Source organism: Pieris brassicae, chromosome 9 (genome assembly GCF_905147105.1).
Source record: "Pieris brassicae chromosome 9, ilPieBrab1.1, whole genome shotgun sequence".
Classification (NCBI taxonomy): Eukaryota; Metazoa; Arthropoda; class Insecta; order Lepidoptera; family Pieridae; genus Pieris; species Pieris brassicae.
In genome coordinates, this window is record NC_059673.1 from 12,950,258 (window position 1) to 13,005,020 (window position 54,763).

The following is a 54,763-nucleotide window of genomic DNA, read 5'->3' on the forward strand; positions in this document are numbered from 1 at the left end:
TATCCATGTTCAGATGGTTAACGTCTACTGCATGATCTTTAAATATTTTTACAACTTACTCGTAATTCCATTTTTGAAATAGTAGAATTGTAAATAACAGATAATAAAATTCTCATGTCACAATGTTCGTTCCCATACTCCTCCGAAACGGCTCAACCGATTCGTATTAATTTTTTTATGCATATTCAATAAGTCTGAGAATCGGCTACTATATATATTCCAAACCCCTAAGTGATAAGAGGTGTCCACCACAAATTTGATATTTTTATTTTTTAGACAAACTTTTTGTTTACGATCTTTACGATCAGGACCTATTTTCATTATAGCAGATAGTTATTTTTATTGAACTAAAAAAAATCCTATAAATAATATGGCAAAGTAACAGATAAAATCTACAAGAACTATCGAAATACATACCGATTACAACAAGTAATTCATAATCTCCAAGTAACAAGTGTATTCATAATCTCCAATAAACTACTTTATCTCAATCATACGGCTATCATATATCTATACAACTTATCACAATACACGTTCTGTATGCTAAGCTGGTGAGACAAATCAAACCCAAAGTTCTCCACAATCGTATTTATAAATTCCACTTAACAGAACACCTGCTTCTAATAAAATCTTATTCGAAACGAGATAATTTGAATACAACATTATGATGACGTTATACATAATATAGTACTACTATATATATATAGTTAAAAGTTTAACTTTCGAATCTATTTATATGTTTAATTTTTAGATTTAGATAAAATTATTTGAAAAGATTACTATTCTGGCAACTAAACAACTTTTATTTTAGAAAATTTTTAATGTTGGTACTATAATAATGTAGGAACTACAATTTGTTATTTAGTTAAACTGATATACAATTTTAAATATAATCCTATACATGCAAATTAAAGTAATTCAAGTGGAAGGTGAAGGCTCCAGAAGATAAAACACTTCTTATATGGAAATTGTATTCGTTTTTACAACAAGCTCCCAAAATTAGAGAATTATCAGTAAATAAATTCAAGGCCTCGTGAAACGAAAATTAATCAATAAAGCTTTTAATAAATTTGACGAATAATTATATGATCCCTTTTTTATAGACAAACGGGCAGGAGGCTCACCTAATGTTAAGTGACACTGCCACCCATGGACACTCTCAATGCGAGAGGGCTCGCGAGTGCGTTGCCGGCCTTTTAAGAAGGGCAGCTGTTTCCACATAGCGGTGGTGCGCGGCTTAAATTGCTTTGAAAAACGCTCAGTCGTAGAAAAATCCTAATCCTTGGGATTGATTTGCTCCAGTTAAATCAATTTGTATGACTTTAAAAGAGTGGCGGAAAGTTTCTTGCCAGTTCTTCTTGCCCGCTCTACGCCCTTGATTTGCGAACTGGTAGTAAATGTAAATTTACAATTAATTGAACTTGTTTTTGCCTAAGTGAGTTTACCTATTTGAATAAAGACATTTTCAGTTTGAATTTATGACATTATGATCATTAATATAACATGTCCATATATGGCTGATTGTGCGGTTTTTATAATTAATCAATCTAAATCTAAATTGTATGTTTTATTATTATTATACCTAGATAATAAATACAACAACTACGGTGATAAAGTAACAAAAACATAATAATAATATATAATGTCTATAAACAATAATTTCGCAGATGGTCCGAATCATTTAACACCTCAATCATTTAGATCAGTAATTGATAACTTTAGTACACTTTTGAACGTCTCGTAAAATTATTCTTTATATTCTTTACATTTACTGTCAGTTCTCAAATAAAGGGCGTAGGACGAGCGAGCTCTCCGTTAGACTTATCATATTTTAAAGCATATACTTATTGTATATGCTTTAATATACATAAATACGAATATCTATATTTACGAAAATAAATTGCTTTTCGTTTGTCTCGCGAAATCTCGGGAATGGCTGGATAGATTTATGTAATTATGATCTTAAATGTTTTGGGAAGTTCAGAGAAGGTTTAAAGTTATTAATAATGAAATAAATATAAACTGTTTCTAGTTGGGAAATAATTGACAAACTTTTAATCAATATAAAAGCCACTTAGTTCTCTTATATAAATATATTTTTATATATGAGATATCGATAAATAGATACCTTTAAAATATTTGTGATTGATAACTGTAATATAAACTGACCTCTTTGGTCGGTTTAAAAAAAGTTGTAATAAGTTTTGACACAAATATACACATATTTAATAATAATTATTATGTGACGAGTATGTACACTCTATCAGTAATATATGTGGGTCTTGGCCTCAGATATAATTGCTCCATTATTTTTCTAGGCATCAATATTTTCGACACACTTCAACTTTTTGATCTAAACCTGGGTAATTCCAAATGCTTTCACCGAGTAATAAATTATAAACCTTAAACAAAGAATATTTTAAGTCTACAATAAATCTACGAGTAAATGAAAAAAATATGAGCGCTTAGTGAAAATAAAGCTGAAATTTTCATTTTAAATCCGAAAACTGTGAAAATTTTCTCTACTTATTCAACCTCGAAGTGAATTTATGCAGAGCTTCTATCATTCCGTCTTAAAAAGTATTATGAGCTACTCTGTAAACGTATTGTTGGTGAAAAACATTTTCCCTTGAATAATTTACGTTATGTACACATTTCCGTGGAGCTTATGATTTTAACTAGTTTTAATGAACTGACTGATTTTAACAATTAAATGAATATGATAAAGCTTAAAATATTTAGGTTTCTGGAAGGATTAAATTAAAACAATATAATAATAGTGTGATTTATATAATTTTTAGAAAAAAATACATTTACCTACGTTGAAAAATATGTGTCACTTCAAAAATATTTTATGTGAATGACTTCTGTTCTATAAATACAACCAACATTTTATATTATTTTATAAAATTAACTAAGTAAGTGTGATCGTAGTACAATACTTTAACATCTATGGTATTCACATATCAAAATATGTCAACGAAACAAATGCCTATAAAGTAAAGGAATAAATCTCTAAACAGACAAACTGTTCTTTATGCAATATGTTATAGTAGGATTTATAATACTACCACAACCAGCTTCCCAAGATGGAATGCTATCTTTCTCCGCCTTAATGAATAGAAGCAATGCGGGACAAGATAAGCAACATCTTAAATACATTAAAGTATTGCGGGGAAGGATTGGAAAATGGTGGCGAGGATAAGAGATAAGTGGATGAATTTAGAGGAAGCCTTCACTCCGTCGGAGGTCGTGTCAATAATAATGACATGGACTGAATGTAATCCTGATTATGTTGTACTAAAATAAAGGCTTTCTATTTACACGAGCAGAATACCGACAAATAAATTAATAATCGTCAATTTTAATTAATAACTAGTTAAGATATTTAGGTGAATTGCAAAAGCACTAATTCATATGTCACGATGGTACCAGCTACCTGAAAGAACGTTAAAAATAAGCCCTTACGAAGTTTGCGTACCTTTTTTAACTTAAAATAAGGTGATTTGGTATGCGACAAACGGGCAGGAGGCTCGGGGCTCGATGCGGGGGATGTTATACCTTATTTGCTGTGATACCCAAGAATACTTTTAATGTCAGAGGCTGCGCGAGTGCGTTGCCGGCCTTTTAAGAATTGGTAATATGTATTTTTGCACATGTTGACTACCTTATTTAATTTAATAAAACTTTTTTTCTCTTCTCACAGTGGTTGCATGGAAGAGATCTCTCGAAAGCGATAAGGCCGCCAGTTGTCCTCTTTTTAATTTAATTATGTTCTTTTGATATTATGTGCAACGAAGTGGTAATAATAATAATAATCTGACGATCTCAAAATCAAGTTTTTAGACGTACTGATAGCACAAGTTCCCTGGTAACTCGGAAAAAGTCCATCCCGGTGAGTGCCACCGACTCTCCATGTACTTGCTCGATGAATCTCTGCACCTGTTACATTATTTATTTAATTACGTTATTTAAATGTCTATTATGAAAAATGTTATTCTGTACAAACAAGTGTAACATTTATAAGTGTATTTCACACGAGTATCTCACAAGAAATAAAATTAATATACAGTTAATTTGTGTTTGATATTTAAACTAGAAGTTGATGACGACTGAGCCTGTGATTGACAAGCCTTGTGCAATTAAACTCTTATGCACAAAATTAAATAGTAAGACTGAGAGAAATGTGACAGGACTATTAAGAACATAGGTTTATAAATCGTGCCAGGTACATGCAACTGTGTTTATCAGAGATAAATCTATTTTGCTTATGAAAACAGCAAAAACAAATATAATACAATAGAAATAAAGACCTCGCTACAATAGACTGGAGATGGTACAGCATAAAGAACCGGTGCTGCCACCTGGGTTGCTGAGTGGACCTTTGAAGCAATCAGCGCCACGACAAGGGATCGTCCCATGATAAACATAATTGAAGTCAATATGTAGACTATGTACTCGTAACCATTGAAGAGACTAAAAAGGCAATTAATTTATAATTTTGATACGTACGGTTAAAACTAGGAGAAGAATATAACGTTTCATATACACATACACTTCACAGAACTTTCATAAATAGGTCGATAATTCACACTTTAGTAATCGCATGGAATTAGGGCTATTAGTTATAGGTATGGTTGTAAGATAACCGTTGAGACTTATAAAAAGCAAAATATTCCCTTAATCCAGTTAATGCACAGATTAATCTGAGTTATGGACGGGCAATTCGTGTCTTCCTAGTCTGTACATTGGTCGCTGTGTTACTCTGTGCGGATAGCGCGACGTATAATTTGAGATTACCTTTATAGTTGGATCGTAAGAATTTTGATAAGATGAAAAAAAATATATATAACTTCTCATAAATGTCGAATGTTTTTGATAGATAGCTGTGAAGAAACGTTTCACAGCGCACAAGACAAAAAAATCATACCCGGAACCAAAATCCGGACAGTTCTTGTTTGGCACATTGTTGAAGTTAAGGCCGTATCTGAAAAAATATTACAGTCAAATTTAAGTGTTTTTTTTTTTATAATAACATGACCAAGGATACAAATCCTTCAGTTTAAATTCTATCTATGACAATGTTGATAGATTATTTTGTTTACCGGAGTTATGTAACAATAGTTAAGGTACACATACATAGGCTTATTGCCAGTTCTTTTCTTCCGTTCTACGCCCTGAACGAGAACTGGCAGTAAATGTAAAATTAGAAGCATTTAATGAATATTTATTTTATATTGACGCTCATAAGTGTACATTGTGTTACCTATATGAATAAATGATTTTTAATCATATAGGTAAAAAATATATTTTCGTATATTTAAAAAATTAGAAGCATAAGTATTAAGTAATCTTCAAACGCTTTGAGCCAAATTGAGCCCTTTAGTTTTAATCACACTCATAAATTGTAATTTAACATTCTCGTCCAATGACATAAGTGTTACTTTAATTTTTAACCACATGTTAGTTTTTGTTAGTCTCTAATGTTTAGTTAGTTATACGTACATATTTTTAAAGATTAAAGTCAGTTATTGCCCACTTTCAAAGAAAGTGTTTCAATTAACATATATCAGAACATATCCATACAACAACCGCCACTGATCTTAACCCTAACTGAAAGTTACCCTGGATTTTTTAATATTCATATTTGACAATGGACAATGACAGTAGGCCTGTCTCCCTAATTAAATTTAAACACTTACGATAATATATAAAACAATTGCAAGCAGACGAAGAACAAATTGCTGGCAAACGAAACGAATATAATTGTATTGATATAATGATCAAATATTCGCACTAAACGTGTCGCGCTGCTGTAGTCCTCTCGGAGTTTCTTCCAGAATGACGATGGCAGGAACTAAAATACACATAAAATTATTTAATTAAGTATTTATTATGAATAATAAGTTGATTTTAACTAAGTTTAAACAAGGTATTTTTCATAGTTAACAAGTTTGGTTAACATAGCTTTTACACATTGACAGAAAACATGTTTTAAACCGGATTAAAGCTATTTGTATTATTATAAACTTATAATTATTTACATATTTTTAAGTTTATTTTTTCCGACGTTTCGATACATATATAAATAAATATAGATAACATAACTGTCTCTACACCTATGATACTTTTGACATTCAACACATTTTGTCTTCAGGCACCGTGACCACACACGCTGTTAAATACGCGAAACGTTGGAAAAATTTAAAATTATGTAAATAATTATATTAAAGTACAAATAGCTTTAATCCGGCTAAAACATTGTTTTCTTTCAAGGTATTTTTCGTTTAACACAAGAAAATTATCAATGAAAAGGAACCGCCACGAATTCTAACGAGTAAAAAGGATTGTCGAATTTATTTACTTCATAAGTACAAACCTGGCCCTCAGAAGAAAGCAGTCTTTTGTTAATTTGTTCCAATACAGAACTTAGGTAGAGGCTGATACATATTATAAAAAGATGTGAGTAATTCCAATTCAGCGTACATACAATATTCAAGAACTGAAACATGAATATATTAATAATGATAATTACGATTTGATTGACCCCCATCGTGAGTCACCCATAAAGCGTAAAACAATAATTGGAAGCCTATACATACACCCGTACAAGAGTTCGACTCCTGGTAAAGCAATTAATTCGTGATAAGAGCCCTGTTCAATGGGGCAATTGTCATTTTAAATTTGTTGTTGCTTGTGTGATATACAGTTTTTTAACACGTAGGGTTGTGGAGGCGGTAATTACAGATTTATATTGGGGTCTGGTAGAAAATACCGGTGACCTCGGAGCTGGTGTTTTACACGACAAATAAGTATCGCAATACAGCAAGGAAATGCTGCCAGGATTAAAGTTACAATGCCACAGGGACCAAACTTTGTAAATTTCTAATTGAAATTTTTAACTGTTATTATTATTACTATGTATGTCTTTCAAAAAGCAATACATATAACTCACCGTTAATAATACTGATAGGACCCCATTATAAGGTAAATTGAGATAGGATATCCAATCGAAATGTTGTTCAATATAAGTCTGGTAAACATCAGTTTTTGTTACGCAGTCGGTTAAATGCGCAAATTGTGAAATTATCGATAGAACATGTTCAACTGAAAAATAGTTGTCACCTTCAATGAGGAATGGGACCCATTTTTGTGCGCTATCAGGCTTTGAGGGTAGCCTTAAGCACATTCCTTAAATTTGTACAATTGTTAAACAAAAACTATAGAGTAGAATCTATTAAAATATTTTATTCAATCACGGTTAAACACAAATGGATAGTATGGTGAAAGCTAATCTTGAGAAAACAAATTGTCTTTCAATCCAAAAAAATCTACAAGCGCCAGGCACAGGCTGATCACTTGTTTAAAATTAAAAAAAAATTAAAGAACCGGGTGCAATCTGCTGCAAATATATAGGGTTTTAACGGATTATTATTATTCTGTATGAACGTAAAGTATGTTAAATATAAATCACACAATATTTTCACAGAACCAAACGTTAATTAGTCAAATGAAAAAGTTCACACATTTACACACACAGTATACAATTGTGACAGACTTACATAAGGCAAAAGTGAACATAAGAATCGTGGCTAAGGTGCATTTGAATTGAATACGTGGATCTATATATTCATCTAGACGTGATGACGTCACTTCCTGACATATAACTTGCCACTTCCGTGCTAAGCGTAGAAACAGGAAACTCGTAACGAACGTTGTTCCATAGAATATCACGTTAGCTGTAACAAAGATGAAAAATAATTCTAAAGATTGTATTTATTTTTAACCGATTTTATGGTCAGGTAATCTAGACTAAGACTTATATTTGGCCACTAAGACTTAATCACTTAATCACCAGTATTGTAAATTGAATAGCAAGAAGTTTTAATTCCATTTTTGAATTTTCTAACCTTCAGAGAGCATTAAAAATTTAACCTTCTTGGTTACATTTATTTTACTCACTAATGTTTTCATTTCTTTTAAATTTACTGTAAACAGCGTCAATATGTTATTTAGATCTTATAGTCCACTTTAGCCAGCTAAAAATAGGATGTACAAATATTTACATAGTCTTAATGCTTTTGGTTTATTGTATTGCCTTCCTTCTAGTATAATATTTAATATCAGATGATATTGCACATAAAATTACTTACCCAAGGTTGAGACTGAGATATTTTTTTTGAAAATATCCATAATACACAATAATGTTATTAGCATTTGAAAAAAACACAAAATTATACTGTAAATGTGTTTCATGGATTTACTCTCAAATCTGAAAAAGTATAAAATAAATTCACTATTCCCAGATCAAAACGTCCTCTACTTGGACTTTGCACACTTGAATCCGAAATAAAAACAATGTAATGTATAGTTAGTTGGTTGGTATAACACCAGATTAATTAAGTTAATTTATGTACTAAATTTTGTTTTAATAAATATAATAACGAGTTGTATCACACTTGGGTATGTTTATATGTAATCCCAATAGAATGCATGAGGGATTTCGGAGCCACACTGACTGGGCCTTGTACTACTGATTTAAATGGTAATTGTTCCAGGCACTGAATTAGAATAACAAAGATTCTGGCGGTAGATAAAAAAACGGTGGTGCTAATTTTTTTCTGATTACTAAGACGTCTGTGCCTGATACCCGCCGACAATGTGTTAGGTTAAAGGCATGCCTTTAAAGGCTTTCTCCCGATGTTTTCATTAGCCATACGAGCGACAGTTACACCCGCACATAGACAGAAAGTCCATTGATTCACAGCCGGGCCTCGAACTTACGACCTCTAGGATGAGAGTCGCTGAAACTACTATGCCATTTCAGATTTAGGATGTCAGACTCTCTCTGTCTGCTTCTTGGAGTAGGGGATGCCCAAATGCATTTCCTCCTCGTCTATCAAAATAAAAGTAAAAGTGGTTGTGTTAGTGAGTAAAGCTTCAACCACTTCCTTAACTGTCAGAGAGACTCATGTAAAGTATATATGTAATCGCGTTTAACAAAATATTGTAGAACCTTATTTTTGATACATCTTTTCCTAATGCACCAGAGACTGGATTGAGACCTATAGTATTTCCAGCAATGATAAGCGTAGAGAAAGCTCTTTTAAAAGCATCTTGTTGAGTCTGAAAGTCATGTTCACACTGTGACCTTAAACGGCTTATACCTGGAATGGTAACAAAAATAATAACACTTATGGCAATTCTGTCGTATGAATTCGTACCACCATATTTTTACCGAAAAATCTATTGAGCTTGTAATAACAATAATAATTTTAGTAAAATGAATTCATAATTTTAAAATATCTCATCTATGAATAACCAAACAGAACTTTTAAATATAATGAATAATGTACTTACAATTTATTAAGCGAGCCGGATTAATTAATTGTAATAATTTATTTTGCTTTCCATCTTTAAAATTCCTGAAATTATAATAGTATGTAGTACTAAGCCCATCGTAAATATATATGTTTGTAATAAATACCATTTTCCCTTGTCACTTTCCACGGTTGCGTTTATATGTATATTTACTTTTTTCAGGTCTAACTGATTGCCTGAAAAAAAATCAATTTAACAAAAGCATTATTTAAAAATAAAATTCACTATCAAAGACAGAATTACTTCGCTCCTTCACATTAATTTGCAAAGGCTGGTTCATTATCAAAATAATGGAAATAATAAAACAATTTAGCTCTAAAAATATTGGTAAGCTTAAATAATGTTCAAAGAAAAATTAAAAGGTCTTTTAATGACACGAAATTTCAACTTTTAACACAGAAGGAGTTTTATAAACAATGTTGGTGATAATAGTCAAGGCAGAAGTGTTAAAGACAGAGCTGGACAAAAACAAAAAAATAATTTTGTTTATATTCAGATTTTATTATGTAAATTTTGGTTGTAAAAGCGATAAGCATCGTGATTGCCGATAACGTCAATAAATGTAAAAATTATAGGTTGAAGCCTCAAATCGTAGCACAAACTTAACCAATGAATTATTAATATTGATAATGACTTCAAAATTACTTAGTAAAAGTGTTGTTTGACGAAACAATTTACTCGATAAATCCTGAATATTCAATAGATCTTGCGCTTTCAAGTCAAACATTTTCTTTAATGAACAATAATTAAATAATATTTTACGAAGAGGTAAAGATTTTGGATTTGTGAGTTTGTTGGGGATCCCCCTACTAAACCAATTTTTTTTTACTGTTAAACAGTCAAATTATTTCTGTGTGTTATACTAACATTATGAATTTTTTCATGATAATTTGATGAGCTAGCTCAAAGTCCGTCGAACGAAAACTTTTCTTACGATTGCTGCCGTAATATCGTAGGTAGTAAGTAGACATTTACTAAATAAGTCACCGACTTACTTCCTTTTATTTTATATGAGAACAAGTCCTTCACAGCGTCTATGTGTCTATCTATTCGCGATAATCTAAAAAAACAAGGAAAGTAAATAAAAAATTCAAGTTTTACGGATCACGGTTGCCCACTCGGTTGGGCACAATTGTTATACAATGGTGATTGCAAGTAATGCCCAAACTACATAACTTAAAGGACGTTACAAATCACGTCAAAAAACCATAATTATAACAGACGCTTGTTTGCATCCTGTCTCACTTAGAGGTAACGCAATTTACACATGTATATATATATATGTAATATTGAGCAGTGTTGTCCTAGTGGTTTTAGGGTGTGACTCTCATTTTTGAGGTCGTAGTTTCGATCCCCGGCTGTGCACCGATGGAGTTTTTTGCGTATTTAACATTCGCTCGAACTGTGAAGGATAAGATCGTTTGAAACCGTTTCGCCTAAATCCTTAAAGTCGACTGCGTGTGTCAGGCACAAGAAGCTGATCAGCTGATCTATTAGATTGACAAATGATAATGAAACAGATACCAATCCCAGACCTCGAAAGGTATAGCACCACTGATTTAGGAACTAAATATTACTTAATAGAACTATAGGAATATAAAATTGTCTTTCACAATGATCACATACAAAGTTTAAAAATAAAAATAAACGCATTTAATTTCCCAAGTGATTAAAGTCACATTATTCATTCCTTCATATGATACATTGTATTTTAAACTTTATAGTTTTACATTGTTACTATCGTAAAAGGAATACTTTCATTTATTTTACGACTTAAGTGGGATATCTAAGGCGCATCTATGTTTTATAAGCAAATTATTTATAAGTGTTGGCCTAGAGGTTGGAGCGTGCACATCTTAACACTGTGTATAAGTGCACCTTTTTATGTACGCAATTAAAACTATTAAGAGCATGAAAGAGACATAAATCAGAGGCAAAGGCTTAGAGGTGATGGCCCCCTTTTTAACGTCTTGATAAGCTGATTTATTTTGATATTTATAAGTTTCTATGAAAAATTTGAAGCATACCTTATAACCAATATTAGAGCCAATTAATGTGTTACGTTACGTTACAAAAACATAGACAGTAAAATATTTAGTCCAATCACAGGTAGGCGAATCTCCATCCATCCAATCCATCATGGAATAATTCGCCACGGACTTAGCATAAGTCTTGCGGTTTCTAAGAAAACGATCACCTCGGCTGCAACTATTAGCCAGCCAATCAGATCTTCGCACGTCTTTCTCAATTAAATACTCGTGGCCTGGAAGAGATCGCTCGAAAGCGATAAGGCCGCCAGTTGCCCTCCTTTTGATTTAATTATGTTCAATTTTTTTGTAGTGTAACGAAGTGTTAATAAATAAATACTCTGATTGGCTTAAGCGTTGTTTAACCCTTTATTCCGCGATTATTGTATTATTGATATTCGTAAAAGATTAGACCTATTTTTTTCTATAAAGCCCTTATTATTATAACAACAACCTAAACGATAAGTTAATCTCGTATCAGAATTAAAAGTTGTCTTCTAAAATGTAATTGTAAATGAATGTCTAAGATTTTTCCGACAAAATGTGTTAGTTACACCGAAATATTTCTTTACATTTGAAAATTATATTAAACAAAAGTTTATTAGCTTACTAATTGAAGTAACAAAAATAATATATGCATTTATTTAGTCATTAACAGGAACCCCGGTTTCTTAATAGTTGTATAATTCATAGGTTATTCCCATCAATGTTCTTATTTGTGTTAACAAAACTTAAAAAAATGGTATTCAGTGAAAACGGTCCTCGACCAGGAGAAAGCTTTGAATTAGTAAAAAAGTGAATTTAATATATAATATTTAAAATTTAATATTTATTTTAATACGTATAAATTGTATTTACAATTTTATTAACCTACAAAGCAGTAATAAAAATAATTTAAAAGAAAATTACAACTATATTAAAAAGTTTGGTCCCTGTGGCAGTGTACAGTGTAGCAGTAGTATGATTTATCACATAAAATATAAAGAGAGTGAGGAAGTAGAAGCTCTATAATTAGTTCCGTATAAACTTGTTATTACAAATACTGAAAATGTTTAGAAAATTAAAAACGGCTAATTGTAGAAAGTTGCCAATACTTTTACTGTTTTTCGAAGTAATCTTCGGCACGGTCCTCTCTACACATCGTCGCATTCGATGGATCCTGGTATGGCATTTTCATATGCTTTCACTGCATCTTCAGGGCTAGTAAAGCCAATACCTCGAATTTTATCCTTAGTTCTGGGGAATAAATGAAAGTCACAGGGCGCCAGGTCAGGACTGTATGGCGGATGACTCATTATGTCAACACCTTCCATAGTCAAATATTCCGTTTTGCGGAGTGCACTGAAGCATCGTCGTGGTCATGGAGGATCCTGCTTCGAGGGCACTGCTGTCGATATTTTTCCAAGACAACAGGCAAACAGCGATTGACATACCAGTCCGCAGTAAAAGTCCTTCCATCTTCTAGCATAACTATCGCGAAATGACTTCTCCGACCAAAGAATGAGACAATCATCTTTTTTCCCTGACTTCTTCCTTTCTTTATCTTATTCTGGAAAGGTAACACCCACTAAGCTGATCGTTTTTTGGTTTCAGGTTTGTAGCAATATATCCAACTTTCACCACCTGTGACGATGTCAAATACAGCCTTTAAGTCACTGCCGTTGAACTTATCAAACATTTGGCGACACCAGTCCATGCGAAGATGTTTCTGGTCGTCGGTTAAACTATGGGGAATCCATCAGGTACAAAGCTTCCTGATGCCTAAATGTTCGTGTAATAGTTTTTTTTAATTTGACTCATACCAATGCCTATTGCCCGTATCTGCTGATAGGTCACTTTCTTATCTCCCTCTATCGTGCATAGCACAGCACTGATGGTATCTTCAGTAGTCGATGTTCAAGGACGTTCCTCACGTGGATCGTCTTTGCTATGTCCACGTTTAAACTCGTTAAGCCAATTGTAAATAGTGGCACAATATGAACTGCTAATCGCAGCCTATCATAGCTTTGTTGTTGAGTAAGCCCACAACGAAAGTCATAACAAATCATTGACTGAAAGTTTTAGTTTTAGATTTACCACCAATTCACAAAAATAAATGACAAACGAATGCAATATACTACATTAGGTTACCAAAGAGTTCAAAAATTTAAATTAAAAACAAGTTTTTTTTGGCAGTGTTCCTAACTGGCCTGTTCTAAAAAAAATCAGTGTTACCGACGTATAACTATTGATAATCGCGCTTATAATAAATGTACCGCAGTAGCTTAAATAATAATATTAATAATAAAATAGACCACGTTAAAGACAAACATAAAGTACCTTCTGCATATCGATGGAAATTAAAATTTACATTTTTGTTAACACTATATGATTGAATAAAGTTAGAAGTATTTTAAATTACTTTTGCGAGATGCCGAGCCAGTAAAGGTCGTTGGAGATACGAACTCGAATTTTCAAAAACGAGGATTCTCCTCATTAAAGGCTCGCTATGTACGTTCGAACATGGGTGTCCATAGACTGCGGTAGCTGATTTTTATGGGTATTCTGTAGACTAGTTTGTATGTATAATAAAATCAAAAAGAAGCAATAATATTTTATTTCCACCATAATTATAATTGTAAATTTGTTATAAGATAGCTGCAAATACATTAAATACATGTACCTAATATACTATTTCAAACGCTCATATTACAATAATGACAGAACTGCAAAAAAATTAAGCGCTGTTTTTTTAAATTCTTATTTATTTAGGTGTACTTAATCTGGATCCTAAAAAAGCATAGAACGTCACATTTTTGATAATGATAAAATGTTGGTTAAAACAAAAGATAAAATAGTAAAAAACCAATTAAAATGTATAAGTGACTTCCAAAACTTTTAATTGGTAAAGTTTTTAAAGTTCATAAGGAAGGACTAAAAACGTTTATTTAGCCTAGTGTTCCCACTGGGCTAAACCACAACCAACAACCAAATATACCACAAGAATTCGCCCTTGTGGTACATTTTCGCTTGAAGAAAGGCTCTCTGTAGGAAAGTCTTTCTGAAGCGTCCAACAATAGTCTGCCATTATTAAGACTCCATCTTCCCTGAAAGAATGTGAAAGCGTTCACATTACTCTTCACTCACATTTTCTAAATTTTCCCGAAAGTCGTCGACGAATGAAAAAAAATGTACTTTTGTATGAAAAAGCTTCAAGAATCAAACAACACCAAACATTCTTTTCACGATTTGTAGTTAGGGTCCTTGTTATTGCCAAAAAAATACGTATGTTAAAATGAATTGTGGATCAGCTGTCTAATAGCTGGTCCAACGATAACACCTTCCTTCAACTTTGCCCCCGAGAGGCCTGAAAACTTTGATATTAAGTATTTGAAGCCATTTCCACCTCTTGGACTTAACTAATGGATAAATGCTAGTTTTTGGGTCCAGTGATTTGCTCAGACAAAGAGTTCTTTATTTAGAAAGCACTGACATTTATGGCCTATTATGCATTAAAAACAGTAATAAAATCAATTTTTCCCAGTTGCAAATTACCTTATAGTATATAAAGTATTTTATTTATATTTTTAGAAATCCTAGAATATACTTAGAAATCAATGGAAAACATCCAGACAGCATTTTTGTTGCAGACCCGCGTAATCAATTAATAGATATAATGCAAAAACGTAGTTTCATTTTTATGCATTTCGTATTCTTCGTCAGATGGCATCGCTCGAGTGCGGCTGTTCTGAAGTAAGACAACTTCATACGTCACTACTGTAGCGATTGCCTAGAAAAAAGAAACGGATGTTTAATAGTCATATTGCCGATAAAATATTTTCTTGCAATATGCCTAGCCTCAAGTAAAAATGGTATGGGCCTCGGGTTTTTGGATGTTTTTTCTAATAGTAATAAAAATTTTTTACGCCGTTGACAGGGTCTACGGCATGCCGATAAGGCACCAAAAGTGCAATATTAAATGCGCACATACCCCTATATATCGGCTGACTCTTCTTTTACCATGTTGATTAGGAGAATCTCCCTGTAAGTAATCTACCATGGCTAACGGCTTCCGTTTATATAAAAAAAAAAAAACAATTCGCACGTATAAAGTCCATTGGTGCCGGGAATAGTTGTATTACATTTTTTTATCATTAAGTTAAATAATAAGACAACTTAACAGGGATTTAGTATAGTTAGTTCGGTATGTATTTGGAATCCATATAAAGATAGACCTATTATTTTAAATTTTACTCCAGTTAATAATACTTACAGAAAAAAGCATTTGTTTAGTGACGGAAAAGCAAATTCCACTCAAAGCTGGATTACAGTACTGAATTTGACGAAAAAATCGTTGCACCTGAAAGAGAGAAGGATCATAATCGTTTGCCCAACAACTAAAAAGAAAGAATTGTGAACTACAAAATATAGCTATCGAAAACTCCCTACGCACTTGTTACATGCATGGAGGATTAAATCTGCTGTTTATTACTGGCCGAAAAAAAGTCTGGGCTTGGCAGAAATAACTAGTAGTAGATTCTAACTACCGATTAAGTTTTTTAGACGAAGAGCAAATAAACATTTAAATTATCTAAAAAACAATATATAATAACATTTTAAAATGTACGGACATCAAGTGTGTAGTCTTGCGTTTGGATATTGCGCAGAACTGTCAGAGGTTTCAGGGCCTCCGTGTTGACGTGAACAGCCATCATCGAAATCATAATAGAACGCAGCAAGAGAAATAGTAACGAATATATGTAGTATACATTGTATTCTATTCCATCCATTGATCTGAAAATATCACAAATCAGGTCAAAAAAATTATTTAATCAAATTGCCTATACACTTATGGACGTCAATTTTAAAATCGGAAGATTTTAATTTGTATTAACTACCAATTTCCAAGGGTATATAAATGAGAGGTGGCAAAACATCGCAACTCTTTTTTAATCGCCAAATTTAACATTATGCCATAGTTTACGTAATATATTAAAACAAAATATCATAATCTAGAAACAAATTCTTGGCATCAGCAGAAAAAAAAATACGCTCTTATATTATAGTGAGAACACGACGACATAGCACGATGGATGGCCGGCGATTTTCCCCTTTGCACGTATTGCAGGCCGAAGGACAGTGCGCATGGAAGCCACGACAGTAATAAAACTTAGCACGAGATGTTATTTAGGGACTTTGGCCAGATTGCAATTGCATTATGATTGTGCAATACGGTCTACTTTTTATTTAAGTTTAATTTTTACTGAACTAATGTCTCATCTAAAACTGAAAGTTTAATGCCAATTCTTCTTATTAGTTTTTGTTTTTGATGTAAGCTGGCAGATATATCTATATATATCCTATTTTATTTGGAATTGAAAATTGTGTTGCTCTGAAAATATTTTTTTTTAGTACTTACACACTATACTAATTACATTATCTTAAACTTAAATAATACAATCTTACCTGTAAATAAAGAAACGACATTAAAAGTCTATTATAAAAGTTATCAATCCTTTTCTAAGCTTTTTACTTTAATATATGTACGCTTCTGCAGCTAGATTTGTAAAACTCCGCGAGTTGTGCATGAACTTGTACGATTTATTTGCTTAAATGATTTGTTACTATGCATTACTATAAATTACTTACAATATTACATCTTCTTCAGGGCAATCCTTATGAGAGTCATAAGCACGACTGAAATGAAAAAATAGTTATAATTAGGTAGATAACATCACAATCAAATGGGAAAATGATAATACGTATGTATAATACGGTATAGCATATCTTTTTTACGAAATCCGCAATTGTTTGTTACACACACACACACACATATAGTACAAAAACATCAATTCGAAAAAATATATAGTTACAGTCAAGCCTGTCTGAAAATATTTATAGTTAAAAGGGTAAAAATAGAAAACCTATATACATACTAAAAAGAGTAATACATCTGCAAACACACATAATATATGTTAGTGAAGAATGATATCAAAATGAGTGACGACAAGTTTTTATTGGCTTCTTTAAGTAATTTCATTATTTGTGAGTAATGCTGCCGAATCATACTCCATTCCACCGAATTCTGTAAAAATACAACAAGTACAAAATGGACTAGGCCTCATATTCTACGTCTCATTCTCTTTTCATTATAAACTGGATGTGCTTCGGAACCCGATAAACGGTTTTGGATGTTAAAGTGAGAATTGAGTTGAGCCTTAACGCTTATAAACGTTTCGTATGCGAAAAGCATTATAGTTTAAGAATAAGTCTTTACTATGTATACCCAAAGACAGATCCATTTCCTCACGATTTCCTTCACCGTACGAACCGGTGGTAATTGAGCACATATACTAATGGCGCTACTTTTAAGTCTGGCTGGTCTGCTTTTCAGATTTGTGGATCTGTTCCGTGATCATTTCTAATAGGCAAGTATATGATCAACCCTCCATGCCTAAGACACGTTGACTTTTATGGTCTAATGCGTGTCGGTACACGCACGATGTTTTCCTTCAACGTATGAGAGAATGTTAAATATCCACATAGACACAAAGTCCATTGGTACACAACCAGGGATCGAATCAATGTGCGACGTACAACAAAGTTGGTGTAGCCAGGATCTGAACACAAGCATGTGCTACTATTGAAAAAATTGGCCTTTTTTTAATAACAAATATTAATATTGTAGGCGCATATAAAATCAAAAATACTTCATTAACATAGACAATACTTACTTGAGCAGCTTGTACAGATATAATTTTGTTTATGTCTCTGAATAAATTAGATAAGTACATCCCAACACACATGATAAACACATCCAAGTAAGTCCACATAAAAGTGGATTGGAGATTTATTAGCTATAAAAAATTTATAATAAAAAAGTGTTGCATTTAAGACGCAACAATTTATACTTTTAGTGGTTTCAATAATTAAAAAATGTGAACACAATAAATTGAGTAATAAATATCATTTCTAAAATCCCCTTAAATATTTTAAGTAAGCAATAATTGTTTAATTTATCGCAATTACATATCTCCTACCTTGTATATTGCTCCTTTCCACATACTAAATGTAGTTAACCGAAAAATTTGTGTAACATACACTTGTACGTATCTGATAACTACGTTGTAATTGATTCTTTGTTCTTTCATACAATTCATTATGAAACTTAGCTTATAATTGACGGATAAAATGTGTTCAACTGTAAGTTAATAAACCGGATTTAGTTAGCGACGAGTAGCGATTCCGTAGAGCATTAAAAATTCCCGAGAAAGTTTCCGATTTCAGCACACGACGAAACTGTGTTTGGTTCCAGAACAAAGCGTAAACAAAACAAATTCGGAACATTACATTAGTAATGAAAACATGTAGTTTAAAATCTACTGGCGAATTGTGAAAATATATAACAAATAATAAACGAAATGGCCTCCAACACACTTTAAAATGAAACAGATTTCAGAAATCGAAAACTTTCTAAGAACTTTATAACGCCCAACTGTTTAGTGTAGCGTTTAGTACACGGCAAGGCGAACTGAGCTATAGTAAAGTGTGGCTTTTTTAAATATCCACTCAATCAGCCATATATAAATGTCATACAATGTCATAAAATAAGAACATTAACATAGTGTCAAAGTTAAGTTATTTACAATTGGTGTCAAATCTATGGTCCAAATAATAGTCCAAAAATCAAGGTGCCTTTATAGCGTAGGCGACATAAGCGATAAACATCTTCCTTGCTTTCTAATCCTTTTAATGCAATTCATGTTGGGTCCATATAAAATTGGCGTTTTGTATGGGCGGAACAAATAGACTTTTTTAGAATTTATTTAATTAATTAATCAAAGTATGTACCATTTCTATCTATGCATTTTTGCCATATTAAATCGCTGTAAAAATTGTATTTGGATTTTTTACCAAACCCTCTATTAGACCCTCTATTTGAAGTCAGAGGGTCAAAGTAGCCAAACGCTGATTTCATATTGAAATTTTTTTAAGTTGATCGTTTCCGTAAGAAGTTGATTTACATAGCAGCTTTGGAATTTTAAACAAATATATTATAACAATTTCAATTTGAAATATATTCAACTTACTCAATGCCAAAAGCATGATGGCGTATGAGTAAATAACGAATTTCGACGGGTTCGGTCGCTCTGTGCGCATCGGTGCAAACGGTTGTTCGAGTTTTGCAACGTCTCTCATCAATCTTGGCCATTTTCTTGCCAATACCGAAAACGATACAACACTAAGAAAACCTGTAGAGTAGAATATGATTTTTGCTGAAAAAAAAATTTAAATTAAGAACAGGACTGCCGTAGCTTTGTATGCACCACGTCTCAGGCATGTACCGATCTTCTCGTCTTTAAAATAAAGGCAATGCCAAACTAATGCCAATGCGTGAATCTATTAACCACCTCTGTGACGTGGTTTACGACCGTGGGCTATAACTTTCGGAAATCGGATCCGTCAATCAATAATTGCAATAGGCTGTTTCTAACGAAAGTATCGATAAAAAATATACTCACTGAAATTTTCCAATTCAAGTTGTATAGAGAAGTGATAGAAACTCAGACAGGAGATGAGAAAATGAGCAACTATTAGGAGAATGTTGAAAATGTAGCAAAAAGATCGTGTCTTGCATCTGGAAAGATATAAAAATTCATTTAGAATAATGGAAGTTGCATTATTTAACTAATCACAATAATATTAATAGAACTCGCCTCCTGTTGTATAAATGTCAGTTTAATGTTTTTCATAAATAGATAATTGATTGATATAAGCAATACAAAAATATATCGTACTTATTGCTAATTCAAATGTTGTGATGCTTACCTTAATTCGTTTATCGAAGGCTTGTTAAGCCCCAAAACTGGAAAAAACCCAACCCAGCGAGACAAGCGCATCACATGCCTGATGCAAATATGGAATTCGCATTCCAAATTTGAATTATCGCTTACATTCATTGTTTAAAATTGGAACACGGAAATGTGAGAACAGCCGACCCCATGAATATTCACTAGTAGTAGAACATCAAATACATAATTTTGTCTGTTAAGCACGAACTTTATCGTCAAAGTATTGTCGTTAAAATCTGACAGCAATAATTGATTGGTTAAGTTTTTTGAATAAACGTTTTAATTATACGTTGTACGAATAAATATTTGTTATTTGAGTTGATAAAAATTAAATTACTATGAATAAAATTCATTAAATGGCAATTCATCTAATACATAAATTGTTATAAATAGGTATAGATCTTCATGTTTTTTATACGTGATTATTTTTATAGAAAAGTGTTCAAATGGGCAGGAGGGCATGGACATTCTCAGTGTGAAGGATTCACTCGGAAATGTGTTGCCGGCCATATTTCGTGTTCCTAGATAAATATTTGTCTTAATAAGTTTTCTATTGCATTAGTATTAAATAACTCTTAAAATAAATAAAATATAAACTACACCTAGTTAATGTTTGACCATATTATTTAGTATTCATTTGACATTAAATATTACAATACAAAAACAATTTACCGTAGGTAAACGTTAAATCCTGTGCTAGCTTCAATAAATTACTTCGTGAATTATTGTCCTCATTATCGATAAAATCAACATGAATATTTATTTATGATTTCTTTTGCTTGTGTTATCTGTTTTTAAATTGATTAAAGAAAATACAGACATAAGTGCCACGTTAAATCTGACTTGTTTTAAGGCAAATATTCAGTAAACAGTATTGTGGGTAAACCAATATATTACTATTAACCGGTGGTGGTGATAGTCGGTTCTAGATGCTTCCTTGATCACCATGACATACAAACATGAGCTGCCGAACAAAGAGAGAAAGAAAACGTTATGTATATAACAATATAAATAATAATTTTGGACATTGTTTGCTCACCATAGATACATAGACACATTTGCATTATTTACATCAAACAAAATTAAATTTTGAAAAATTTGAAATTATTTTATCTTTAAAGGTCATATTATTTTCAAGATATTTAAAAAAAGGGTCAAGTAGTCTAATTTAATAAACGTGTTTTTAAATAATTTTCGTCTAGTGTTACACACAAGTGTTCTTCTATGCCTATCTACTCGCCTCACTACTACGGAGATTGAACGTTAATTTACCATAATAGTAAAACTGAACTCCATCTTAGTTAAGTGGATAACTTTTAACGAACTTAGGTCTAAATGACGTTTCATTAGGCTAAAGGCTTCATAAATTATATCTATTTGTTACACTGCTGTAAAACAAGTAATCGTTTCTTACGTAGACTTCAGAATACCAATTATAATTTAATTATAATACTTTTAACTAAATATCATTCTGCGTAGTTTATTTAATTAAAGTTATGTATGTTCGTTACAAAACTAGCGGAACGAGACAAAGAGAAATCAAAAAAGATGGAGGAGGCTTTTGCCCTAAAAGCCATACAAAAACTAGACCACTAAGAAAGAACACAACACAACTAAAACTAATATTGCAATATTGTAATTATGTATTATAATTAAATTATAACTGGTATTCTGAAGTCTACGGTAGAAACTATTACTTGTTTAACAGCAGTGTAACAAATAGATATAATTTATGAAGCGTTTAGCCTAGTGTCTTAAACATGGGTTTGATACCCGTAAGAGCGCATTTAACACTCATGAAACTGGCGTGCTTTAAACTTAAAACCCAAAATTAAAATTTAAACCCAAAAAGTCGACGGTGTCAGGTAGAGAAGGTTGTTCACTTTCTTATTATAAATGATTACGGAATAGAAAGAGAATTCTGAAGCCTAACCTAACCTAAAAGGTTGTATCAGCATAATACCATGAAATTTACTATGCAGTTTCATGTAGGTGATGAAATGTGGTTAAATAATACTTTCATGTGTGTCCCATTCTTATCTGCATACAATTTGCATTTCAGCAAATTGATTAATTTTCAAATGAATAATTCAAAAATGAAAATATCTCTGATCATTCGAACTGCTCATTGGATTTGAAAAACAAAGAAATCGTAGGCAACGTTCAATAAGTTAATGTATATAATTCTGTTCAAATATCTTATCAGGTCGGAATTTCTTTATGTTTACAAATAATTCTAAATGTTTCATAGTTTATGTCATGTGCGTTCTTTTAATATGAGGTAATAATCTTGAGCCAAATAGTTTTTCGGTTTGTAATGAATGCCTGAGTGTATGGTAGCCTTGGCTGTGTTTAGTAGGTCAGCGCTCCATTGTCAGATCCTCTAGCAGTTGGAGCCTTCAAATTATTAATGAATCTGTATTAATATTTTTAGCAGTGTTGGCCTAGTGGCTTCAGCATGCAACTCCTAACCATGAACCATGCAACTGAAGTTCGATCCCCGGTAAGCCCGACTGACTTTCTGTCTTTGTGCGAATTCAACATTCGCTTGAACGGTGTGCCTACTTGCCTATTAGATTAACAAATGATCATGTAACGGAAACAGAAATCTGAGGCCCAGACCTGAAAAGGTTGTAGCGCCATTTATTTATTTTACTTTATCAATATTTTTTATTATAAGTAGTGTTTTCAGTGACATTCCTGATGTCGTTAGTTTAATTACCGGAGCAAACAAAGGACTTTCCAAGTGCCGATATGATGCATGCTCATACGGTGAAGGAAAACATCGTGAGGAAACCGGCATGCATTAGATCCAACAAAGCCTACGGAGTGTATTAGACACATATGCACTTACTTGCCTATTAAAAATACTTATGATCACGAAACAGACCCGACAGACCTAAAAGATTCTAGTGCCACTAGCCTGTTTTATCCTTTTAAAAACAATTTTCATCTTTGTACTGCAACACACGAAAGTCACATTATTAATAACCATTGGATTAGCTTTTACATTTTTGTTTATATTATTATTATGTATATTAAGATTTTACTTTATTTTAGTTATTGTTAGTGTTACAGGTTTGGTTTTAGGTTCTTTTTTGTTAATGTTTTATGCACTTTTTGTACTTTACCCTCTGTACGTGTTTCTTTTCAATTGTTCCATAGCAGGGTTACCGGGAAGAAATCGCTTGTTAGCGATAAGGCTGCTTGTTTCCTAATAACTTATGTAATGTATGTAAACTGCATGTATGTTTTTCTTTAAGATAACGAAGTGTAAATAAATAAATTGTTCCTGGACAGTATTTTGTCTCTTACTGACTAGATATTTAGTATAGATTCGTTTTGAAACTAAGGTTTGTAAAACTGTCTCTATGTAATTTATTGAAATCAGCGGATAAATTATCATTATTAAATAATATTCAATCGTTGACAAAATGTACTAAATTCACAAAGGCAATTATGCTAGAATTACTAGAAGTACGCTTCGGGAAATTGCTCTAATTTACCACATTCGCTACGTAGTGAAGTCAGTCAGAAACTTTTTGTCTAAAACGTAATCTATTCTGTGTAATTAAAGAGATAACGTTTATTATCTAAATGCATTTTCATACTTCAACTTACAATAATCTGACAAAAATTGCGCTCGTGCCATCATAATATCCAGAGGGCCGGTGGCGTAAAGGTTGATAGCGTGGCGGGATACCGACAAGGCTCCACTGTCCGTATCCGGCCTAGGGCGTTTACTGGTGGCACTGTGAAGTTTTAGTCGATATGCATAGACTGCATATCTATACTCTCTGGCACTGTACCCAGGAAGAATGTATGAAGAAAATCGTGTGCATGGAAAACAAAATTAATTTATTTATATAGGTTATTTCATCTAGGTATGACATTTAACAAAATAGCAAACATTATCCTTCTATACAATATTCACATAATGCTCAACTTTATACATTGCAATTAATCAAAGTAATCATAGAAATAAAAACTAGACAAATACTCCTTTGTCAAATTGTTCATAAAAACTTCACAGAGATGCAGGGTCATGAACTGTCTTATTGTGCCGTTTCAGAAACTTCCAAATGTACTCGGTAATAAATAGTAGTATGACGATTGTTTAATAACATTTATGGTAGTTTTTATAAAGTATTGAACATTGGCGACTTTTCAATTTCTATCTTTATCGTATTGTAGCAAAATTAATTCATATTTTACGATAGCTCCTGCTACCTAAAATGAAGAAATATGTTTGAAAATAGATTTTACAAGTACTATATATAGAATAATTTAGATTCCTGAATAATTATTGTTCTTGAGAAGACCAGAGAGTTTCTTAAAGAGCACCAACAACATATCGGTACCTAAGAAAAAAATAACATAATAACATTAACTTTATAACATTTTAAAGGTACTTGTATTATTTATCCTACATAGTAATCATAATCAAGATGTATAAACAAAAAACTATTATAAATTTAACTAGTTTCGTCCCTATAGCAGTGTAAAATGTTTGCAGCTCAGCTGTATTGTGATTCTTATTCTTTAAGCGAAGAAAGCACCAGCTCTACGTCAGCGATACTATCTATCAGACGCCGTATTAAATCATGTGCATTAGAACTATTCGGCCCAAGAGTACCAACTCTAAAGGGAAGAAAATAATTAATTATTCTTCGCCTGCTCTGCAGTTGCTTATGTGATTATCCATGGGAGGTGAGATCGGTCCTGTCCAAAGGCATCCCAAAAATAATAAATACATAAATAAATGGTAGAGAATTCATATCTGTAAAATGAGAGAAAACTTTTCTTAAAAGTATTATTGTAAAAAATGTAATATTTGTTAAATAAATTAGTTATGTTTTATCTGTCCGTACCTTCTTTCCATAGACAAGTAATAGAAGTTACGTATAAGCAAGAAGGTGATCAGCCTTCTACGCCTAACACACGGCGTCAATTTATTACTTGCCGGTTTCCTAGCTATGTCTTTTTACCTTAACGAGAAACTGCTAAACACACAAATAGGCAGAAAGTCCAAGGTGCACGCTGAAGCAACTAGGCCAACAATACCTTAAAGTAAAACGTATTCATAATTGAAATTATATAGATATTACCTCTAACAGTTTCTGTCTAGACAGATAAAATAAATCCAATCCACTTAATGAGATGATCTGGTGCTGTAATTGATATTTTAATCTTTTTATCTGAAAAATAAGACATTTGTAGTTCCACTACTACTCTCCGATAGCCCCTGGCTACCGATATAATGCCACCTGGGCCAGGTGAAGGGTGCTACGGTGTCAGATTCTGCGTCACATATGTTACATAATCAGTGTTTTATAGAACCAAGATCAAACGTAAAGCAATGAAAACACGAATTCTGTTCACGAGTTTTCAACGTAATAATAATCTGGAATTACGTTAACTTGGCTTTGTGTAAGAGGTATAAGATTTTTTTATGATTAAGTAGGAATGGAATACTCATAAAAGTTAATTACTTCAATATTGTAGGCCGCGCTGTCGCATTTGTACAATTCTGGTAGCGCCTTTTGAGAATGCAAGTGAACATCGCCGGCTGCCAAAAGAACTCCACTTGCACGAAACAATAACCAGGCAAGTGAGTAAAAGTAATAGATACGATTTATAACTGTGCCCTTTGCTTGACTGACGCTAAAAAATATAAAACCTGTATAGTTGCACACGGTGGCTACAACCGCTGCGCAACATCTATATGCGCAATTGTCATTTGTTTACGATATTAGCGTTAAAAAATTACTACTATTCGTATAATACATATATAACTTTTGTAATATGATAGGATTTTGATTTTATTTCCGGTTCTCCTTGAGTAAAGCTCTCCTGGATTTGTTTATAAGTTTTATACATATGATGTTGGTAACCAAATACTTTTTTGACAAAATTTTTGGCTACCCAAAGGAGAAAGTATACTATATAATTTACAATATATAACTAACTATCTTCAATACTAATCGTAATACAATTAAGAGTTATATAATTTTGACACTGTACATATACCGGCAAACATCTTGAACACTAAGCAAGGGAGTGGGGGTAAGTTAACGCATCGTACATGTACGTGGACGCAGCGCTGGACACAAACGTCAACTGATTTACCAATCACGCGATCGACACGGCACTCTCCCGCCACCGTACACCACCGCCCGCCACCCCCCTCTCCAAGTGATACCTAAAAATCGCTTCTGCGCAAGCAAGATCATATGTTCAAGATGTTTGCCGGTATCTGTAACTAACAAACCTTATGCCTAGAAAAAGTTGCAGACAGATAAAATACAAATTATTTAGGTTACTGAGTAATATCAATCCTCCAAGACACTTATCTACCCTCTTCACGAGCTGTGATTGATGGACGTAGGCTATGCGCAGGCGCCGCCAAAGATATACTCTTTTAACCAAATTTTGTTGTAACTGCAAAAATGTATGCATTTATTATTAATACTCTAATGTATGTAACCCTTTCTTAATCTCAAAAAAGACACTTTCTGATATCGACGCTGGAGATAACTAAATCACGAAGTAGTTATATGGTCACAGCCATATAAAAGCGACTTAGAAATAAGGAGAGGAAAGCGATAATGTACGAAATGCCGTTGTCTTGAGCTGAAATCAAGTTATCCACTATATCAAGCGATGCAGTAGTAGTACTGCGGTCATTTGTAAAGCATGACTGAAACACAGTATATTACAGGCTTCACAATGCTTACTTATGATAACTTGGTTGTTAACTACTCGTTCCAGGATCTTGCATGCTATACAGTAACATTGTGAACTTAATTATTATTCCAATTGCACATCGCATTAAATAACTTTTTTTTAAGGGCAACGTTACAAATATTTGAAGGTCTATTAAACAATTGTTCTTCTTCGGCTTCGGCAAGATAAGTTGTAGGGTATGTTTGGTTTGTTTAAGTTATTATTTGTTTAATTGCTATAAACAAAGCCATTTTATTATCATAATTTTGGTTTCCTTTTAGACCTAATTAGTTTGTTTCTAAATAAAAAAATAGTTTATAATCCGATTCTGCAATAATGCTATATACCTACGGGAAAGTATATTATGATAATATTTTAATAAAAGCTTATACTTACGTTGTGTGCTTTCATTTCATTCTCATACATAACAAGTCGTCGAAGGAAAACATTAAGTCTGTTATACCTCGACGCGAGACCCATACTAATTAATATGATTATCAGGTCTTGGAAGTTCCATAGAACTGTTGCTAACTTGCTCAAAATAAATATCGGTATTGCCAGCCACAGGGTATATTCACCTATCAAAAGTGTAATAGTCAGTGACTCACAGATTACACAAGTCACATTTTTTTCGTCAATATTTCGTTAATTATTTTCTAAGAACCATATAACAGGGCCCGATACTTTTAAAATATATATAAAAATATGAAGTGAGAAATTTGTTGACTCAAATATCAACATTAAGAAATAATTCACAAAGAAAACGATGTTTTAAATTAAATTTGTTATTAATTACGTTTGTATGAAATATACAACACTGGTCTTTCAAAATTACTATTCGATTTTATACTCTTGTTTCTAAGTTTCTTTAATAATAAAACATAATCATTGAGCGAGATTTATTTTATATTTTATAAAAGATTATAATACTGATTAAATTTTTGAAACGTTTCCTAGACTAGACGAATCTATGGTCCAATTTCTCAGGATTTAATTTGTTTCGAATGAGTTTCAAAGGACATTCCGGACATTAGGATCATTCCGAATCGTTCAATGACCGCTCATAAATACCGGTGATTGAAACGTGTGGTTTTAATTGTATCCATTATACGATTGAAGACTAAAGTTGTTACATCATGTCAAATCCCTCTAGAGGTCAATGAAAGCAGAACTTTAGTTGGTTACTAACTAGTAGGAACTAGTTAGTTGGTATGCAACTACAGATTAAATATTATTAGGAAACGTTTCATAATAAATTATAAAGAATTAACAATTATTAAGCAAAAGTAAATTTTCAACATTATTAACCAATATTATCAACAAACCAGTCTTATACCCTAAAATCTGGCGTTGATTTTTATTATTGATTGATTGTTTTGGATAATGAGATTTATTCTATAGGAATATAAAAATTAATCCCTATTTCCCTTGGTCACGCCATCACGCTGGACCGTTTTCGCTAATACTTTTTTTTGTGTTTGTTATTGTCAGGAGAAGAAAGAAAATGTCATTTCTTTCTTCTTAGCACAGAAATTTATTATTAAGTAATTATTAAGAGAAAGTATTATTATATTGATAAAATACATATAAAATAATTACAGTCGCTAATTGTTTGTGGCATTAATTTTGCAAACAGTTATATCTCGCCTGTGGGAATGTGGGAATGAGAACATAATTATTTATATATGCGCCAGAAAAGCTAACAAAGAATTTTGTACATCATAAAGCATTTTTAGTTAATTGTACCAATTCATCGATATTCATAGTTAAGACAGGATAAAGTTTGTCTAGACCGCTAGTTCATAATAATTATTAACGAATATTGTTCAAAAGAAGCAATAAGGATCACGAATTTATCTTTTGTTGGCATAATATTATTACTAGTGTGTCTCCCGACTTGAATTTTAGGCATTTAAGATATACGCGAATCATTCTTAAAGGATATTTTTGCATCTACCATATTTCTTAGTCTAGCGTTCTATTTCGAAGTAGTTATTCTAAAAATTCTGGGCCTCACAATATACGCTGTGCGCATAAACATTAAATCTACGTATATGAATTAAACCTTACGTTTTGTTATTAGAAAGCCGTGTGAACTGAGAATGTACCGTTCGAAGTACTCTTGAGGTGGACAATCGAGGCCTGTCGATGACATCATACTTAGCATGTGCTCCACTGCAATCAAGCTTTCAAGAATTAGGACAACTAGGAAACTGGCAACAATTAGGAAATTATTTATTCCCTAATGGTCATCGCACTGAACTAAGAAACAATAACATTGAAGAAATACTAATAAGAATTATCAGGAAACCAGTATATTGCCCTGAAAACTAAATTACTTAAACTACTCGATAGCTACATTTTTTTGTTGTAAATATTGCAAATTTTAAAAAGTTAATATATTATTCAACTTACCAAATGCACAAGATACTGTATATCCAGCGACAAATAAAAGCCGTTTTCTGATTTTGGTGTCCGGAGGAAAATGCAAGCTACATTTGGTTTCCAGTTCCAACCACAACTTTGATAGAGAGCGCCACTTTCTTGCCAGTTTCCACGTTATGAGCATAGATAATAGACCATTGCCATAAAATATAGAGCCTGACAAGCGAGCTATTACACTACCTAGTAATAATATTATACACATTATAATCTTTCGTAATCATTTACTATGTGGACAAGAAAAAGAGACACTTGTATAAAACCATCATTGTAGGCACATGTAGTCTTTAAATCTTCATTAATGAAATATATAGGGTACACCTAACCAATGTCGCCTTAACTTATGGACGCCTATACCTCTAACAGAGATTTCGAATAGCGATGCGAACAGAGATTCCGATTTTAATAATAAGTTTTTATTCCGCAAGATTTGATTGCATCAGCGCTAGGGATATTGAGAAAACTACTTAAAACTTGCATACAAAAACGTTGGCATATGTATCACTGGAACTTATCGACTAAGATGCAATTCTTGAATTGAGGATGTAGAACTGACAGTATATTGATATCAAATCGAATCACAAGATCGTGAAATTCTGTTTCGTTGAAAGTACTCCTTTTTTTATTTTACAGGAGTCAAACGGGCAGGAGGCTCTCCTGGACACTTCCACTGCCAGAAGGCTTGCAAGCGCGCTGCCGGCCTATTAAGAATTGGTACGCTCTTTTCTTGTAGGACATTAATATATCGCATTCATAAATTATCTACGAAGTAGTCGAACAGATGAAGAAATGTATCTATAATTCTAATAGTAATTGAATGTGTGTGTCTCGTAAGGGAGTTGAAAGTTTATTAAAAGCCGTCTGGCAGAGTGAGTGACCATGGACGGTGGTATCGCTTAACATCAGATGATTCTCCTGCCTGTTTACCTCCTGATGATAGCTGCAATTATCTTCAAGAGAATAGCGCAAAATTCGCTATTCTAAATGTTTCGCTGTAACACGTGTTTTACAATGTTAGTTACAGCTTCATTCCTATAACGCTTAATTATAATGAAACAAGTTTCAAGGAAAACGTGTTCCCATATTGTACCGTTTTATTTCGCCACGTGCGATGTACAGTATTTTCCTACAAGAAATATTAATTAAAAACCCTTTAATACAGGTTTCATTAAGATAAGGTCAGCGCAAAAATGTTCGTGTAATTAAAGAGTTTGTTTAAATTAAAATAAGATATGGTTTTAAAGACAATGAAAAGAATCGCTCAGTGAAAAGTTTGTTGAATATTTATTCAAAAAATTGAATTGTGGGTTGAAACTATTATTCTATGAAAGTTCAGCGACATGGCTTTCCTTAGTAACGTCTTTTGTAAGCAAAAGTTTGGTTTAGGTTTTATTAGATGCATAAAGTAAGTCGCTAACCTAATCATACATTTTACAAGTAAAGATTTGAAGACGATACTTCCATGAAACCTTTTATTACTTTTTTTAACAACACCATTTTTTAAAGTATTTTTATTTAGCTTTATCATCGAGCGTCGAGGCAGAATACGAAATTTCACCTTTATCACCTCGACGCGTGTCGTTTCACAACTGATCGTTTGAAGACAGTTTTTGCCGCGCACCACCACTATGCGTTACCAGCTGACCATTCAAGTATTTCCAAACCAATTCAACTTAGGGTCCTTCAAGAAAAGACCGTACCAATTCTTCAAATGCTGGTAATGCACTTCTGAATCCTATTGCACTTGCTATTTTAGCTGTATATCTTTTTCTAGTATTTGTTTGTTATATTACATAATATGGATTACTATACAAACCATTTGGATTTTGATTCCAGCCATTAAGAGTTCGAACAAGTTTCCAAATAGAAGAGATCTCAAGAATTATTAACATTACTAACATTGTTATAGACATTATTAATGCCACTTTACCACCATAAGTCGGTATACCAAAGGTCTTAGCGAATGCAAACATACACGTCGCCGTTGGCAAAAAATCCTGAAATTAAAATGACGAATCTGATCTAATTAATTATAGATACAGTTCAAGTGCAATACAGGACCTCATTGTTTAAATTGAAATATAGAAGATTTAATTATATCTACATATGATAGGTAGGTGTTTTATTTTGATAATAGGTTTTTACATTAATCTCTTATAAAGTGAATTGTAATGTTTGTTTCACCGACATTTTAAGACAAGAATGTGCTTGAACTGAGATACCAACAAATGAACTTTTAAAGATTCGTTGTAGATATAACCCAGTGCCTCCGAATTCGATTTGCGTGAAAAAAATTTTTTTTACAATATAAATCTATGTATTTGTAATCTTATAAAAAACGATCTTTATCTATAAATTAACATAAACCTGTCGCTTGACTGGGATAAAAATCGAACACCACAAGGTTGTTTTAAAAATAAGTGAAATTTTACTTAACAAACATTACGCATTATCCGAGGTCAAGGATTACGAGGTGTAAAGTATGATTAACTTACGTCTTCCCGTTTCGAGGTGTTTATGTAAATTTTTCTTTGGGCTTTCATATTTCTGGTGTCACGTTTCCTGTACAAAGCTCAATTGGTATAAAATACAATTGATAGTGTTCGTGACTGAAATTGAAGGAAAATTTTTATGACAAAATAAATTTTCACAAAACCAAACTTCGATAAACTGTTTACAAAGTGTGATTAGTCATATATTAATGTCATAAAAGTCTAGTAGTATTGTTAAATGGCATGTCAAGGATACATTAGACAATTCAAAGGCCTTTTGTAACTTTACAAATATAAGTATATATAGAAGATTCTGTAAAAAAAGGAGTAAGTAAGTACACAAGCCACACACTAGGATTCCCTGTGGACAGAAGCAGGCCTCTGGCAGGGAGTCTCTTTCTAATTCCATATTTTTACTACTGCACAAGAAGTGTAGTTTTGGTTTGAACATAAGATAGGTTTAGGATGCTTAAGATTGTTGGTGAATGTATAAAATTTTGAATTGAGGGTGAAAATGTTTCTTTTGAGAAAGTGGTTTAAGATAAAAGAGAAAGACCGTTGCGCGAAAGAGCGTTTTCGGATAGCTTATCTTTATTACAATTCTACTGTATTTGTAATAAAACTTAGGTTAAAAGTGAAATTTGATTTATTTATTTAAACCATATAGGGTTACCAGTAACCATAACCAGTTAACCATACAGTATATGGGACAGTTCTAAGGTATGAGGAACGTCAATCATTCATAAATCTCAAGACTAGAGAGCTTTGTAGAGCTTTTTCTTTAAGTTCAACATATTGAACAGAGCCCAAGACAAGATTATAACTTGAGATACGATTAGATCATTAAACTAAGTCTACATCGACTTATGGGCCTTAATTATCTTTTTATCTAGATTTAATGAATTAACAGTTAATCATGGATGAAGTATGGTTTCCGTGTGTAAAAATGTTTTCATTCACCTTACGAGTTTTTTATAGAAGGGTTATCGGACACTCAATGCCAGAGGGTTCGCGAGTGCGTTGCCGGCCTTTTAAGTATTGGTACGCTCTTTTCTTCAAGGTTCCTAATTTAAATTGGTACGGAAATAAGAATAAGTGTTAGTTGTGTATATAAATATATTTTGATTGGTGTATAGAAGGGGTTCAAACAGACGATCTCAGGATTCATCGTCGTAGGTATATAGAGTAGAGATCTTTTATAAAAAAAATTGTAAGTTTGCATTGTGCTTTAGTAAAATTATACAATAAGACTTAGCCAAAGAGATGCCAGTAAGTAGTAACTAAGATTAAAGCGCCTCCAAGTCAGCTTAAATTCATATAGAAACTTTGTGGTCTGAAGCTAACATACGGGGTCGAGTGTATATAACCAGTTTTAAAGTTTACACTACTGTACCAGGTCCCAACATTACTTTGGTAAAAAAGATCTTTTAAACCAACGAATTTTTAAACCATTCTAAATCTAATATTGTTGTTATTAAATATCGGGCGTGAAATATTGTAGCAGACTTAACTACTCACATTATTCTTAAACAACAAACATATAATTTAATGGACGACGCTGAGTAAAGCTTTTACAAGTTCTGTACCATAAAAATTTAGTGTTTGGTGGACGTTGATACACCATTTTAACGATAAACAGTAAGCTCTGCTACCTTGATATATCCTTGACTCACAATTAATAACGAAAACAGCTTTTGGATAAAGAATAAATATAGTAACAATGAGAAAGGTTACACTGACGGTAATTAATCTATGCCTTTAAGTGTTAATTAAGATAATACTTCAATTTAAATTTCCTTTATTATATTTATATTTTTCCTTTACTAATACGAGGGAAAAATTTACAAAAAGATATATATTTTTGTACCTATATAGGTTCTTAAAAAAAGTGCTTCATGTAACTTTTGTTGCAAATCTGTCCTCTTGTACAGCTTGCCCTTGTGGCACAAAGGACTCCTCCAGCTCTTTCCAGTGCTTCCTATCCCTGGCAAGTCTTTGCCACACTTTTCTAAAGTCGTTTGACCACCATGCGCATGGTCTACCTCCCCTCCGATTGGTGTTGTAGCGAGGTGTCCATTGATTGACTTTTTTGGACCATTTTGCTTTTTCGCCTCTGAGCCCTGTTAATCTCCATTTAAGCATTTTGGTTCTGGTCATTATGTTTTCCCAGTTGGTGACCCTGCGGCTGTTTTCCTCATCATTCCGTATTTAACCTAGTATATTCCTTCTCTGACAAGTCAAAAGCAAGCTTTTGACTTGTGACTTGCTTAGTGGTCCAAGTTTCGCAGCCGTACGTTATAATAGGTAAGATGTAGGTGTTGAAGATGCTCCTCTTGATCCTTAGTGGGTACTCTGGTTATTCTGCAGGATGTGTTTTAATGACCAGTATCTTTTCTAGGCATTTGAGATTCTTCTCTCTTTTCATATATTCTATATTTTCGTTGTCTAGGATAATAGTATGTGGTGTTTAGTCTGTCATGGTTTTTACAAGGTGTGCATGTGGTATTTTGTGGAGGATCCAGACCGAAATCGAGCTTGCTCGATTCAGGTTGGTGTTCGTGAAGTTATTTGGTGATACGGTTGAGAATGATTTTTTCAAAGACTTTATATACGTTGGACATAAGACTGATAGGACGATAGTTGCTGAGATTTTCTTTGTCTCCTTTCTTGTGGATTAGGATTATTGTGCTTTGTGTCCTTTGTGTACCAGTGTGTCTAAATTAGCATTATTTCAAAATATTATGAATCACCCTCAACAAATTGTATAAAATAAAAATATCTATTACAAACGAGTTTTGAAATAATTGTATTTTTCAGTCCATAAGGTGAAATATGATATATATAGCCTTTTCTCCGTAATTTTGAAAATATTAAGTAAGACTAATAAAAATTATATGAAATGAAAATCATCTACTAATTAAATATCTTTTTATATATCTTATGGCATAGTATCCTTCAGTGTCATGTTAAAATTGATAATATTGGAGGTTTGTTGTTCATCTCCCCGGTTATCATATTGTACTAACACCAATACGTAAGTTATAACGGAACTTGCAACCTGAAAAATAATATGGTCATTATTTGTATGTATGTATGTATTTGTATTATCATTTACTTGGTTATTCTGTGTTAACATTGACAGCGTCTGTGGTATATAATATATCAAATAAATATTATTGAATATATCAAATACAAGCTACGATAATCCAGACTGGCATATGTCAAAAAATATTATTGTGTTATCTCATCACACGAACAATGAGGCGCGGGTTATGAATGTTTTCTGTAAAATAAATTATGGTATACAAAACAAGGCAGTTAAATCATACCAAATTTCTATTAATGTAGGTGAACGCTGCCTGTGAACTTCCGAAATTAGAATAACCGTTAGCTATTAAACCGATATGATAAACTGTTTGTCAAAGACATTATTCAAAATTAAAAGGTTTGTACGGTATTTTAATGTTAATTTAAAAAAATCAATGACGCTACAACCTTTTTAGGTGTGGGCCTCAGATTTCTGTACCAGTTTCATGATCATTTGTTAATCTAATAGGTAAACAGGTGATCAGCTTTCTCTGCCTGACGCACGCTGTCGACTTTTAGAGTCTAAGGAAAACCGTTTTCCTTACGATACTTTCCTTCACAGTTTGGGCGAATGTTAAATGCGCACAAAGAAAGAATGTCCATTGTTGCACAGCCGGGGATCGAACCTACGATCTCAGGGTTGAGAGTCGCACGCTGAAGCCACTAGGCCAATACTGTTAATTAGTAGTTATAAAACTTTAATAGCGAAGATATGAAACTGGACGAAATCGATAATTTAATTAATTTTAAGTAGACTTTGAAATTAATAATTACTTGCAACAACACGGTTCTCGTTAAGTTAAAGAAGCCCATTCCGCTCAGCGCGATGTTATCTTTATCCAACTGATCTTGTAGCCTTTCTATCTGCAATAAATTAAAGGTGTTAACAGTCTATATAGCTTGTGAGCTGATTCCTTGTAGAGACAGTCACAGTTCCTGAAACATAAACATGTATCTCCGGGAATCGAATAGGTTTAAAATATATACGTTGCCTATATTTTAAAACATCTTAGTAACATATTTGTTTTATTTATGAAACGTACCAGACTTTGAATAGAGATGAGAGGACTAATTAGAGACTTTGGATGTATCAATTTGCATATAAAAACTCGTTGTATTATGAGGCCTAATAATAAATGTTATGATTGAATCTATAACTTATATTTTGTTTCCAATAACTCTTTATAAGTTGGTCTGGTTACAATGAACGGAAGTTTTACCTTTGTAGTTGTTTATAGTTAACTTGAATTCTTTCACACCTTCCACATATTCACACACACAAAAATTCATGCTTAAGTTTAATTTTGTTTGATACTTTAGTTTAGTCGTTGTATGTATATCTCTTTGTGTAGTAGCGATGAAAAGCTGTTACCACAGGACTTCTTTAGGTCTGTTATAGGCACCAGCCACTCACAAAGATGGTCAATTCCCGCAGCATATAAACCCATAAAATACCATATAGTAAACCTATTATGAAACCTAAAGTATATAAAACCGGATCAATCTTTAAAAAATATAATTTCAAAATATCGTTACAAATTCCGTTGAAATGTATGTAGAACGAGTAATAAGGGGAATTGCGTAGCGCTCATTGCAGATTGCGTCGAGCGTATAAATGAACCTAAATTATTCTGTGGACGCGTTAATGCAAGTTTAGGTATTCAAATTTCGAAGACTTTATAAGACATACATATATAAATAACAAGTTTTTATTAATATAACGAGATACTCTGAATTCCTCATTTTCAAAATTACAATGTCACTCAATAATAACAAAAAAATTACATTTATTTTCCAAGTACTTATTATTCAATATTAAAGTTTAAGACATACAATACTTTAATGGTCGTGTTATATGGAAAATGGAACAGAAATTTCATATCCGCAATACACGCACCGCTCGAGCAGTTCCTGAGCGGTCGGAGCTGTCGCTCTGCGGTCGAGTTTCGCCGTGCCATCGACTGCTTAGAGCTGCCGGACCCACTATACACGGACCGCTACAAGCGGTAAAATACTAACTAATTCATCAAGTGAAACCACGGACATTCTAAAGTAGTTGAAAAACTTTTTAGTGTCTTCCCTCAGCTGGGGACACAAAGTATGAAATATTCCATGCTGTTCTCTTGATTGCTGTATTGGACGCACATAATACGTCTTCTACGTCTACGCTTGCGTAATAGTAGTATAAGTGTTTCTTCATCGAAACTTATCTTGTAAATGAACTCAGCATCAGTATTATTTTGCGGTCGGACACAACTGCTCCAAGCAGCCGTCGTCGATTGCATTATGCGGTCATGTTGCAGTCGTGTACGACTTCGACGCGACCGCTCTACAGCACTCGGTCTCGACTGCAAATGCGGTTGAGGCCCTGAAGTTCTGTTTATATTTACAAATTAGATTCAAACATTTTTGAATCTTCGTTACGGCCTACGTAACTCATTTAATAGGTGTTTATTACTTAAGGTCTGTGGCTAGAAACAGTTATTTAACTTAACTTCTATATAATTTTAAGGAGGTAATCTTAAAACCGCTTTCCTCCACTAACATTCCACACCCTGTCACAAATGTATTACATTCTCTAGCATAGTTAAGAAGAGTTATTTGTATAGGCGGAAGAGGTCCTTGATGACCGAGGTTAGTTTGAAGGAACTTCAGGTAGCTTGTTAAATAGTATTATCAATTGTTGTTTGCAAAATGATCTCATGTTTAAGGTGAGGTGGTTTTGAGAACAAAGAATATCGTTTACTCATTTCATTGTGACTTCTTGAAGCATAATTTTGAGTTATTTTGAATCGCATTTAAACGAATATTAAAAAAAGAATGCGCCCGTTTTTTTCGTTCGTAATAGATCTCTTTGTACTTACTAGCAATATCTAAATTTCAAATTCAAATCACGTTTGATAAAAAATGCGATAAAAATTACTTACTTCAATATTGTAGAACTGAGCGCGGCATGTGTATAAATATGGTAGAGCGCGCTTAGAATTTTCGTAGATATCAGCCGCCGCTAAAACAACACAACATGTGCGTACGCAGATCCAGGCCAGAGATACTAGAGAATACATCTTTTGAAAGACGTCGCCAGTGAATCCTTGTCTATGAATAATAAATTAAATATAAATAGTTTCTTAAAAATATTTTATTAATCTTCTAAATCATTTCGTATAGTTATCAATCAATCGTTAGAGAAGTCGTCATGGAAGTGCTACGTTCGATTTTCGCCCACATAACCAGCGAAATAAAGCGCTACCCAAAATATACTATACATGTCTTTTTAAATGCATTATTATATATTTAAGAACCTGAATTAAGTAAATAATAAAGTATAAATGCTTACGTAATACCCAAGAAGAGTTGCAAGCATATGAAATAAAAGCTAAAGAAGTTGGAAAACAGTAGAATCAACCCAAATGCACTGTTAATCTTACGAACAAGCAAAGCTTGTTTCACATACGCCTCTCGTATTTTACGCCATAAATATACTTGTAAAATCTCATTATCCTGCAAGAAGAAATTTAATACATTATAAGACGACAAATAAATTTCTTAATAAATTAAGAATCTATTATCTACGAGTATCCTGGAGCGACATCTACAATCTGCGCTTGCAAATCACTGCGATGGCGTCATACTCTGCAACTCGCTAAAGATATATAGAAAATCTCCACTTAAACTAGTCGTGGATTCTCTCTTTAGGTTGGAGGAATCGTCCATCGTATTCTAATATGTTTTAGTGAGATTTTAATATACAAAGATACACCTCAATAATGTAATACTAACGAAATGCTTGAAATAAGTAGTCGTTACTTAGTAATATGAAATAACTAAATAACTATTTAGTATTGTCTTTTGTTAACATAGCTTTTCTCCTAATTTTAACGAAACGTCGGAAAATTTTAAAAATATGTTAAATAATTATAAGTTTATAATACTTAGCTTCAATCCGGTCAAAAAGTGTTTTCTTTAAATAACTATTATACACCAAAAGTATTTAAAACATCAAAGCATATAAAATACTAAGGACGTATACATTTAATATATATATATATATTAGTGGACTACGAGAATCAATCAATTTTCTCTAGTTTTCGCGTCACATTCCTCAAGTTATTTAGTCAGTTTTTGCTTCGCATCACCACTACGTGGAACCAGCAACTCACTAAAGTATTTCCGAACCAATTTGACTTAGGGTCTTTCAAGAAAAGAGCGTACCAATTCTTAAAAGGCAACGCACATGCGAGCCCTCTCGTAATGAGTGTACATGGGCCGGTATTAGTTAACAGCCTTCTCCCCGTTTTCAGTAAGATTTTATTTTCTTATAATTGTTTTACTTATAAATATGGTAATAAAAGTACCTTAGACCATTTCCTTTCCTTATTTAATTCAGAACATACAGTGGCTACACACATGTTAAGCCGACGGTACCGTGAAGTTAGTCCCATACTAATCAATACAATAAGTATGTCTTGAAAATTCCATAATATTGTTGCAACATTACTCACAAACAAGACCGGAGGAGCTATCATTTTGTAATACTCTTCTGAAAGTGCCAGTTATATTTATGTCACTTTTGATGTATTCAGGAGTATGTCAAGTTAATGGTGAATAAAATGTTTATTATCGTTTTGAATAGTCAAAATACAGGGTTCCTTGTATGGAAATATATTGTAATATATTTTGTAAAAAAAATAGTTTAGATAATATCTGCTAAAATTTAAAATAAATAATTTATTTTCATAAAACATATGTTTCATGAGTTAAGTTTACCTATCAAGAATGATAAATGTATCACTCAAAAGTTTATACTTACGATCCAACAGCAAAAATCCATGTGATTTTAATACATACTTTTTTAAAATATCTGATAATGGGCAGTCTATGCCTGTTGTCGCTAAAATACTCATAAGATGTTCAACTGCAATTTAAAAAAAACATATCAAATACTATAGAAGTTGCGCGCTATTACAGAAGAAGAGTAAGAACTCCTGGAATCTCTATTTTATATATGTAAAATAGATCTGACTTACATATCTAAACAAATGTGTGGGCTGAATAATTCGTAGACTGATTAAATTATTAAATTCATTTGATTTTAGTTAGACCTAACCTGCAGAAGACACGTGGATAGATTTGACAGATTGTTTGTTTAAAAAATGGATAAACAGAATTTCGTGCGTTATGAAACTATTTGTCAAAAAAATATTGTTAGGAACCCGACCCTAACCGCAGAATCTCTGCAGCCGAAACTTGAATGACCGAGTCAATGACTCTCTTCAACAGCCTCAGCCAGGATTCGCCTATAGTGATATAAACTTCGTGGAAATTATTTTGAACTCTATTAAATTTTTTTCGAGTAAGAACGTTATAAGGATTTTAATTTTGTATCGTAATATTTCAATTTTATTTATCGTTTTCACAAAACGCCATTCAAAGTAGCAATTATATGTTTAGTTAATTAAACTAAAACTACAAAAAAGTATATATAAAAGGGGTTTAACTTTGGTTCTAGAACGCACACACTACCACAGTACACGATGTATACGACAATTACAAAAACGAATATCTATTATCTATCTGGATTACAATCAAGTATAGAGTATTTACAATTTTCTTAACCTACAAAGTAATAATAAAATTAATTTTTTTTTTTTAAAAGATAATCAAATTTAAAAAGTTTGGTCCCTGTGCCAGTGTACCTTTAACGCTGGCAGTGTTTCCTCGCTGCATTACGATATTATCTATCATAAATTTATGGGACCAAGGTTGACCAAAATATACCCTTACCTGTTGCACCCGTTGCCATAAAAGCGGTGACCGCCAAAAGTCTTTTCTTCAAACTGTGATCCGGGGGGACATATTTAATATTTAACACCCATTCCACAGAGGCCCAGTACTTCGACAAAGCTCGCCAGCGATATGAAAGTCTCCAACATAATATCTGGGATATTACGGAAGCTGCGTAGAACATGGCGCCCGCAAAACGAGCTGTGACACTTCCTGTCACCGGAAGTTATGATTATATAAAGAATAATAAAAAATAATAATAGTAATAAATCAGTAGTGCTATAATCTTTTTAGGCCTAGGCCTCAGATTTCTGTATCAGTTTCATCATGATCATGCGTCAATCTAATAGACAAATAGGTGAGAGCCTCCTATGCCTGACACACGACGTTGACTTTTTAGGTCTTAGGCAAGCTTCCTCACGATGTTTTCTTTTCACCGTTGGAGCGTATGTTAAAATATATAGAAATAAAGTCCATTGGTGCACAGCTGGGGATCTAACCTATTTCCTCAGGGATGAGATTTGCACGCTGAGCCAACACAGCTGTTATTATTAAAAAATATAATTAAACATTTATTACTAGTATATTACAATACTTAGTATATTATTATTTAAGTTTATTGCACGATCAATTCAAATAGGCATTTATGACAATTCTTTATATGAGAGAGAATGAACTTTGTAGCACATTCTATTTCATACGCCACATTCTATGAGAATGTATTAAAAGAGTGATTGTATATAAAGGGAGTGTAGATGATTCGCCTTCCGCTTACGAATAATAAAGATGTATCTTGTAATTGTCGTGTTTCCCTTCGCACCAAAGTATTCGTCAAACTTTCCCAACAAGTTGCCCGAATTGTTTTGGCTTCCTTTGACGAGACATCGAAACCTTCCGGACTTGTTTAATCAAGTGTAAAATCCTATTTATTATTAAGAAACCAGATTTTACACATGTTGACTTTATATGAACTTCCAATTAATAAAAACTGCTCAATAATTTCTTCACCGTTTCCATGCATTGGCCTAACGAACGAGCCGCCCTCTATATTTAATTAAGATGGTGATCGCGCGTGTTAAACTTTTCTTAAAACTAGACTTTGTACAGATAATCTAGCAATGAGACTACACATTATGTAAAAAATAGTACCCAATGATAATAACTAATTACAAATATGACACCCGAAAATAAAGCCGACTAGACCATACAATATTCTATTATTATTTCGTTTCTAAATTATACATATAGACAACCAAAATTCTAATAATTAGAATAACAAAAACATACCAGGGTTAAAAAGAATGTTATGTTTTTTAAATTAATTGTTTTAGGGTACAGATTCCGTAGAGAATGACGGACATCAATAGTGGTGTTAGGAGCTCGTTCAACTCTAGGTGGGTTCAAAGTGCTGTACCTGCGGGTTCGTCTATGTAACTGATAGATATTTTTGAATAGTTAAAAAAATGTGTGCGTGTACTAGTGTACACACGTAAGAAGTAAAACTTTTTTATGACCATATTTTTCGAAAAATGATCTACTATATGCAACTTTAAAGAAATTGGTTAAATAAAGTTAAATTAGATAAAGTTAATTCAAATAATACAGTTATTTCATGTTATCGTTATTATATATTTTTGTTATTAATAGCTTCGAATCTCTTCGAATCAACAGTGGTAGGGACAAGAAAAAGATGGCACATAACCGAAAAATGTGACGGTAAACTTTTTTTCAACGCCGATAAAAGTCTCACTTCAATAAAGTTAGCCTTACCACTGTCCGTGCAAAGGTTAAAAATCCGCAGTAATTTCTTTTACAAACTGCAGTTGTGTGCATTAAGCGTAATGAGGCCTCCAGATTGGACAAGCGTATTCCAATTGGAATTGCCTGCCTAATTTGTACTGCACAAGCGTTTTATAGAGGTAAATGTTTAACAATATATTAGGAGGTGACCGCCGTTCCTATTTGTTACTTCAGTGAAAAATAACCTCTTTAAAAGTGCACGCATTACACAATGTATCGAAATAATAATTAATTAATGGCATAGATTAACAGACGTTGCAAAAGGTCCGCTTCATGTAGTTTGTTATACTGTAAGAAATCGTTTCTTTGTAATTATTTTAAATAGTTTAATGTATGTTTTTTTATGTGTATGTATTGTGTTGAAAAGTAAATAGTTACCGCATTGGAGTAATCTGTAATGCTAGCTTATTTTATTAAAAATATCAAATTTCGTTCTATATTATCACGCTATATTTCCGCGAATTCATATATTAACTTAAAGCAATCAACAATTAAGGATGATACCAAATGAGCTGTGCATGAGATGGATGTCGAAGGTGCAGCTTTCTTTTTAACCTTACAAGAACCCTTATAAGTAACTGTGTCCCTGGGTAAAACTTTCTTAACGTGTGATTGCGTCCATTATGTACAATAAAAATGTAACCATACTGAGTAGTAGGTAATTTTTTCAAGGTACGGCAATTTATGATTATAATTTCTCCTCAAAAAAAACCGAATATATTGGTGCACAACCGGAGATTAAACACCATGTAAAAGGCAATAAGAATGAATATTCCCATATAAAATCTCTTTAAATTCTTGGACGTTTCAACACACTTGGAAACTTTTGACTAAAACTTTGTATCATGCCTATACAATATTTGAATATATTTAATAGTAGTGTTTGATGATCTATACGTACTATGGTTGGCTGTATCCCTTGCCCATCCCGCCAGGGCCCTAATAACCTTCCAAATAGCACCGCACTCCGTCAAAGCCAAAGAAATCAGCACGACGGCAGCCCATATTCGCCATAGCATACTACTCAAACCCGGTACCCCAAAGCATCGCGCCCATTTGAAAATAGTATTCATGAATTGAAGAAAAGTCTGAAATTAGACATAAAATTCTTTAAACTTCGATTAAATTAAATTAAAAAGTATAGAATATACTCAATTTTTTTCAATGCTAAAACTCCCTCATATCTAAAAACCAAAATTCTTTTAGGAAATACAATTTTACTTATTTTCTCAACCTTCTTAGGCAATTCGTTTTGGATCTCCGCCATTAAGTTGTGGAAAAGGCTGCCCGACTCCATACGATTGGCTACCTTCATATTTTAAAACTCTTCTGCGTAAGCGTTAACCATATCCTATCCTGCTCAATCGTGACTTTTGTAATACTTATTTTAATAATATTCATTCATTATTCTTTTGCAAATGAGATAACAGCTACAAAGTCTATCCTATTTAAATATACAATAAAAACTCACATCATGATACGGTTGATTGGGTAAAAGCAATTCGTTACCATAGTAAAAAGTTTTCACGCCTTTCGCCTTTGTTATTTTCATTTCCGCTGAAGAAAATATTGTTGTTTGTTTCAACACATCGTGGAATATTATCAAAATAAATGTAGCAAAGTTTAAGTATCGTCATTGTTTTCATCTTAAATTGTATATTGAAATAGCAAAGAAACATTTATCTTAATAGTATGCTTTAACTTACCTAATTATATTGTTATATATATTACTGACATTACAAACATTTTAGACGCTAAAAATGTTGTAAAAAAATAAAGCTATTGAATGATTACAATTATTAACATGTGACTTAAACGAAACAATGGGAAATTACTATTATAAAAAATGCACTTATTTAACAACAATCCAATTGATTTAAGATATCAAAGGACACATAAACATAAAAAATAGAAAATATCTACGTAAGAGTGAAGGGGAGAAAAGCTAATTCATTATTATATATATTAAATACATTTTACAATATAGCTAGTGCCGACATACAATTATAATTACTATGCATGCTTGTCGGTTATGGGAACTTTTTTATCCTTTTAGTACGCCCTGGATTTGGTCCAGGTACAACAAACCCACGCGACTTCACTAGGCTTGCCATGTATATCCTTAATTTATTAATCATTTTTATAGTAGAAAGATTCGGTGATTACTTACCGGTTGTTAACAAGCCTCCTACAATAGTAAACAACTGTGGATATTAAGTGATTTATGAGTAATCAAATTCTTAATTTAACTAATAATATTTAGAGTTTAATATTTATAGTTTTATTTTCAACACTGTCGCGAGCCATTGTCAGTGGATAAATACATTCCATCGATAAATGATACAACGATATCACGCGATTTACCATTTAACGAACGTTCGAATAAATAACACAAACTGTCATTAGCTGAAATTCATGTAAAATCAATTTGCAATAAAATTCTTTGAAACAATTATACACCAAATATTTATTAACTTACCTTACCGTACCTACATAATTATAATAACGTATTGCACGTGTGGTGTATGTATTTAAATGAAAGAAGGCCAAAACAATAATTCGCCAGATCGAAATCACGATCTTCTTTCACAAGGCTTCTATTACGTAGAAATATTTCCACGTCTCCTTTCATAGTAAATTTTATTGTTCAACGTTTTCAAATTTTATACAGTACCGGACAAATAAATCACCAGGTGTGTAAAGGAGTGAAAAAATCAACAGTTGAACCAATTAAGCCACGCCGGCGATAATCATCATTCTTTATTAGACCTGTCTAGCGGCTTTCGTGATGGCCCTGGGTTTGATTTTCAGCTTAACAATAATTGTTTTTATGTTGATAGACAGCTATAAACTAAGCCTTAAATTAAATTATCAAACAGACAAAGTAATACCCAATTGAGATATTGGCAATCTCACTTTAAATTATTCTCAGTAGAAAATTAAAATTGGAATCTATTAAACCTAAATCAGATGATTTAAACGCGTGAAAGTTATGAAGATATTAAGGTAACGAGTAAAGTTTAAGTTTGGCCGAGCTTTTCAAGTTTCGAGAGGAAAAGATAAAATAGCTTTTAAGTTGAATTGCTAAATAAAGCAGCTGCTTAAAGTTTCATTGTAGGATTGGGACAAAAAGCTCGGAATTATGAATTCCGTAAAATAATTCCTTTTCATAAAAATGGAATTATAATTTTGATGTACAACATTTATAATTATTTCATGTACTATTTATAGTGTACAGCTTTACGTTGTTTGTTTATTAAGGATTGACTGAAGTAGCAATATTTTTCACTTGTTATTTATATTTTAATACATTAGTATATAATTTGTCATTTTATGAATGACAAACAGGTTTGATTAATGATATACGAGTAAACATTTATATATTGTATGATCATTTTTATAAGACACGCGGTACTAGGACCTTTTACATTTTATTTTATATTTGCTCTCGAATATCACATGTTAAAGTTAAATAATCAAAAGGCCAAAAGCAGCGCAGGGCAGCCATCCGGTAACTCCTGATGGCATTTTTTGTATCGAAGTTAAGAAAATAATATTACTAGTAAATAGTTAACACTGCACAACCTTGCAGTGTTAACACAACCTGTTAAAAGGACCATTAAACGATGAGCACAAGCGTGAGACAAGCGTATAAAATGGACATTTGTTTCTAGTCAACCGTGTACTGCAGTGGATCTCTTTACCAATAACACAGTACATAAATTCTCCTTACCACAATATACAAGACCAAACACTTGATGTATTTCCGGTCGCAAACAGTTCTCAATATCACACGGGATTCGGGCGACGGGTGTGATTGATCGTCTTCTAGTATGTATTTGTGTTGCCAACTAGTGTGTTTATCATTTATCTCTGCGGGTATATCGTTTGTTACTAAAAGAACATTTGATACTTCGAATAGTACCGATACAGATTATAGATATGTAATAGACAGATAACAGATACATATAACTATGTATTAAATAATAATAAATAAATATGAACTTGTATCGCCATCACTAATAAGAAGCTGAACATCTTATGGATAATCTGTATCTGGGTTATAAGTTGTATAATAAAAAAAAAAATTCATTTTTCAGATATATGGAGGATAGTAAAGTAATGATAGATAACTTTTTTTAATAAATAGACGTTATTTTGAAGTTTGAAGAAAACATTTTCTATATACATCTTACACACGCAAAACGGGCATTTCCAGCCATGGGTTGTCTTGTTAACTATGTAACTAAATAATGAAATATTTTGTTTTTGTCAAGATTAGTTTATTAAAACGTTCTAAGATAAATTGTTGATAATATATAACTAATAATTCTCATCGAGTTCCGTTAAAAATGCTCTATAAAACCAAGAAGCAAGATTTTTATAGCTACTTTTTGTAATAATACTTTTATTATATAAAAATTACATCATTGAATTATTACGTTTGAAGGTCGTCGTCAATGAAACGCAAACTTACAAAGCTATTTCGGCCACTTAAATGTATAATCTCGACGTTACCCATTGGGGTCTTCGGCCCAGTCTTTAGAATTGGAGATTGCTGAAGTGAACAGTCTTAAGAACACCAACCTACCACCACCAAGGCATCAGAAAAATACATGTAATGTCACGGGCGTAATTTTACTTTTAGAGGATATTGTTAACTCCGAATAAAACAATAAGTAAAAATTATAATTTATTAATACCACTTAACCTTCAAACATTCTACAAATATTGAAATAACTAACATCACAACGCATACTAATATCAATTTACACCTAAAAACGAATACTAAAATAAATCATATTTACATTATTGCATACAATTTTACAAAGTACAATAATTTATTACCGATAGGACTGAAGGTTTCACACAAAATTTTGCATAATGTGTGCAGACTAAGGCAGAAATGAATAAAGCCTACTGAGACTTATAGTACTTAGGTAATATTCATTAGCGTGACTGTGTGTGGCAAACTCCCGTATGTTAATGTTTAAATTTAGGCGCTAAGTCTCATTTCTAATTCGTACCGATCACACACTAAACTTAGTATAGTGTAATCTTGCGATTCGAATAGTCCTTCTGGGACAATTTAACAAGTATATGATTTTTTTCTTATTAGTATTTTTATTTATATAATTATCCAGATGATTCATAGTGTAACCATCCCATCATTGTAAAGATAAATTATAATTTGGGGGAAAAAATAAATATCAGCTAAGGGACATTATTTCAACCTACAGATCACTTACTTAACTAAATTGTATGCTATGCTATGTATAAGCATATGAAAATGAGAATAAAATAAATAGAAGAAACAAAAACGATTTGCCGCGACCTCCGTATGTCAAACTAGGTTACGTACACTCACACTCACACTTAGCGCCAACGTCACCTTAAGTACGGTATAAATTTCAGCCTTATATCCTGTAAGGGCTAGAACTATTTCTCTCGAATAGTATATGGTTTTTCCTCCTCCAATCATACGAAACATCAATAAAAATATAGATTTACATAGAATTACAAAGACAAATTTATATCGACTAAAAATTACCATTTTCATAGAAACTTGATCAGGCCATGTTCGTCTTATTTCAGCGATCGCAATAATTTGACTTTTTATGATTACAATAATTATAGAACCAGTTTTTAAAAAATCACGGTATTTAATATCTAACATTAAAATCTAACCGTGGTTCAATAAGAACTGTTTCGGTGGTATCCTGTGATTGGGTAGTGGGCATGGCGGCTGGTCGCAATGATATAGCAAGTGGTAGGGCCGACCTGGCACAGAGTTGCGATGCACCGCGTGTAGATCCAACCGCTCGGTAGAGAGTACAACGACCTCGTCTGCAAAAAAGTAAAGATATAGAAAAAAAGGCTTTTTATTTGGATTGGTCATAAGATTCGGTACTATTAAAATATCCGGCTCGAAGGACCATTGAACAGTTTGCCAGCCAGAAAACTAAAATGTATATTTAAATTTAAAAATGTATTAAATGTCAGGAGTATCTGTATAGTAGTGTATGTAGCAAGCCGCACTAGATAACTAAATATATGACAGGGAGATGTAAGAACCTAACCTAACAACCCTAAGCCCTACAGACGTATACAGATAAATAGCGAATGAAGTACATAATATTATTCTTGTGAGCTGTTGGTGTATCGCACAGCTTTAGCTTACCCTTTAGTTAAAATTTAGATCAATCATGTGAGTCGTGTCATGAGTTGGTCAATGTAATAATAATGAATAACAGTATTTTTGGGAATATTTCAAAGGTATAAATTAAAGATCCATTTAAGGCACAAATTAAATTATTCGATTCTGATCCTTAATCGAGTCTCTAAGTGTCATCCAATTGCAAATGCTGATTCGTAAAACGTGCTCCGACTGCATTCGTTTGAAGCCCTCTGATCACGAGATTATTAGTATTGTTAACGTAATTGGCGAGTTTATCAGCTTTCATTTTGGTTTTATAAAACGAAATCGGTCTACTATTAAGTTAAAAAGTATTTGAACAAATACTGTTTAAAATTATTGCATATTTTACCTACATGTCCCACAGTTAGCCATCCAAATTAGTTCGTTTCGCTACAATAGTCTATATCTTAATAAATAGACTATGCAGGATAAAAATGATATTTATTATTAGATATAGGGGCAAAGCATTTTAAAATTTAGCAAAAACTGTGCTTCCATTACTTAGGTATATTGCGTAACTGTTGAAAAAATTCAGCAGAGCAGTAGCTCCCTTGGTAACCCTTGGTCTTGGCCTCAGAATCCTTAGATAATAGACAAGTTAATGTGCCTATTGTTCCTGGTACACGAGCGTTAAATGCGCACAAATGAAAATTCTATTGCGGATTGAACCTACGACTTTGGGTAGAGTCCCACGCTTAACCTCAAGGGACGTATCAATTATTAAAGGGCCGGCCGCGCATTGGCGAGCCCTCATTGCATTGAGAGTGTCCATGGGCGATGGTATCACTCAACATCGGGTGATCCTAAAAGTATATATATATATATATATATATATATATATATATACCACAGCATATGTCTATACTATGAGGTTAAGAGACTGATATAAGGAATAAGGAATAAATGACCAAATATTGACCAAAAGGTTGTAGTGCTACTGGTTTTTAATGAAACCACCTTAATTAGAAAATACTTTAAAATACATTTTCTTAAGTTTTCCTAAAGACGTTGGTAATAATGATGTGATTTTATCAGTTTCAACTTTGCCTTAATTAATTTCAAAACAATAACAGCATCGCAGCCTTAAATTTTCAATCTGTTTTCACTTGGAGTTGTGCCAAGTTAGCAATACGAAGTGTATTGCTAAAGTTAGTAATTAAAAATAAATATTTTTTAAATATCAACACAATAGGGCTTTTATCTAAATGAAAAAGTTGTTGTATTTTTTGTTTAGTCTCCGGAAGAATTTCAGACTTGACATTATTCGGGGTTTAACTAATTATTTAATATATTTAGAATGTATCCTATGTAAGCGAATTTGGTTGAAGAAAACCGCGGGATTTTATTATTTTGCCCATTATCGTGAACACAACGGACCAAAAGACAAAATATTTTTATTTATATTTTCTAATTGACTACATATTTTTTTAATATTAAAAAATAAATTTCTACAAATTATTATAAAATGTTTGTCTTCGATCCACGTGTCGTGTTCGGGTCGTAAAGTGCATTTTCATACCCAACCCATCCCAAACTTTACTACTTTACTAAATTAAAAAAAATCCTTTCGTTTAATATTTTTCACATATGTTAACTTACCTACTACAGTGACATCGCAGAAGCCTCAGAAATGCCGCTCTAAAGGTTCTATTGAAGATTGTATAGATAATAGGATTGATGGTAGACGATACATAGCCAAGCCATAGACAAATATCTACCACGTGTTCTGAAACAAAATTTTGTATTTATTTATAAGGAAAATACAAACAATCCCAAGAAATTCAAGATATGTGTAGATGCGACCTAGAACATGTCTCATATACCATATATATACATACCTATAAACATATTTTGTACCATATATTAAAGACATTTTGACGTATTCAAGAAAAGAGTCCAGCCGTTTCAGGTGTTGAGTTATGAGGTATGAACAAGAATTAGTTTTAAAAACTTTTATTTATTTAATTATTAGAAATCTTACAGCTAACATACACATAATAAAACAAAACAATTTGACAATACAGAAAGCCAAAACCGATTACATAGATAAACAACATATATGAAACAGAAAACAAGTAAGTACATTAATGGAGAAAAATATATTTAATTTTGTTTTAAACTAAAGAAAACTGAAACATAACATTTGAGACAACAAATAATTTCAAATTACTGCTTAAACAAAATAAGAGCCTCTTCAAATACTTCTTTGGTGGGGTGGAAAATATCAATCCTCATAGTTGGTGTCATAGGTAGATAAACCCCGAAACACATGTCACATTTCTTTGTTTATAAATTTGGAGAGTGATTAGACCTACGATTATGAACACAATATACACAATGTTTCCTTACACAACTACTATGGGTTTCGCTCAGTGACGATTGGTGGACAGTGCCTCTAGGCCAACCAAAGTCACGCGACACGATCCGCAGTTGCGTATAAAACGAAACCTCCTTATTAAACCGCTTTTTATTCACGTACTAACTTCCGATATTAATACTACAGTGTATTACTTACGACTTACGTGTGTAGTACTTACGAAATTACAGATGCGTATCTTGTCTTCAATTGGCGTGTTAATATGACAAATGGATTATAACAATACAAGCTTACAAAACAGGGCACTCTAGGTAATTAGCATCTTCCCTAACAATATATTAAATTAATACGTATTGTTTATATAAATTACCTGGCACGATACAGGCAGGGCAGGACGCGAACAGAATATTAAGTAAGAAGAAAGGGGCCCAACATAAGACGAATGTGAAGAAAACCAAGCCAAGGACCTTTGTAGCTTTTTGTTCGTTGGCTACAGCGTTGGCTGATAGCGATCTGCCTTTCTTGCGATTTGTCAAAAACCTGGAATAAATAAATCAGACATAGATTTAGATTAGACAGATTTCTGAATGTGCGTCATGCTCGTTTGTCAATATAATAGGCAAGTAGGTGATCAGCCTTCTGTGCCTGACATGCCGTCGACTTTTTAGGTCTTTGTTTTCCTTCACCGTTCGACGGAATGTTTATTGCCGGGATACGAACCTACAACTTTAGGGGGCCGCACGCTGAAGCCGATAAAGATAGTTGACATTAAAAATAACGAAACATACGTAATCTTTTATGAACTTAGTCGGTAAGTTATTGTAGAAAATTATATTTTGTTTTGAGTGCAACATTTATAAGATAATAAACAAAATAATAACTATTTTTAAGACACGTATCTGTATTGTATATATTATAATTATATAATTCATCAATAAATCATTTTGTTTATTGATAACACTCTTAAAATTACCGGTGACTGTAACGAAGTAGGTAATAAAGGCGAAACAGTTACCACGACAGAAAATATGATCGTGTAGGGACTATTATTCAAACCCTAGAATGTGTCAAAACAGACTAAATAAAAGCTAAATGTCCTTAAGATTAATTCTAACACGAGGGTCCCGAAACAACAATTTCACAGACACTAGTTGAATTGTTCTGAATAAATGTCACCGCACATAACTTTGACCCCTATTTTGTTTGCAAATTTACAGGTTATGAGGAAAATTAGTAAGGGTGAATTTATGTCCGTATTTATTTAAGGTCTTGCCCCAAACTGTGTATGTGTGTGTGTTTTTGTGTATATATTTTATTCGTATGAGTCATAATTCTCACTTTCAGGTATTATTATATAAATGACTTTGTATTCTAATGTAACTTTTGATTCAGCTCAGGTTTGGGCCAACACCGTTTGTTATTAAATTATATTTATAGACAAATTTTAATTAACATGAAGAGTTTTTAATCTGCATATTTAATATAAATTAATCCTTCCGATCTAATATATAATATACTAAAAATAAAACTCAGCTGTCAATTCTCTATATAAAAGATAGGTTATTTTTATTTAATTTAAAAAAAAACCTGGAATAATATACATCTCTCGCTTTTTATATCGCATATATAGTTTATATGATCTTTGTTAGTAAGCAATAGTTATTAAGTACAAAGTGTGATCCTAGATATTTTTATATTTATATTGCTTTAATGAACACTATTATAAATAAATAATTACAGTTCAATTGTATTGTTTATTCTCTCATACAAACTGATACCTACATTGTAGTTTATCATACATTATTAACATCGCAGCTTCCCGCAATAGTAATGATATATAGCTAAGCTGTCGGCAAGTAATATTGAATACTTCATCCGTCTAAAATGCATTTTGAATTATGGTTTATTTTGCAATAATTCAATATTAGATACCTACAGTTTATCAGATCTGCTGGCTAATCAGAGTAGTCAATAGTCACCATTCTTCCCTATTGTGGGATTATAAAACTAACCTTATTGGTTAAATAAATAATAAAAATTAACATAAAAGATTTCAACTTTTAACAAGATCTTTATCTTAAGTTTCAATTTATACAAATTATTTATCAATTAATAAGAAGAAGGCATCGTAAGAGCGGATATTGCATCTATACGAGATCAAACAACGTAGCCTGCATATTTTATGACAATAACAAGCTAAATTGGAGCCCATTAAACGATGCTTTGGAGCAAAATTGACAATTACGAAACTACCTGTATTCTTCCATATCGAGACTTTAAACCACTTTAACTATTTAAAGCAAAATAGAGCGTTTCGTATCCTTAAATCAACGTACATTGTACAATATTTTAATAAATGTACAAATCTAATCTTAACGAAATATCGAAACCGCTTGGCAATGATGAAAATTGTCAAGGATGTTGTTCGTGCTAAATCTGTGTCAGTCAAAGAAGGATGACAATTGTCGATTTGACTTTGACACACGAACCGGAGATGGTAGGTGATGTCCCGGTGTAATGGCGCAAGGGAGTAAAATATTAATCGCTGTCGCGTGCGCACCAAATATATACCGCATACCGTATAGCATTTACTTTTTTTGATTCATCATTGAAGGATCCAATGTTTGGAGTGAGATACGCCACCGTTAATGATAAGTGCTAGTTTTAGTCTTATCGATTATTGGATTCCTTCTTTATTATACTGACACGCGACAGACCAACCAGCGCATATTATTTCACCGAGGGTAGGGAGCATACGGGTTATAGGTTCCGCATACCCAGGTTCACACAGATGTAGTTATTAGTATTAGCTATAACAGATGCCTCAAATATTCAAGTCTTTCCTCCAGCTTTGTTTATTTCCTTTGGAGTAGAGACTCTTTGGCCCTGGGGTTCAAGGGCACAGGCGTTAATTAAAGATTATAGCTGACGCCTGGTAGATAGTAACGGTGACCACAGAGCTGGTGCTTTCCTAGCTCAATGAATAAGTATCGCAATACAGCGAGGAAATGCTGTAAAATGTAGATTGCCATAGGGACCAAATTCTTTAAATTTGCTCTAACTTATTTTTTTTAAAATTTTTAATTACTTTTATTATTACTATGTAGGTTAAGAGAATTTAAAACACTGTATATTGAATTGTTAAATTCAGGTTTTAATAAATGATTTCCGATATCTGTTAGCAAACGTTTTCTTAGGATGTTTACGATAAACAAGCGGTCTAAACATTCTGGAAGGTTACGAGTTAATATATAGGAAACATTAGCTTATTTTATTATCTAACAATATTTTTTTGATGGGGTTGAACTAAGGATCAGTTCATATTAAGTCCTGCTTATTGTACCTGACAATTGAAAGAGGGATAGAATATAATTAAGACTTTTAAGACTAATTAAGATTAGGTCGGAGCGGTTTAATGTAAGGTTATAATCGCTTTAGCTACTTTATACGATACGATCATTTATTTATTGGCTGACTAGACTTATATGACTAGATAAAATTCGCGACTGCATTGCCGTCCTTTGAATTATAATAGGCATCTATCAGTGAATGGAATGGATGAAATTTATTGTATTATCAGAGCCATTGTATAACAAATGCACTCACAAATCATGATAGAAAAGATTATTAAACGCACAGTTTTGCTATTGTTTAAATTCCAACTTTATTCAATATTT

General features: G+C 32.5%; 4 protein-coding genes across 4 annotated transcripts; all 4 read right to left on the minus strand.

Moving 5' to 3' along the window:
* Positions 1 to 3,388: 3,388 nt before the first annotated feature.
* On the minus strand, positions 3,389 to 12,579 carry LOC123714421 (gustatory receptor for sugar taste 64f-like). The gene is made up of 7 exons (XM_045668662.1): positions 12,509 to 12,579; positions 6,380 to 6,440; positions 5,703 to 5,857; positions 4,931 to 4,987; positions 4,314 to 4,476; positions 3,853 to 3,942; positions 3,389 to 3,439 (listed from the first exon to the last, which is right to left on the minus strand). Exons 1-7 carry the CDS (start codon positions 12,577 to 12,579, stop codon positions 3,389 to 3,391), a joined length of 648 nt encoding a protein of 215 aa, XP_045524618.1.
* A 3,051-nt stretch (positions 12,580 to 15,630) lies between these two features.
* Positions 15,631 to 18,547, minus strand: LOC123714422 (gustatory receptor 5a for trehalose-like). The gene is made up of 6 exons (XM_045668663.1): positions 18,428 to 18,547; positions 18,122 to 18,244; positions 17,324 to 17,472; positions 17,037 to 17,084; positions 16,019 to 16,181; positions 15,631 to 15,747 (listed from the first exon to the last, which is right to left on the minus strand). The coding sequence occupies exons 1-6, from the start codon at positions 18,545 to 18,547 to the stop codon at positions 15,631 to 15,633; spliced, it is 720 nt and encodes a 239-aa protein (XP_045524619.1).
* A 5,859-nt stretch (positions 18,548 to 24,406) lies between these two features.
* Positions 24,407 to 33,997, minus strand: LOC123714423 (gustatory receptor for sugar taste 64a-like). The gene is given in 11 exon segments (XM_045668664.1): positions 24,407 to 24,469; positions 25,348 to 25,437; positions 25,732 to 25,897; positions 26,511 to 26,680; positions 27,362 to 27,543; positions 29,036 to 29,140; positions 29,381 to 29,590; positions 31,224 to 31,404; positions 31,903 to 31,967; positions 31,970 to 32,016; positions 33,942 to 33,997. Coding segments are annotated over 11 exon segments (1,335 nt in total).
* Positions 33,998 to 34,837: 840 nt separating this feature from the next.
* LOC123714343 (gustatory receptor for sugar taste 64a-like) lies at positions 34,838 to 44,122 on the minus strand. The gene is made up of 9 exons (XM_045668563.1): positions 44,042 to 44,122; positions 43,472 to 43,658; positions 40,771 to 40,983; positions 39,797 to 39,901; positions 39,342 to 39,526; positions 38,324 to 38,487; positions 37,914 to 38,082; positions 35,761 to 35,850; positions 34,838 to 34,957 (listed from the first exon to the last, which is right to left on the minus strand). Exons 1-9 carry the CDS (start codon positions 44,120 to 44,122, stop codon positions 34,838 to 34,840), a joined length of 1,314 nt encoding a protein of 437 aa, XP_045524519.1.
* Between the last annotated feature and the right edge of the window lie 10,641 nt (positions 44,123 to 54,763).

Excerpts from the sequence above, each read along its gene's own strand:
- LOC123714421 (XM_045668662.1), bottom strand. The coding sequence starts at position 12,579 with ATGCCATACCAGGATCCATCGAATGCGACGATGTGTAGAGAGGACCGT. Across the intron at positions 6,441-12,508 it reads GAAGATTACTTCGAAAAACA|CCTCTACCTAAGTTCTGTAT; the intron begins GTAAAAGTATTG and ends AATATGTATCAG. Across the intron at positions 4,988-5,702 it reads CAATTGTTTTATATATTATC|ATACGGCCTTAACTTCAACA; the intron begins GTAAGTGTTTAA and ends ATATTTTTTCAG.
- LOC123714422 (XM_045668663.1), bottom strand. The coding sequence starts at position 18,547 with ATGAATTGTATGAAAGAACAAAGAATCAATTACAACGTAGTTATCAGA. Across the intron at positions 18,245-18,427 it reads GGAAAGGAGCAATATACAAG|CTAATAAATCTCCAATCCAC; the intron begins GTAGGAGATATG and ends AATTTTTTATAG. Across the intron at positions 16,182-17,036 it reads CCTGAAGAAGATGTAATATT|ATCAATGGATGGAATAGAAT; the intron begins GTAAGTAATTTA and ends TGATATTTTCAG.
- LOC123714343 (XM_045668563.1), bottom strand. The coding sequence starts at position 44,122 with ATGAAAATAACAAAGGCGAAAGGCGTGAAAACTTTTTACTATGGTAAC. Across the intron at positions 40,984-43,471 it reads AAGGGATACAGCCAACCATA|GAAGTGTCACAGCTCGTTTT; the intron begins GTACGTATAGAT and ends TTCCGGTGACAG. Across the intron at positions 39,527-39,796 it reads TGGATTTTTGCTGTTGGATC|AAGAGTATTACAAAATGATA; the intron begins GTAAGTATAAAC and ends TGGCACTTTCAG.